Source organism: Athene cunicularia (assembly GCF_003259725.1).
Source record: "Athene cunicularia isolate RWA chromosome 5 unlocalized genomic scaffold, athCun1 chr5_part1, whole genome shotgun sequence".
NCBI lineage: Eukaryota > Metazoa > Chordata > Aves > Strigiformes > Strigidae > Athene > Athene cunicularia.
Window position 1 is genome coordinate 17,947,140 of NW_020799101.1, and position 65,833 is coordinate 18,012,972.

At 39.6% G+C, this 65,833-nt stretch overlaps 1 protein-coding gene across 3 annotated transcripts; it reads left to right on the forward strand.

Annotated features, from left to right (window-relative positions):
* Positions 1–1,881: 1,881 nt before the first annotated feature.
* On the forward strand, positions 1,882–33,142 carry TC2N (tandem C2 domains, nuclear). Of its 3 annotated transcripts, none has more exons than XM_026850021.1 (12): positions 1,882–2,029; positions 14,919–15,045; positions 15,720–15,953; positions 19,112–19,276; positions 22,885–22,976; positions 23,578–23,653; positions 24,673–24,773; positions 25,643–25,759; positions 26,634–26,825; positions 28,697–28,811; positions 29,281–29,480; positions 31,836–33,142. In XM_026850021.1, exons 2-12 carry the CDS (start codon positions 14,979–14,981, stop codon positions 31,944–31,946), a joined length of 1,470 nt encoding a protein of 489 aa, XP_026705822.1. In that variant the 5' UTR covers positions 1,882–2,029; positions 14,919–14,978; the 3' UTR covers positions 31,947–33,142. The 3 variants fall into 3 exon arrangements, with proteins under 3 accessions (XP_026705822.1, XP_026705824.1, XP_026705823.1); XM_026850023.1 differs by having other exon boundaries at positions 15,723–15,953; XM_026850022.1 differs by lacking the exon at positions 1,882–2,029 and adding an exon at positions 9,217–9,294.
* Positions 33,143–65,833: the final 32,691 nt, after the last annotated feature.

Consider the following 65,833-nt stretch of genomic DNA (forward strand, 5'->3'; position numbering starts at 1 on the left):
TTCCATGCAAAACTGTTTGGGTTTTCTTCTTTTTTTCATATATACAGGAGGAGCTATTTTTCATTAGCTGTCTGGATATTATATGAGTATCCATGTGTTTAATGCTGTCTCTTATACACATCTCCGCCGCGGGTGGCGGGTCGCTTGCCTGTAGTCGCCCATGGGAAATGTGAAGCTGGGCGTTGTGTGCCCAGCAGAACCACTCGGTTGCCCATCTCCGGCAGCCTCGGTAGCCCGTGGCTCACCCCAGCCACATGGCCGTGCGGGAGGGAGGGAGGGAAGGTGGGCTGCCTTGCTAAAGGGACTCTTCCGTTTATATCGCTGATGTGGCTGAATGTAACATAACTGCCTTGTCTGTTGATACTTAGAGTATTTAAGCGTGACTAGACAGCGATAATTTGCAAATTACTGTTTTCTCACCGTACATATAAGGCTCCTCAGAAACAAAAACTAAGGATCTTCTTTACACACCCTGATGTATTTCACCTGGTGCGTACTGATAGGTATATTGAATGGGACAGCAGGTTTTTAAAGTCAGAATTCTTTAAGGATGTTAGTATGTTGATCTCTCAGGTTTTTCAAAGTAGGCTAAACCTTGACTGATTCAACCTGCAGAACGTGAATTGCAAAAGGCAAGTGTTACTGGGCAATTTGTATTAGAGGTGATGCTGCACATCTGGAGTGCCCTTGCCACCATGCTACAGTATCAGTGGGGGTTTGGGAGTGAAGACTTTTCAGTGCCTGGGGTTTGGGGTTTTTTATGGCTGTATGAGTGTTAATTTGACAGTATGTTTCCAAGATTTGGCTCGACTGTATTTTCTATCAAGTGACAGACCTTGAGAAATGGAGGCAGGTAGAAAAAGAGTAACTATATGGAATTACTACAGAAGTTAATCTTCATTAAAATTAGGTCCAAGATTAAATTGTACTTAAAACAGTCTTAAACTGTTATTGCTTCAAGAAAATTGTAAAACCCAAATATTCTGTGACGATTTATCTAAGCATTACCATCCTCAAGAGAGCACGTTCTCTAGGAACGCTTTAGGTAATTAGAGATCTGGTTTAGCCAAAACTCAGAAGGAAGTTGTGAATATAGCTGGACAGTTTCTTTTCTGTACTAGATGAAATTAGCATCAGAAAATGTATTTACTGAATTTACAACCTGCTGTATCAAAGAGCACTGTAAAGCAGCAGTCATGATAGTAAGCAGTTTCAAACTGTCCTTTTCAAAAGGCACGATGTATTTTTTAATGCATACCATACCACTGGATTCCTGGATGGTTTAAATCACTCTGGTTATTAAACAGCAGTCTGAAATAAGTATCTTCTTAAACTGGTCTTGTAACTCTCCTTCAATGTGGAAACATGCCAAATGCCTCATGTGATGCATTTCTCTAGATAAGAATGAAAAGGTTGATATCATGGCCATTCCTACAAGGTATGCTTCCAGTCAGTGCTGTGTAATTGTGCAGGAAGAGAACTGGATCTCAAGGGACATACACTGGAACACAGCTGTCAAGTCCTTGGGCAACTACATGATTCTGTGGGCACCTGCTCCTCAGAGCTAGATCCTTGCAGTCCTAACCCTTGGTCTCGGATCTGTGCAGGCTCAGGTTTTTCCCAGCAATACTCACTTGAATGCATTGAGGTCTCCTGCTTTATGTGGCTTTAGTTTTGACAGTGTTGATTAGTCATGTGCCCAAGTTGTCCAGGGATACAGAATTTCCTTGGCAAGTTGTTCTTGGGAGAGCTGAAGGATCTTCAGATTACATATAGATGATCAGGACCACTTAAAAACCATGCAGGGGAGAATATTGCCATGCCTTTTTTTTTTTTTTTTCCCTTAATATTCTTTCTACACTTTGTCTGGAGCTGTTAACCAGATGTGAAGAGCCAAGTTCTGAATTTGCATCTTTCATTTCTCAAGAGAGCGTTAGAACCATAAACCTGTGTGTTCTAGGCTGGTGGTCTCCGACTCCTTACTTACAAAGCTGTTTCACCTTCCTTTCAATACAGAAATATTCATAAGTTGAGCTGTGATCCTACAACTCAGTGGCTAGGGCATAAACCCAGGAGTAGTGAAGTTTGATTTCTTGTCCTTTTTCCAACTGTATGTTAAATATTAAAAATATATTTGCAGAATACATGTGGCCAAGCAATATTGAATTTCAAGAAAAAAATATTTATTATTAAAGTGTCCCTTGATTCTTTCAAATGCCTATAAAAATCACACCTACTAAAACCACTGCTCCTAAAGGGTATGTTGGACCTCACAGAAGTCCCACCAATTCCACTGCCCTTCCTTCCACTTAATTAGGTGATGGATCCCCAGGTGACCAAGTCTTCTTTCTTCTTACGCTCTGAAAAGAGTGAATGTGGGCAGGATTGTTCAGTCAGTCATGTGTGTGTAAGCTATTGATTTACAGAGTTGGAGAAAACGCTCAGACTCAGGTCTCTTTTTTTTTTTTTTCTAATCATTAGGCTCAGTCATTTTACTTGTTTGTACTGTCCGTTGTGTTTTGTATCAGCTGGCTTGCTCTTTGCTCAGCCTCTGTTCATCGTACTCACAGGTGTTTTAGTTTCAGATGTACTTTACTCAAAATGCACTCCCCAGGGTTGTGGGCTGGCTGTGAAAAGGGCAGTCCTGCTCTGGCCCCCTGCTTTCCCAAACACTGCATTCTGATCCCACCTTGTGCCGTCAACCACAGGGGGAGGTGGAAAATGACTTTTTTTTAAAAAAAAGTTTGTTTATTTTGGTGGTTTGGTTTTGCATCTAATCAGTGAGCTGGGCTAGCTCATGGTGCAGCTGCATGTTTACTAGATCTAACAGGAATGGTTGTTGGCAAGGGAGAGCCAAACTGCACCTCCGGTAGCAGCCAGCCCTTTAGGCGAGTTGAGGACAGGTAGGCACAGCCTCCATATGTGATGGGCAGAGCCTTAGAAGGGCAGCCTCCACTAGGAAGCCACGCTTTGGCTAGTTTAGGCCTGCTCTCTGCCTGTGAATCCTGCATGCTTTGGTTAATACCAGAAGTATCCTTTGACTGGTGGAAACATTTATTGAACTTGTTTGCTTGATTAAAATGCTGTTTATTTCATTTAGTGAATTTTGCATGATGCATATCCTGACCTATTGCTCTCCTCTTCAGACTCTTGTTTAATTTTATCAAAGAGCAACTTTATTTACTCTGAATTGCTATCTCCCAAGATACTTTAATTCTGGTAAATATTCTCTCTCTAATCTAAGTAGGACAACACCCAATCTCTGTCATCAGAGAACCTAAGATCTCCTCTCTCTAAAGAGAAGGGCAAAGCATGCTTTAAGTAGGACAGACTGAGTTTAGGTTAAGCCGTGTTGTCATTCTGGTTAGTAATGCTATTAAGGCTCCCTCAGAAAGATTGCTTATGCAAAGAAAAATTATGTTGATAGTGTTTTGTGGCCGGGATGAATCTTCAGACCTAAACTGAAGAGCCTCATGTAGGAAGAGGTTCAAATTCGGGGTTTGGTTTGAGCTCATCTGTGTTGCATCATATCTCTTGCTCATGTTAATACTTTGAACTGTGCAGAATTGATGAGATGACTTCTCTTAAGCTTAGCATGAGTGTTTGCCTGTCATCACAGCTGAAGTTTACATGAATTCAGTGCCAAAAAGAAATTATGTCAGCAATCTGATGCTTATCTTTCCTGTAAATTGTATCCTGGTGATTTTGTTTTGAAGATTTGTTTTTCAGTGATCTAATAGCCACACTTATACTGAAGAGAACAGATAATTAGGCCCCAAACGAAGGCCCTTGGTGTTTGGGGGCTTTGCGTGGTCATTGCAATGAGCTGTGGGTCCGGCCTGAAGAACAAGTTCTGGAGATGCTGCTTTGGCAATTAAACCAGCTTTGAAGTCCAAAAAAGCAATCTAGAAAGACCATGACCCAGTGGCCTCAAAATCTATTAGGCATTTAAATTAGTTTGGCACCTGTGCTTTGGATCCTGGAACCTGGATGTGGACTTGAACAGTGTGTGGTAGCCTGAGCAGGTGGGTGCCTGGCTACCTGCCCAGCTCTCCTGGGCACCGGGAAGGCAGAGGGTGGTGTGCTGAGCCCGTGCCCCCTGTGCCCTCATTGACAGAGCATGCTGGGGATATGTTAATGCACACATGTAATGCCTCGGCTTCGTCTGGTGTGGCAAGCTAGAAGCCTGCTTGGCCTTTGTGGGACAGTCTCCTCACCAGAGCTGTGGGAGGGTCCCTTCCACCTGCAGGAATCCAACCCCTCGCTCCCACAGAGCCCTTGTGCCTGTGGGCTCAGGGGGCTGGATGTGGCCCTTCCCACCCTGCTTATTGAAGCTGGGCCAGGGTGAACAGCGTGAGGTGGTTCATGTGGCTGGAAGGTGGCCCAACCCTTGACCAGGGGCTGGAGGGGGCAGATAAAGGGGAGCTAAGGGTGGGTTCTCTTTAGAAAATGCCGGCATCTGGTCTGCTGTGTGTGTACTTCTGATGAGGAAAGCACCTGCCATATAGAGAGGAGGGTTAGTCAGAACAAGGTTGAGAAGTAGCTTGAGCTATCAGTGATTCTGTGGTTAGCAGTGAACTGGTACAAAAACAAATAGTGTTTCCTATTTCTGAGGGATTCATGAATCATTGTTTAGTACTGATCTTCTAGGTGACAACAAAACATTCTCAAGATCAGCTCCGCAGTAGAGGAACTTTCAAAACCTTTTACTTCTGGGTTGGGTTTTTGGTTTGGGTGTTGGGTTTTTTTTTCCCAGTTTATTTTTACAAAATGGGATTGTTGGTCTATAGGTTGGAAACTCTGTCAGTCTTCTGTTCAGGTTCTCTCTCTGCTCAGCAATGACTGGAGTACCTAAAAAGTTTCCTTCATGAAACCTTGATTAAACTCAGAACATCTCCCTGAATCATCCTGGCTTTCATTCAGTTCAGTTGGTATGTGTACTTCGAGATCTAGTTTCACCAGCATGTGAAATCATGGGTCAAAAATATCTTGTGAAGAGTGTTGATTTAAACTCAACAGGATTAAAAAACCCCATACATTCATGTTGTGGGTATTGCTCACTTTGTTGTTAAGCAAATCTTCCCTGAGGGGAAAAAGGGAATGGTAAGTTCATGCTCCAATTTCTGCTCTCAGGACCTCTATCTTCTCAGAAGGGAGTAGAGCCCCACCACTGTGCCCCATAGTTGTAGCAGCATTTGGCCAATAATAATTGGGATGTTAAATGCTCCCATAAAATTAAGACAGTTCTGATTTCTGCTGTTTTCTCCCAATGTCTATGCAAAATCTGCCTGGGCAGCTGCCAAGTACTCCAGCCAGTACAGCTCTCTGAGAGGCTCTGTTGGGGCTGTTAAAAGTGCTAAAAGCAAAAAATAATAGTTGTACCTTATAAAGATGAGATCCTCCTGAACTTGTATTTTAAAGTGTGTTTAGACAGCTTCCTGAGCTCAGTGCATGTGCCCAGCAGAGCCATATTCCCAATCTGGTTTGGATTTGAATTAATTAAGATCAGTTCCCATTTCCTGTTCTAGAGTAATTAATTTAATCTCTTTTCATATGAGTCGTACTGCTGTCACCTATTTCCTTTCTTAATCTCAGCTACAGTCTTTTAGCCTTCCTTTTATACAATTTATGTATTTCCTTCCTCTCACTACAGTGCTGTAACTGGTTATAGAGTGACAGTGTGGAGCAGAACTGCTGAACTGCTTCCATCATCCTGTGGAAACTCCATAATTTAGAGGAGTTTTTGTTTTCATCATGAAACAAAATAATAATTACATGTAAAATAACTATTAAATAATTATTGTAAAATAACTAATAAAACCTGCTTCAACTAAAACAAAGCAGTAGATGTGTATGTGCATGTATAGATGTATATATAAAAAAACGAGTCCATCTTGACTCTTGTTATGTCAACAGGGTTTCCATCAAGTAGTTTTAATGGTAATGAAACTTATTTTTCCATGCAAAACTGTTTGGGTTTTCTTCTTTTTTTCCTATATACAGGAGGAGCTATTTTTCATTAGCTGTCTGGATATTATATGAGTATCCATGTGTTTAATGTGTGGCTCTGTATTCACGGCAGAGGCTGAGGAGTCCTGGATGCCATTCAGTGCTCTCTTTCAGTGTTTCATTGAGTTGGTTTCCAAGGGCCATCTTTTCAAAGCTAGACACATTTAGCCATGTTAGGGATTTCCACTGCACAGGCAGATGCTTTTGCCTAAAATACCTTCTTCTTGGCTGTCCTATTGAAAAATACATCCAGATGTTTTCAGTTCTCTTTGGTATCAGGGCTATAGAGAGATGGCTGACAGTTCTATTTTTGTGGCTTCCTGGCATTACTGCAGAAGGAGAAAAAAAATGGATTAAAATCTGATACAGAATATATAAAGAAAGTCTTAAGTTTTAAGTTAGATTATAAAGTAACCATCAGTGATTTTTTTCCTAATCTGCTTAGAGCAAAGGATTTATCTTATGTTGAATTCTTTCCATGTTCTCATCAAAAGCCAAGTTCTTTTCACAGATATTTCAGTCTCTTAAGTTTTCTTTACTGGTGTCCTGACTTCAACTTTTGCTTTGCTGTTTTCCATCTGAATCCAAAGTGATCTGCAGTCCAACATAATGGATTTATTCTTTTGTGTTTACTGCCCCAATACATACCATATTTTACATCCTTGTCCAAGTCAGTGAATTTATCTACACTTCACAGGAACATTGTTGTCAGTTCAGTATCTGGATGAATTGGTTACTTGCCTAATGCAGCATTAGGAGGAAACACTATCAACTTTTACAGCCTAGAGCATAGGGGATTCAGCGTATTAAAATCCCAAGTTTTACGCTTTATCATGGAATAGATTTATGATATTTCCTTCTTAATTCAAATATAAATCTCTCATGAGAAACATTGGCTCAGATTTATGGAAGTTGTTCTTTTGGCCCTTGTAAATGATATTATTAATCTTCTGTATACTGGGGCAGGCTTGGATTAAATCTGCATTTAAGGGCTGCAGGTGCAAGGCTATAATGCTGAGCTAGAGTCAGGGTGTCCCTGGGGGCCATGTCAGAAGGACGACTTTGGATCATGTACTTGTGCCAGGGCTTGTTCCCTTTCTCCAAGGGGTGCCTGGAAAGTAGAGGCAGTTGTTCCTGTAGCACAATAGCTCAAGCACACACACCTGCTCAGCTTTATTTTTCTTCAGGGAAGTAGGCAAGAGCAATTAGTTCTTTGTGACGTACTCTGTCTGGTGGTCTGTGCCTGGGCTATGTGTGCAGATGCACTGAAGGCCATTTGGCTTCTTCCAGTCTGGAGCCCTGGGAAGGAGCAGCTGCTGAGCTGAAGGGGACCAGAGCTAGATTGCACAAAGTGCCCTTTTTGTAGGGTTCAGCTCAGGGCCTGCACGAAGGAAGACATATATTAGATCATCTTTGTATGGGCAGAGAAGCTGGAGGGAGAAGGGAAAGTTGCAGTGGGACACAGCATGGTCTCTCACAACTGCATTTTAGAAGACATGGCTGCTCCAGGTAAAGCTTCTGTCCTGGTTCAGTTAGAGCTAGACCTCCTCAGCAGGAGAACATATGAAACACATCATGGGATCAGAGAGAGCTCTTCTTTTACTGCTATGACAACAGCTCAGCTAAGAATTGACTTCTGAGGTGGTTTTCTTTGCCTCAGGAGAAGCCTGCTAAAGCTGAATAAGTAATATTTTTGCACAATTGTCATTCCCCAACTGACAGTAGTGAAGTATTGCTGCTGATTACAAGAGGTTTAAACTTTATCTATCACTGTTATCTCTAGGTGAGGCAGCAAACAATATTTTACCTGAATGCTATGACAATCACCAAGAGGGACTGTGGAGATGCTCTCTGCGGGCTCCCATTCTCCTTTTTTCCTCCACTTGCTCAGAATGTAGTCAGGAGGATGCAGAGGCAACAGTGAACCACTAACCATTTTGGATCTCAATACAACCCTGTGGAAATGAGAGCAATCTTGCCCTTACAAGTATTAATGAAATATATTATCACCTTATATTATCCTTTGACATTGTTGAGTTTGAGGTGTGTAGTTCACTTCTGGTATCAGCCTGAATAAAAGTGATCAGAGAAGTGGGATAATGTTTTGAGAAGAACTGTACAAACCAGACATGAATGCTGTAAAACTTACAGGTTTAAACTTCTCTACATGGCTTGATTTGGCCTATTTAGCTTATTGAAGAGAAGTAGAAGGTTAGATCCTAACATTTTAAGATCTAAATGAATAAAAGATATACTACTGGTAATTTACACTGTTAATATAGCAAAGACTTAAAAACTGGGAAAAAAAAATTAAACTGGAAATAGAGTTAAAATATTAGCAGTAAAGGTGGTTAGCTATTGGAATATTTTCTGAAATAAAACCCCAATGTCTTCCTGCTTAAGTTGCTCAGTGTAGTGCAGGAGTAACTGGTTGAAATCCAGTGGTGTCAGTAACTGAGGAGGGTGGGAGAAAAGCACATAATGGGCCTTCTGGTCTTCAGAAGTAAGATTCTGCTTTAGCAGACTTGAGCAAGTGAATGAGATGAATTTGCAGGACGGGTCCGTGCGGGTTTGGACCAGTGGTCCATTCAGTTCCCTGTTTCTGGGATCAGCAAGAGGAACCTGTAAAGCTTCCCCTGATGGGCTGTTGTGCCATCATTTACCAGCACGGGAAGGTGCTTCCTGTGCCTCGGCAGTTAGTGGTTTGTTTGCATCATGGAGCATGACACTTCTCTCAGCAACTCTTTACCATCTATTTCTATTAGCAGATATAATTGTGTAACTACTTAATGCCAGTAGGCTCTTTGCCCCAGGAAAGCTGTGCATCATAAAATTCCCATCATCTAAAACAGGTTAATGATGCATAGTCCTTTTTTTAAATATGTAATTACACTTTTTCTTCATTTATTTGCTGCACTGGGAGAGCTTTGTATCCCTTCATTATGTTTCTGTCAAACTGTAAAGTGTCTCTCACAAGAATGCCTCTCTGGTTGTGTCCTTGAAAAGCCTTCTCATAGTGTCTTTTTCCTGTTGCGTTACTTCAGCATTTCCTTTGTGATCCACAGCTTTCAGGCACAGAAGAAAGGAAAGCTTCACATTTTCTTCAATTCCGTGGAAGGCAGAACTGGAATAATCTCTGTGTTTTCATGCTTTTCCCTGAGTTGTGGTTACAAGTAGTGAAAGAAGGTGTATGTACAGACACACCCCTAGTCACTGCAGATAGCGCTGTTGTGGGGTTCTCCTGAAACAAGCATAGATAGGAGCCTCTTATCATGTAGCAGGTAGGTGTGTGTTGGCAGGATCATTTTTGTTTCCTTTCCCCCCCCCCCCCCCCTTCTTCCTCCAGGCAATCTCTAGTACTGCCTAGGTTTATAGTGAATAGGAACAAAAGCTTGTGTCCTGTCTTTCCACATGCTGACATACTTGAAGTGCCTCTCTCTCTTGGATGTGTGGTACAAATCAGACCTGCCTACAGTCCCCCCCAAAAAGGGCTTTTTTTAAAACTGTGAGCTTTATGTCTTTGGCAAGTGTATGCCCATGCATAGTGTTATGTGTGTAGGTGGGTGCATGTGCTGTCCTTCCTGCTACAGTAACAAAGTACCTGGAGGAGGCAAATTTCTTGAAACCATTTAAACTGTTTCACTAGTGTTGACCAATTTTGAGATGCAGTGGTCACAAGCCAAAGCTCTTCAGATGAGGAGCTGTGCTCAGACCAGTGCACAGCTCCAAGATGCTCTCCCCCAGAAAATAAAACTGCAGAACAGCTGGCCATGGAAATTAAACCTTCTGCAGCATCTGTGCCGTCAAAAGAGCATCCATCTGACTTGCAGCAGAAGCAGCATTTTCTGTGCTGTGGTAAACATCTGGAGACCTGTGGTGGTATTGTTATGTTCTTTGAAGGATTTATATGACTGGGATTGACTGCGTCTCCAGGATCTGAAAGGCACAGAGGTAGCATAAACCTCTGGTTTGGTGTTTGGCTGAGGTGTGAACTGGCAAGCTTGAGCTCGCTTTTTCCACCGGCATGTCCTCTGATGTTGCAGAGTGTCGTGTCTCCACTGGGGCTACTGAAACTGTAGACAGTTATGTCATTCGAGGATCTGTCCCAAATGCTTAATAACAACCCATCATCCCTGTTTCCGGATATTTTCTTTTACACTTCCTGCTTTGTGAGGACTTACTGCTACTAGAAATTTTGCCATGATGTGTTTCTGGAACTCAGATCTGAGAATGCATTTTACACATTTATGGCTGGCAGTAAATATCATAATGTCTGAAACCTCTGGTTTAGCCAGCTTTCCCAGTTTGAGATCAGTTATTTCACCTTTGTGTCTACTGAATAGTTTTAAATATGTTACCTGTTCAAGTTCTGTGGATCAGTGTGTGCCTAAATCCAGTAAAATACGTTGGCAGCCTATAAACTTGTTGCAAAACACACCCTTTCATCATAGGGCAGCAAAGACCTGACATTTCTTTTCAGACTGCTTTCAGCTTTTAATATTTAATATTGTGATCATCCGTTTTCGATCATGTTCTTTTTATTTAATAAGCTGTTGAAAATATTTACTTTCTTCTCCAAACATCTCTGTCTTGTAACCATTCTGGAGGCATCTGGAACTGAAGCCTTTGATACTCTGTTTATCTGATTTTAGCTCATTCAAAATTTCTATCAGAGAAATCTGGAAATCATTAAGATAATTTATGTTCTCCATCTAAACCCATTAAAATAGTAGTGATTGTAATTCTCTAGGCTCTGTGTATGTGTGTGGTTGATTTTTAAACTTTGTTGTTTCCAGGATGTTCTAATAACCTTGGCACTCCTTCTGCCTTAGTGTGGAAGAACTATTGCTGAGTTACATTGGATTATCTTACTTTGGCTTGATACTGAGAAGAGAGAAATGAAAAAAAGGTTACTGAAATCAGTGGAAAACACCAAGAAAGAGAAGGAATTTGGAACATAGTGATAGGATCAGAGTTCAGTTCCCTCTTCTGCTGCAAGTGATTTGATTTCTCTATCTCAGTTTTTTGTCTGAAAATCAAGGATAATTCTCCTTTTCATCCTGTACTTTTCTCAGTCTAATATCTCCAGAATAGAGGATGTCTTTGATGTACGCATATTGCCCAACAAAAACTGACCCCAAAACTTAGGATTCCTTGACTCTGTCTCTAACTTTTGGTTACAATGGATGGCATTGCTGTACTTTTTGGAATTTGGTGGTGCACCTAAAAAATGTCTCTATGGTTCAGGTTTATTTGGTAAATTTATTCCCAGATGAATGCATGTTAGCACAACCTTTTAACAACTGTTAAATGATATACTGAGGTTTCTTGGGTAGCTGACACCAGCAAAAGGTTATGGCATGTGGGAGAAGTTTAACCTTTGATAGAAATGTCAACTTCTGTCAAGATCACGAAATACTTGTTTAATCTTCTACAAGATTTTTGTTCATTTTCAATTAATAATAAAATTGAATAATAATTCGAGTTAAATTACATGGAAAACAACCTTCTAAATTTCTCTCTGTCCCACATGGTTAAGACAAAAGTTTTGCATGCAGTGGAAGTTGTATAACTAATCGTAGGCAACTTGGGAAATACAGATGTGAGAAAGTAAATGAACCGGGAGCCAAGCCATCTAATTTACTTCCAGTATTGCTTTTCATAACTAAAACAAAAAACCAAATATATTTATCTCTGTAGCTTAGTTAAGTGAATTAAAACTTTAAAAAATAATTGAGACCATCCGTGTCGTGATTTTGCAAATAAAGCAAAGTACTCTAAGCAAAATGAGGGAGGACTGTAATGTAGATGATGTGTCCCTCAGCAAATGCTACCATTTTTTTTGTAATTTGGCTGTGGTATAAGTCTAGGAACACAAGCGCAAATTTTGTCATTGAAACCATTATATTTTTAACCTCAAAAGTGTAAACTGTTTGAGTCTCTTACTCTTGGAACTTTCTTTTCAAAATACTGTATTTAAGCTGAAACTGAATCGGAAACTCTTAAGTTATGCGTCTATGTACTTTGGCACTGACTACTGATATTACCTTGCCTACAAAACAGTAATCTGTAAATAGTGTACTCTTCCATACAGTAGGCAGTGATGAATTGTTTTGTATTTGTCTTCAGATAGAAAAAAAAAAAAAGTATGAATGTTTGCATATTGATAAATGAGAAAAAAAAAGATAATAGTCAAAGACTGTCATAGGTTAATTGATGTTACTGTGAAAAACATGGTCTTTTTTATAGATAGAAGTACAAAATATGTAGAATTGCATTATTGCTGTTATATTCTCAATACCCTTATGTAGCCTTTTCTTTCTAGGTAAGGCACTCAACCCTGTGATAGAAACAAGTGCTTGTGACAGACAATTTACATTAGTTTATTTGCTCACATTAATGTTCCAGCAAAACAATTCTGGTGAAAGAAATTACTACTGTGAACTGAATTTTCTCTGATGCAGAAAAACTAATTTTTCCACTTTATGTAGCTGGAAAGCAGGGCAGTTACTGACATTTTGGTTTCTCCACCATCAGTAGCGAATAAATTCAATCTGGACATTTTGAGATAAAAGACTGTTTTCCCTGTGCAAACTGCCACTGAGGCTTAGATACCATTGTTGCAAAGCTTAGAGCAAACAAAGCAGCTGTTTCAGCCCACTTTAAACATGGTGAACAAGAGTAAAGCATATTAACTCCAGCTGTGTACTGATAACAGCTGGGAAGGAAAATCACTTCAAGAGAACCTTAAAGTAAACTTTGAATTCTAGCAGGCTTAGCTGTCATGAGTGCGCCTTCAAGGGAGAAGCAGCAGTGAAAATTTGATTCTTAGAAACATGGAGAATTTAATGAGAAATTCCTGTGCCTCTTTTGGTGCTTATGTAAAGATGCAGAGCATGTTCTGGAGTCAGTGGCACTGCCTCTGAAGATTCTCCATGCAGATTTCATACTGTACTTACACTCAGGGACAATTTTATGATCAGGACAAGTACTGAGTGATGGGTTCTGTGCAGAGTAATGGTGTCCCTTTTAAAGCAGGCATTTGCACCCCTGGCTGTCTGGTTAGAGACTATACTGTAATCTCTTCAGTAGTATACTGTTTTCCAGATTAATGTGTACCAGTATTCAGCCTACTTCTGAGGTTTCTATGTTCAGGTCACTTAGGTTTTGTTAATTTTGGTCTGTTGGCACAAAGAGCAGTATAAAACTAGAGGCAATAATTAATGTCACTTGGTGGTAAAACCAGCAAAAATTATTCAGAGAAATTGTATTAAACCAAATATTCCTTAGGTCATTGTTGCAGTGGAATTATGGTTTACTTAGGTTTAGGTCTAATGGGAATATATTTTAAGAATTTCCTTCTAATCAGTACTTTGTTACAGTGCATGATTAAGAATAATTCTAGAACAGTTATGTAGTTGTAATAATAAACCTTCATTGTATTTCACACTAGTATTTTAGAGATAACAAGTTAATTGAAGGCTTCCTCATGAAGCCACGTGCTCTCAGTGATTCTGCAAAACCTGTAAGTTAAAACATAAATAGCAACGCTGAGGTACTGTAGAGCGCAAAAGAGCAGGTCAGTAAATATATGCTGTGTTTGGTCAGTATTTGCAAATTGATATGTCTATTGATAACTTCCAGTTGCACCCTACCCATGGAAATAAATAACATTAAGGTAAGAAAGCACGTCTGCTAAGTTAGATGACGTGTCCGTAGCTTAATAGTTAGATGCCGATCTTAATTGGCTTTTAATGAAGGAAAAGTTTTGGGGACATTAAAGTTGTTTCCACAGTATTTGTGGTTCACATACAAAGAAAGTGACGTCACTGTTCAAGCTGCATGTGGGAATGGGTTCCGTGCTGGAGTGCAGAAGCTGTCAGCAATTTCTTCCGATTGAAATAACTGAGCAAATGTGTCCATTTTTGTGTAATTGTCATTTCTCTGTGCTTTCTCCCTTTTGCTTACTTGTTGTCTTCCCCATGTTCACATTATGTTTGGTGTCTTCTAACCCCCATGGAGTTGGACTCATGTCTTGGGTATGTTCTGCAAAGAACCTTGTGTACTTTAGGTAGATGTAAAAGGACTAGACTTAGACAGCTAAGTTTTGGATGGAAGGGAATGCAGCTGTCTGTGTCGTTCTGAAAAGAGAACATAAGGATATGAATAAAGACATTTAAATGAGGCCAGTTAGTATTGTCATAAAGTTCTTTTAATGTTAACCAGCTGTTACAGACTTGTTCTCATTCTTTAGTAGATTACATGCCTCTTATTTTGCTGGAAGTCAACGCACTCTATTTCTGTATGCATAGCAGACAATTATATAATAAAACAAGTCTTAGTTTCATGTGTATACAATTATGAGAAAGCAGTAGTTCCTCAAAGAAGGCAATTCTGGCATCATTCACAGAGTGTTTTCAAATGTAAAGTATGGAGTATGTTGAGTGAAAAATGTAAACGTGTATGGATGTATGTGAAAATATTACATGAGTGAAAAGAGGATAGGAGAAACATGAACAAGGGAAATAAAATAGAAACCATATCTTGCAAATGACTTGACAAGTGGTTTTTCAAAACAGCTGTGAAGCTGAGTAAACTCCAAAGCCTGATGGCATACAAAAATATAAGGAGAATTTTAGTATTCCTGAAAGGCAGGGATCTGTCTGGGTGGGTCACTGAAACTACTTGAATGCCGTACATTGAAATTATTTTTTCTTGTGCTTTTAAATAAAAAACAATTTGTATCAGTGAGAGAAAGCTGATGGCTGTGATCCTTTTATGACTGAAGTAACTTTCTCACTGGCCCTGGGACTGTGTCCAGTAAGCAATCACTTATTAAATAACTGATAATGTTGCATTTTGATTTTAGTTATTCCCATCACTACGGTTTGTTTTATTGTGTTTTTCAGGTTTGATAACTACACTGAATCTTTGACTGTAGACTCCTCTAAACTGCAACACTGAAAACAATGGCAACAGAATGTATAAAAAACTGCTGTAAATGGTGTCTCTGCATGGAAAAAGAAAAAAATTATTGTGAGTTCTGACATGACGTTGACTAAGGGTTTTGCTGTTCTGGCTTCATTAATGATGAGACTTCCTATTAATAAAATGATTGTGTCACCCCTGATAAATGAATTGTTTTACAAATCCAAAATTATTTCCATAACTCTACTTGGAGATTGAACACATGCTTGCTAGTGTTATGAATTGGAACTGAAAAATAACACTTGTCTCTAGTCTGCTCCTTGCATTCTAGAATGCTGTCAAAAAAGCCAGCTTTTTTATCCAAGGTTTTGTGAAGGTCTTGTGTCTTTCAAAGTCTGGGAGTGAACACTTTATTTTTAACTCCCTTCCTATTTGCTGCTAGAATTTTCTTTGGTATCTTAGTTGTTTGAAGAACTCTTCTATGATACAAGTGTATCTCTTGTAAATAATCATTTAAGAGCAAGGTAGCTATAAATATAGAAGTTTGGGTAACAAAGTTTTTGGATCAGTACAGGTGTGTACTGATGAGTACAGGTGTGTACATCACGAGAATGAATATCTTTACCAGGTTCTAGTCCTGAATGCTGGTAAAACTGAATACTAGCAGCCGTTAAGTAATGTATCAAGAACAGATCCTACTAAATAAAAGAGATCTGTTCATAGTATTGTTCAAAACTTAATGCACATGTGGGCTGTCTGTGTTTCTTGCTCTTTATTTTTAGCAGTTTCCATGGAGCAGGATTCTGAAGCAGTAGCTGCAAGCAAGCCAACTATTGTAGAGAAGCCTCCATTGTCTTCTGTGTCAGTGAAGCGTCAAGTTGGCTGCTCAGAGGATTATCTGCTTTCTAAACTGCCTCTGGATGGTCAGGAGGTACCATTTGTGGTCCCTCCATTCAAACTGGCTTATGTACAGCCGAAGAACCTTCCTAGTATCTCACATGCTGGAGGGATTCAAGGTAAAGTATAAACAGCGTTAGCTTCTGCTACTTCTTGAAAGTTGTCAATATTTCTACTGAAAACATATGTTTGCAGAACTCTAGAATACTGGTCTTGTTTCTTACCTCTCTGGACACTCAGAGAGGTTTTGAGAAGGATGTCATCCCAATATGAATCTCTGTGATATTGCATTGAATAAAACAGAGGGTTGCACACTGCAATCATACTGAAAGTAATGGAAAACACATAAAGGAAACAGATGCTTTACTAAAGAATTTATTGGAGGCAAGGAAAGACCTAACACATCTTCAGCATCCAGATCACTCAAGTAAAGAAGGAGGGTGGTCTGGCTTTCATGTTTAATGTACTGATATGTTTTAACATACTAATATTCCTATTAAAATTTCACCAGTAAATAGCATGTGCTACTACATGGTGGAACTTTTTGCCCCTATTTCCTCCTCTTTTTGCTGCTCTTCGGGAGACCAGAGGTCACAGATCTCAGTGGTGTAAGGTTGCCCATGATGCTATGATTCTTTGCTTCACAACAGTCTTGTGCTTCAACTTCTGTCAGTCTGATGCTCAAACTGCCAAAATGATGTACATATTGCACACAGGCACAGTGGCATTTTAAAGGAATAGGAGCCTGGCCCAGTAACATGAGTTACAGGACATATGCTGTCGCTAGGCTCTTGGTCCTGTCAGGAGATGCCGAGAATTAGGTAAGGGAGAAGTTTGGCACAGGGGCATACCTGAATGGTTGTTTTCTCTAGAATTGCTTTGCCTCGGTGGCATAATATGCTGGTAGTATGCATTTAGTCCCATGTGATTGTATTTCTTTTCTGAGGGTAGAAACCTAATAACTGAAAAAGGTCAACTGCATGTTACATAATAACTAATGCAGTACTATCTTAACTTTTTTGTGTTTGTGTGGTTTTACTCCCACCCTTCTCTCTTCTCCCTTGCTGTTGCTTCTTTTTTCCTCCTGCATGCCTATTATCAGACTTCCTCCTCACCCTCACCCACCCCTTCTGGTAACACTGGCACCAAAGCCAAGCTAATCAGCCTAGCAGAGCTTTTCAGTATAGATTGGCCATTCTGTGCCTGGTCTTTTTAGTGGGTTTTTTTTGTGGTGTCTGCCTCACCAGATATGGACAGGCAACCTAATAGCTGGAGGTAGAACATGTGAGGCCCTCCTCATCTCTGAGACTGATCTCCTTCAGCCTTCCCACTTGCCTGCTAGTTCTTTTAAGTCTGTATTTGGACAAGGTGTGGAAGTGCAGGGCATGTTCCTGGTAATCCCCTTTCTTACTGGTTCTTGGTTCAGACTCTGCCTTACTTTATCCTACCTCATCCTCAAGATACTGTACAGAGAAGTCCATCAGGGACTCTGAGGTATGTGAGTTCTCCAGAGAGAAGGAAGATTTGTCTAACAACCTTTAGATAAATGTTTTCTTTGTTCATGCTGTTCTACACAATCTTACCAGTCAGTGACTTATAAACCGGTGACTTGTATTCATTGGGAATTCTGCATCATCATCATCATCATAATTTCTGAAAGACCTGGTGAGCAGAGTGGTCCTTAGGCTATGAAGCTGGTAGATCTTCTAGCACAATGACCTGACTCTTCATAATTGTCTCTCTTGAGCAAATATTTTAAATTCTTGAACAAATATTTGTAAAGTGGCTCTTATGTCAAGTAGACAACTTCCATTTCTCCTCCCAAATATAAATACAACTTTTTAAGCCTCATTAAAGTTGTGTTTAAAAATGCAAAGTTTACTTTTTCAGGAGACTTACTAAATGCAGTGAAGTGTTCTGTCATTCCTTCTTCACATTAGCCAAAGCACCAGCATATTCAAAAAATGTATTTAGAGTATTTTCTTAGACTGTTGTTAAATATCTGTAGAAGTCCAGGTTCTGCTCTCAGCTCCACTCCATTTTCCTTCAGTGAGACAGGACATACTCAGCGTTAGTTCTTGGCATCCCTTCTGAAAGCAATTAAGTTCTGGCAGCCTTTCTCTTCAGTACTCACTGCAGTGTGTCTCATGCTCTCACAGAAGTAAGCTAGCAGGAAGAAGTGTGCTCCTGGTCTGGAACACTGGCTTTTCCGTCATCTGTTGTGTAGCAATTCTTTATGGCCTCCTAGTATTCATCCCAATTTACGTCATGCTGAAGCCCATTATACTTGAATTCTTGCTTTATCATCTCATGTTCTATCTCACTGTTTTAGTTATTCTTTTTTACTTACTCTACTAACACCTGCAGGAAAGGATTTTACTGCAATTATAGTTTGCCTCTTATGCTGCAACATATTTGCAGACTTGAAGGCACTTTATATTGGGGTAAAGATCTTTTTATCCAATAGGTTGAAGTCTAGGGAGGGGGGAAGTGATGGAAGCAAATGTCAGACTTCGGCAGAGTCCAAGTCACCTATCCCCATTCTCTACTGTACTGTTATATGTGGCTTATTTTTGCTTTAGACAGACAAAATGAAGCACTACAGCCATGTTCTTTACTGTTACGGTGACCAAGACATGCATGTTTTTCTGAAATTATTATAAATAAAGGAAATAAAAATAGGGCAGCAGTGCTGTAACGGGCTGAGTAAAAGGCTGGGATTCAGACATTCTCAGATCCATCTACCTGTGCCTGAGCCAACGATTCAAGTCATTTTGGACCAGTGATTTTACCACTGACAGACTTCCTATGGAAATTGGATGACACAGAGACTGCAGTCACAAGTTGTATTATCTTTCCATACAAGACCCTCTTGAAGGTCTGGAGATCCAATAGCTGAGTGGAAATTTCGTCAGTAAGTCAGAGGTTTTCTGTACACATGGCCTTACTTTCCCTGTTAGTTTCTGTCTTGCTGTCTGTCTTTAGAGCCTTCTGTATTTTAACTAGTTAGGCATTTATCATGAAACTCCAAGACAAGGTATACATAGCTTTTCATGTCCAATTTAGTTCTAGCATTTGCAAGCACACTGTGGAAATCTGACATAATGCATGTGTGTTTTCTTTATTTTTTCTTTTTTTTTTTTTTTCCTTTTCCCAAAGTAGATAATATTGAAATATTTTGTCCTTTGCCCTGAAGGCACTCTGCCTGCCTTATGAAGCCAGGCAGCATGTGTTATGTCTGGAACTTTTGCATTTGATGTTTATTTGTGCTCTGCAGAATCTGCCAGAGCCTCGTTTGGTGACCGGAAATCAGAACTGCACAGCGTGTACCAATGGCCCCGCTATGACGTGTACAACCCCTTCTATTTGGAGCACCGGGTTTCGCCAGATCTGATGAGGCGCTTCCAAGCAAAATCAGATCATAGGAAATTATATGGATCAGGTGAGAAGGACAGCACTCTTACTGTTCTGTCTTTCTCCCTTTCCCAGGGTTTATAGATTAGACTAATGGCTTTTTGCTCTTGAGAAGATTACAGCAGTTCTCAAACTGGCCTGGATGCTACAGACACTTCATGGTTGGTGAATCAGTCTGTGGAGCCAGCTCTACTTGATTTCCAGCTGTGTTGTTACTTTCTGTCTTTTGAGGTCTTGCATGCATCATACAAAGGTATGGCAAAGCAAGCTAGCATAGCTGCTTTCAATCCAAACCAGGATGTAGTACTGGAGATTCCAGCTACCAGTAATAAGAGTGTTTGAGGGAGACGAAAGAAGGAAGTCGGCAGTGTGTTGAGTGGAGACATGCCTGAGGAGTATATATATGGAGAGAGGAATAAGCATCAAAAAACATTTGGGAGCAGATGATAATAACAGGTGCAAAATGGGGAGTGATGATCTATGCCTATGTTTTTGTAGTTTGCTTTCAAAGGTGCATAAATGTCCCCACTCCTCATTATGTAAATGTGTTTAAGAACAGGGAAGGGCTGTGAGATAGTAAATTTAGATACAAAGTGTTCGGCTACCTTGGTAAAAATTTTCTTCTGTGCTGTTCATTGGTATATGTATCCTATAATGAATGTTTAGTGTAAAGTAGATAACTAGCTTGCCGTGATTGCTAATTGAAATGCATTCAGAAAACTTACACACTCGAAGAAATGTACACACATCTATTGAATCAGAAGCTGGCAACAGTATGCATTTTTAAAGATGTTTTATTTAGAATGGTATAGCATGCTTATCTTACAGCTGCAGGAAATGTCTCCGTCTGTGTCCTGTTTTAAAAATAATTCTGAATCACCATAGAGACCACATGAAGAGACTACTCCATATATTTTTTTTTTTTTTTTTAAGAGAACAAAACACATGTAGAATTTTGCTGCCTTTAAGGCATATGGTTTTGCTAGGCTTTGTAAGTACCTCTGGTGGGAGCCAAACGGGTTTTATAAAACTGTCTTGAACATCTTCCCTTCAGTTCGTCATTTCTTTTTCCATTTTTCTTCAAGCTAAGTAAACACTTCAGTAGTTTTGTCTTAGTAAGCTTAAACACAAGAAAGGTCACTTTAGTGTGTCTAGAGTACAGTTCTAAAATGCCTCTTCCTCCAGAGTTTTTTGACAGCTGTTTCAAAAGCTAGATGATTCTTCTCATGCACATTGATAGACTATTTAAGCAAAACTCTAAGCCTATTTTGTTGCAGCAGGTGCTATGATACTTTACACGTGTGTGGGCTTGAGAACTACAGAATGTGTTTATTTGGAAGGTATGAAGTGAAATTCTTGAATTTTCATGTGAATACCCCTCTCTTCATCTTAGAAACAAAAACAAAACCAGCAACGAACTGAAAAATTGATTAATATTTTTCCAAAATTCTAGTTGTTACTGGTAAACAACATATGTTTATGGTTTATGCTTTTTTTATATTTTACAGACAGCTTTCTCAGTGTAAAAATTGTCTTTTTTTCCATTAAAAATATAATTTTTTGAAAGAGGCACCATCTCTTCCTCCACCACCTCCATGTTCTTTGAAAACTTTAACCAGCTTTACTAGAAACAGCATATCATTCTGTCTTTAAAGCATTTCAGTGGTTGGTAACCTATAGGCTCAAATGGATGTTTCCTAGTAGTTTGTGAAAGTCATGAGTGCTGAATATGGAATTTCCATAAACATCATCATTTTCAAACCAAGTAATGGGCTGGTCTCTCCTATTTACTCCCATTATATCAAACAAGATTTCTAGGCCTCTGTACTGGGTCTGGCTGAACTGGAATTGGTTTTCCCCTATAGCAGCCCTCACGGTGCTGTGGTTTAAGGTGGGAGCTGGCAGGGTGTTGGTAGCACCCTGGTGCTGTGGCTACTGCTGAGCAGTGCTTACACAGCACCAAGGCTCCTTCCGACATTTCCCCCCGTGGGACGGGGTGGGCAAGATCTTGAGAGGGGACACGGCCAGGACAGCTGGCCCGAACTGAGCCAAGGGCTATCCCAGACCATACGACTCTGCTCAGTGTAAAGCTGGGAGAAAGGGGGAAGGGGGGGGTCACCCTTGGTCCTCCGAGGCAACCACTCCGCGTATGGGAGCCCCGCTTCCTGAGAAGGCCCCACATCACCTCTTCATGGGAAGGAGATAAATCTGATTACTTTTTTTTTTGCTTCCGCGTGCAGACCTTTGCTTCACTTTGCTTATTTTAAGACTGTTTTTGTTTTACCAACAAGGGTGGTTTTGGTTTGGTTTGGTTTTCCCCTATCTTATTTTCTTTCCCCTCTTTGCCCTGTTGAGAAAAAAAGGGGAAGGGAGGGAAGTGATAGAGTGACTTGGTGGGTACCTGGCATTTAGCCAAAGTCAAACCACCACAGCCTCGTATGATATTATAATGCTATTTCTACACCAGACTCAGTCAACAACTCAGCCCTTTTGTATCATGCACAAGAGAGAATTTGGAGCTTATGCCAGACATACAGATCTTCATTAAATTTTATCTAAATTATGTTGTTACTTTTCCTGCCATGGGTTGTCAAAACTTTCTTCATCTTTTGTTCTCTTTTTCTTCTTTGGGAAAAAAAAATAATCTTTATTGTCACATCTCACAATAAACATAATTGGCTCTTTCTTTTGATAACAATAAAAGGGAAATAGATTTTTAGTATTAAGCTATGATCTGTAAACTCTAATGGAAGTCTTCTGAAATACCATAACAGAGCACTGCAATAAAAAGCAATTTATTGTATCAGAGAGTCTTAGAAGTTAAACCATACTGCTTTCATTCATTTCAGTATGGTACAGTTTTGAAGTTGGAAGGCTTTGAAATCCTCTTGAACATTACTTGAGTCAGCAAAGATTCCTGAAACAGTGGCATTAATTCAGCTCTCATTTTCTACTATTGTTGCATAATACGCATAGACAATGTGCTTTAGCTCTGTATTCCTTTGAGGTCAAAAGAAAACTGATAGGATCTACTTAACCACCTGCAACTACTGAGGGAACTACCCTTCTATAAAATGAAGATCTTTTTTTTGTGCCATAACAAGTACCTGTCTCTTAGAGTTAATACTTGCTTTGTTTGAGATCTAGTAGGGGTGCAGAGTATGGTGCTTTGGACTGTGTTCAGTAAAGCAAGGGAGATGAGGCCAAGTTTAGCAGGCAGCATGTTTCTGCCACTGGGATCTTTACAGGGGAAAAAGTTCAAAAAGGAGACCAGGCTAAACCCCGATTCTGGATGACTAGATTTAAAGACAAGGCTTTTGTGTTTTGCTAAAGCATCTACTAAAAAACCCTTTCTCTTGAGGCAATAACTTTGAGTCAGGCTCCCCATTCTACTGATGCTACCAATGTGACCAGTAAGTTTGAACTATATAAGAGATGGAATTGATCAAGGTATTTTGATGTCTTGTTCTCTCCATTTTGTCATTTCAGGTAAATGTTTTGGGAAAAGGAAGTAGGGAAAGGTGCTGATGTCCTAGGTTTCAATTCTACCATAGGTCTACTTAAATTTAAAAAATTTTTTTTTTTTTTTTAGCAGTGATGCTTACATGATTTGTATTGTTCTCCTTGTCGTTTTAGTTAGTGATTTAAGACCTAGTACTTTGCCTGGATCATTTGATGTAAGTCGTTCAATGTTTGATCTCAGAAGCCCACCTCATCGATTCATGAAGGTGAGTTCCCTTGTAACTTAGATTATACTGAAAACTCTTGATGTATCTGTTCCTGTTGCATTGTATTTTCAAAGTAAACACTGAAGGGCATTGTAGTATGCACTAGAAGGACTAGAGGGAAAAGTTTAGCATCTTGACCAGCTTCAAGAGGGTATTTCCTGGTGTCTCCTCTGACTACTGCCGTTCTGGCCCAACAGAGCTGTTGAGGAACCTGAGCAGGCTGTTAGGCAGGACAAGACAGACAAGAGGTTGTGGTTCAGCATCTTGTGATTTCTCCCATCAGTTGAAAAATGGAACATTAGAAGTTTCCATTGTTTAAAAAACCACTGCATTTTTCTTCAAATAATTGTCTTTTACATAGAGAAGTAGCATGTATATATCAGTGAGCAGAAAAAAATCTGTGCTGGCCATCTGTGTCCTGTATTAGCTCCTTGTGTCAAAGTAGTAATTCCATGCTGCTGAATCATGAGGTTAGTAGAAACTGCAAGAATTATTTGAAATTGGGTGTTGTTTTGTTTTCATCATGTCTTGTCTGATGGTAGAATCTTTCCTGCTTTTTGCATCTGTTGCTCTGAATGAAGTGACTTTTTTTTCCCCCTAGAGATATGATTCAGTCTCCAGTGTACCTAGCAGTACCTCTTCCAGGAAGGATTCACAAGGCAGTAACAGGAGTCTGGGTAATGTTTTGTCTGTTCACCTTGTAATGAAGTATTTCCCTTGCACTTGGAACATTAAGCTGTCTAAGATGTCACCACTGTTGGTGACTTTTTTTTTTTTTGAGATTAATCTGATTAGCAAGTCAGTTTGGAGATTACTTTGCAGTTTGAAATTAAGAGTTTTGGACTTACCTTCCTGTTGTCAGAAGACGGAGCAGGTGAGCCTTTCAGGAGTTCTCATGCTTTTGAAAAGTTCATTCCTGTATTTACTACCCCAGTGGACTAAGAAATGACAGATGTTCTGTTAGAATAGAATGTGGCACCTTGGCCATAGCTCTAGTCCTTTTTCATGTATTGGTGTTTTTCTGTGGGAAGTACCTGGAGTGCCATACCCATATGACACTGAGAATTTGACAGGCAAGAATATTGCATGCAAACCTCGTCTCCTTATTTATGACAGAATGCTGAAGAAATGGAGATACTGCAAAATAAACACTCAAAAGCTAATCAAATCCCTACAAAAGTCACCCTGCTGGAAATCAGAATTTCATGTAGTCTCCTCAAAAAGAAGACCTAGTTTCAGTCATGACAGAGAAACGCTGAATACTAAATGGGTATTCTGACTTGGAGAAAAGAATAATAATAAAACGTTTACTAGGCTGGAATTGAAGTCTGAGAAAGATAAAAAGCAGGCCAATTTATAAACTTAACAGTGGAAGTGATTAAGGGAAATGATAGATCATAAATATGTTCATGTCTCAAGCACATGCTTTTTTTTCCTTCTGTAAGTTGTTTGAGTACAATACAAGTTGTTAAATGCAATAGAGATAATTGAGGTAAATGTGAAGGCTTTTGGCTATGCAGAAAGTCAGGCCACAGGACTTCATGGATATTTTGTCCTTAAAATGTAGGTGTTAAGATATTTGAAAGTTATTTTGAGAGTTTTCAAAGATAGGCAGTCCACCTACTAATCAGTCCCTTTATTCTTGGAATGAACTTTTAAGATGTTGTTAAAAACACTAATTGGCTTTCTTCCATAGATACTATTACATTATCAGGTGATGAACGAGACTTTGGAAGACTGAATGTGAAGCTGTGTTATGTTTCTTCTGTAGAACAGATTTGGATCACGGTTTTACATGTAAGCAAATATAAATAACTTGATTATTATTTACTCAAATAGCTATTTTACTATACTTAGTGTTAATTCTCATTAAATTTGGCTCTCTTACTTTAAGGCATACTTTTACAAGAGAAAGAAAATTACTTCCAAGTATTAATAAATTTCAGTCAAATATAGTACTGGGCTTCATTCAAAGTATCTTCCTCTCTTTTTTTTTTTTTTTTTTTCCCCGTTGCAATCTCTGTTCCGCTGCAGTAAAATAGTAAAAAGTGGTATATAACTCTTTGTTACTCTACATATGTTCTAATTGTGGAATGAGGAACTGTTCAGCATAAATAAGAAAGCTGAGCTGGTCATAGGCTGGTCCTGCTGTAGAAATTTTCCTGTGGAAATTTGGAGGCAGCAAATTGGAGCAACTTTGAAGGAAGCACTTAACTGACTTTAAATATAACAATTCCTTCAGGGCAGAACCATAATAGCACTTTGAGGACATGTAGCTTCTTGTGACTTTTTCGTTAGCTAATGTGATACTGTTATGCTGGCTGTTTTGTGTACTTCCAGGAGCTGTGAGTAATTTGTAGGCAATAGAACTCTGAGTAGTCAGAAACCTCATAATTGCATCAGGCGATAAATACTACATAAGGGATTTCATGATTTATCTGTTGTCAAATTGCCGTATAGTGAAATCATTAAGGTCTACTGAATAACTTTTTACCCTCTGATTGTGAAAATTAATTATTAAATGATCTGAAGTGACACCGTCGTTACACTGGCTTTGATTTATATTCAGTATTACGGGAGTTATGCATAATTCTAGAACAGTGTAAAAGTAGAGGGAAGATCAGAGTTTTACATTGTATAAACTGACTGTGTTTTCAATGTTGCAGTGCAAAGACCTGAGCTGGCCTTCTAGCTGTGGAGCAAATCCTCGTATCTGTGTCAAGGGAATTCTCACACTGCCCAAACCAGTGCATTTCAGATCTTCTGCCAAGGAGGGGTGCAATGTAAGTAGAGGCAGGGAAAACACCAATAAATCTGCCCCCCCACCCCCCAAAGAAAGAAAAATTAAATGTAAATGGATTTTTAAAATGAACAAACATCTACTCCTATACCACATTTGCTGTGATAGTTGCCTAGGTTCAGGTTACTTCGCCCCCACCCCCAACTTCTTAAAATTGTATCAGAATTCTTGTTCCACTTCCTCCCCATTCCTCCTTGCTTGCGTTGTGCTGCCACCCTCCTCCTCTCCCAGGTCTGCAGGACAGATAGGCTCATAGGGGACTGAACCATGAGCTGCTGGCCTTGGCAACTCAGTGGTGGGGGACTGAAGGAAGACTGGGCATACCTGTAGGTGCACATTCACTCCAGGGAAGGTGGATGACGTACTGCCTCTCACTAGCACAGGAGACAAGGTTCACACTTCCTCTCTACAGAAAACACTAAGAATTGGTTGCATGGGACAAGACTCCTGATAGTAGCAGTAAAGGAATATTAAGGGGGTGAAAGGTAAAGCGACGTAAACCTCCCATGCTGTGAGTCAAAGGTGAAATAAAATAAAATTAGCGGGAGAGACTGAAGCGAAAAGCCACAGAAGAATTTGCTATGACAGTGTGCATGTGCTGTTGTAAAGCTCCAGAAGAGACGGCCTCAACTTGTTATGGTAGTGAAAAATAATCCAGAACTTTGTCCCTGTCAGGGTGTGACAGTGAGATGGTGAGTCTGTGGGGGCTTATCACTGTAAAAGCACAGTTTTCCATAGCAAGCTAAAATGGTAGCGGTGAGCAGTGTCTATAGGACCAGGAAGCCTTGGTTTCTAGGTATCAGGCTCGGTGCAACTCTCTTACAATGGCGATGTTACTCGTCTGTTTTTCTTTCTAGGACATTGAATTTATGGAAACTTTTGTATTTGCTATTAAACTGCAAAGCCTGCAGGCTGTCAGATTGGTATTTAAAATCCAGACACAGACACCCAGGAAAAAAACAATTGGAGAGTGCTTCTTGGCGCTGCGGGAGCTCAGCTCAGAGGAGTCAAGTCATTGGCTGGATATATCTCCTCCTTCCAAAGCACCTGTAAGTGCCAATACTGCAAAAGTATGCTGTTATATCACTTAGAAAGAGTTGTTGGAAATGAAAGTAAAATAATTCAGTACTAATTCAATGTTAAAAACAAACAGGGGTTTTCTTTTTTTCCTTTTTTTTTTTTTTTCTTCCACTTGGGGAAATGCATTTTGATGGTGAAAAAAATGCAGACTTTTGAACTCTGCACATAGCTGTTCTGGTCATAAACTGCAGCTGTTTCTGGGAAAAGAGCTAGGAGCAAGCTCCTCCACACCATGGCCCACAGCTTGAGGGAGGACATTCTGGGGAGATGTTCAGCAAAGGACACTGGTTAATTGCCTTTTCCAACCAAAAAAAGCATCAGAAGATCCTTAGGACTCACAGCAAGAGCTCAGAGCAAATGGAATCTGCTTTTGTTATGGAAGAAAAGTGCTAAGATCTTCAGTGGCTTGAAACTGCAGAGACAGCTATATATTTAATATTCAGATTGCATGCTGTGAAGTAATAATTCAGACAGTTCATTTCCATTAGTGTAATAAGAAGCAGGTGGTTTTCACAGTGGGATTTCCTTTCCCCCTACCCTGACTTTGTTTGTTTCCTTTACAGATTGTGTCTAGACGTTTGTATTTTCAACAAATTAAACTTGTATTAGCAATTCAAAAGCAAATTTTATCTGTGTGTCTGAGTAGTATGATACTCCTGATTTCTAATATAAGTTACACTTGACATTTTTTAGTTCTAATAAGAATAACCATATTGCTTCAAAAGCAGTAAGATTAAGTGAAAGAGGAAGCTGTTTTAGAAACTGCTTCACCCCTGAATCATCTCATAGTTTCTCTCTCTGTGTTGGCTTTCCTCACCATTATATCCAAGAGCTCTCCAGACACTGCTGGAATTCATCCCTGTATTCCCCTGTGAGGCAGCAAACTACCCTACTTGCCAATAGAGAGCCAAAGCTCAGAGTGTAGCTTCATCTCAGGGTTACACAGAAATTTTGTTACTGAGCTGCAAAGGGAATTTGGGTCACTTCGATGAACTGGTCTGACTTCTCTTTATCTGACCTGTTGCTATCTTGCTTGGTTCATTTTGCTTCACTGAATTGCATTAAAACTTGAAGAGGAACCAGGACTAGTAAAGTCTTTTTAAATGGAGGCTGTCAGGAAGGCTGGATCTCTGCTGGCCTTCTTCAGCTGTTCTTACAGTGTTCAGAGTACGTTAGCATCTGACAGAAAACTAATAAGGATGCCTCAATGCAACTTTGCCACTAGCAAAAATTCTAAAAAAATTCCAGACTGGAGATCTCAGTACATTCAGAGTGTGTGTGGTTGTGTGTGTTTAGGCATGTAACACCCAAGTACTTCCATAACATAGGAAACTCCACAGCCTGCAGTCACCCTGAACATTCATGACATTAAGCAACAGGGCCTTGTATCTATGCAAAGCATTGCAAAATTCACAAGTGTGAGGAGAACTCCAAAGGTTTTTGTGTTAGTGGAGCATACCTGGTCTGTCACTTCCACACACAGGTTTAGTAGAGCTACAGCTGCATGCCCAGTTTTTCTTGTGTCTGCTTTTACCATTGAGGAATCTAGGTGAAAACTGAGGAGTCGTTTATTTGTCCATCATCTCTGGCTGCAGCCCACAAGGGCCCTGTGTGCGCTGTACATAAGCAGGCAGTCAGTGGAGCACATGTACTGCAGTATGACAAGTGCAAGATGCACTTACTGTGAATCTGCAGGCTGTGTATGCAACACATGCTTATATTTCTGTCCAGGAAATCCCAGATAGAAATGTGGGAGCCCAACATATGACAGAATTCCTGTGTTTCCTGAGTTTATAAGCAACTTAATCCAGATGTTATAGCAACATTCTTCTGCTTGTAGGTGTGCCGTGCAGAACTTCAAATAGGAACTTGTTTTCAAGCAATAAACAGGAGGATTCAGTTACAGATTCTTGAAGCACAAAACCTTCCAGTTTCATCTACACCACTGTCTTCAAGTAAGTTAATCAGCTGTCTTATGCCTCCTGTCTAAAAGCATTTATAACAGGTAAATTATTGCTCAAATGGGTTGGCAATTCATAACATTCCTTACAAACCTCAGAATATTGTGCAGTAGATTTCCATTGGCAAGGCTTGTTTCCACAGATGTCTTACTTGATTACTTTTTGTTTGGTTTGAAGCTATGTGTTTATGTATTTTGGAAGATTTTTATCCCAGTATTAATCCTGACATATAAGAGCATTAGCTTGCACTTGCTGTTTGGATACTGTGTTAATCAGTTCAATATTATTGAACATGGTCTGTTTGTGTGACTAGTCAGGAAAGCTATTGTACAGTTCTTTTGGCCAGACTTTTGGGAAATTACTGCAATCTGAACCATACATGTGGATCTTGTCTGTTCCTTTTTGGGTGTGTTTGTGAGTAACCCTTGGTGTGCTATGCCTTTTTCCCTCCGTTTTGTGCTAGATTTCTTTGTGAAAGTTGGAATGTTCAGTACAGAAGGGATCATCTATAAGAAGAAGACTCGTCTTCTGAAGTCGATTAATGGCCAAGTAAAATGGGGAGAAATGATGATTTTTCCAGTTAGCCAAGCTGAACAAGGAATTAGCTTTCTCATCAAGCTCTACAGCAGAAGCTCAGTGAGAAGAAAACACTTCCTAGGACAGGTTGGTTTCTGCTAATTGGCATGTTATTCTTTACTTAAAATCCAGTTCCACAGGTTTCTTGGTATGAGTTTTAAAATACTTTAAGGTGGCATATAGCAAAATAGTAAATTCTAATAAACTCTTCTGGACGTAACCCAAGAAAGAACAGTAGTGCACTCTTAAATATTCATAAACATCAGAATGGGAGTTGACATTTGATTTTTCTTTTCAAAACAAATCCTTAAGTCTTTTTTGTGTGGATTATTACTATGTGAAAGATTCCTTCCTACAGAGAGACATACGATCTCCTCCTTGCCTCTGGGCTTTCCAAAGAAAACAAACATAGCACTCACAGAGCTCCACAACCTACAATGTACTGTACAGAAGAGGAGTGTGCTGGCTTACCATACCAATACACTTACAAACAGGTGTATGTAAAAGGAAGTATCAACAGCTACAATATCAGACTGCCTTCCTGGGTAAAACAATGGCAAAATCGCACATGATTCTAAATATGTATGTTCAAGTGTTAACATAGATGATAAAATACAAAATTATTGTTTAGTTGAATGCTCTTCTTTCCTCTCTCTCCTTTTTTTTTTTAAACAGCTGGAACTTCAGTAGTATCTCTTTAAAGGCATTTGTATGATCATATTTATTTAAACACAGTAAAGCTTGGTAGTCTGGTCTCCTTTTATTCTCTCTGTCCTCCTGTCCTCTTCCCCTGTTTGTTCTAATTTCCCATCATTCTGTCTCTTCTTTCTCTCCTTTTCTTCTTGGTGTAGTGAGCCACAGCTGTTCTTAATGCTTTGTGCTTTTGCTGACCCAGCTAGATTTAGTAGCAGAATTTTAATATATGCATAAATGAGTAACGCAGGATTGATATTGAGACACCAACTGTAATGTCTCTTGTCAGGTGAAGAACTGTGCTATCCTTAAGTACAGAAAATATTACTGTCCCATTCTGGTGATGTTTCTTGTGTCTGCTGAAGACGTGCAGTTATAGGAGATGCCGATGTGCTATAGAAATGATGTGCCAGCAAGAGCTATGTGAAGTTCCTCCATTTTATGGAGCCTCATGTCACACATGTTCCATCTTTCAGTGATTCCTGTTGGTTGGATTTGGAATACAAAAAGAAAAAAAAGTTCCTTTTAGCTGTGCTACCTTGGGGTGAAAATAACTGGGTATGATTTTGCAGTCACTTAACAATATATGAGGTCATCTCAATCTGACGAGTTACATTTAATCATGGATCTTATTTTTAGGGGGAGGAAATGAGCTACTTATCCTCAGAGGTTATGTGGAAAAGGTTGTTTCAGCTCATGCAGGCAGACATTGCCACATAACACATGAAGACATAAAATATGGCTCAGGGAAAAATGTACTTTGAGCAATTGGCTGGGTAGCTGGAAAAAGATGAATATAGCTGGATCTATTAACTTTATTCTTCAGAGAATGATGTTTAATTGGATGCTGTTCTAAGCAGACAATACTTAGATTAGGCTGCTTTTACAGGCATGTCTTTAATCATGAGCAATATGCATATTGAATCTCTGTGGATGAAACATCAGCTGTCTGTGGCATTCTGGAAGACATTATTCTCACTTATTGAGGACTCACGCCTCAGCAGTGTAGGCTAAATGTACTTTATGGTGAAGGTTTCTCAGAAGTCTTAAAAGGACTCATTCTTGGAAGACTTGAGGAAATAGAGTCTTGTAAATAAAGATACCTACTTACATAAGCAGAATTCTTTTGGCAATGGGGGCTGGTGATAATGTTCCAGGGGAAAACTTCCTACTTGTACCTCATTTCCTCATTTAATGGCCACTATACCTTACTTGAACACCAAGAAGAATCGGACTCTTACTGCATGACTATGTGTGGTATAGGCATGTTAGTAACCTCTGTGGAATGCAGGTTTGGCCTTGTCTCTTGGCGTGAGCAATTTTAAATGCTTATGAAAATGCTGGACAGCTAGCTCAGGATGCCAAATGGCTTGCAGCCAACTGGAGTTCAAGTGCATAGAGCCATCACTGGCCCTGATGAGCTCTTGACCCCAGTATGTGCATTTGAATGGAGCAGGAAATGCTTGACTTAAAAACATCTTATTAAGTAGAGAAACATTAGTATGTAGTGCATTCTCTAAACTATTTTAGAGGTTAAATTTAAACCCAGACTCCCTGTGTTCCCGGCTGAAAGCCAAAATACGTTAGTCCTAATAGAACTGTATTTGTTGGTGTTATGTTTTGGTCACAGTCTACACGTTGTATCTTATTCTACACTTCCATGGCATTTATTTGGAACTAATAAAGGCTGGCCCTCTGTGTTGTATCAGGTAAACTCAATTTTATTTTTCTTTTTCTTTCTTACTGCAGATCTGGTTAAGTTCTGATAGCAGTAACAGTGAAGCAGTAGAGCAGTGGAAAGATACTATTGCCAACCCTGAAAAAGTTGTTGTTAAATGGTACAGCATTGGTCCATCTTGAAGACTGGAGATGAAACTCGGGACTGATTTTTCTACAAAGATAGTCGTATGCCGTTTAAAATAGTATAAATAAAAAGAAAAATATGGTCTACACAAGTTCATCAGAAGTTCTACACTGCATCACACCTCCATGGTAATGGAAAATTCAGTTTCAGCAAGAGAAATACTGGCTAAAAATTATTAAGAAAAAGACGTAAGAACTGGGCAAAGTGCTCATTTGCTTTTAAAAAATCCACCTTGAAAAATGTATTTTTACCCCTTTCAGGATCCATAATAGCAGAGAAATCCAATCTAGGAGAGAAGCAGCTCGAATCAGGATTTTCTTCACTAGTCACTGACATCATCCTCATCTGCAATCTCGTCTTTGGCAGACTCCAAAGTCCATGAGAATAAGTTGGTCTGTGGCCTGATCCTAGGCACCTCTGAGCCTCTGGGGTTACACCGGGGTTACACCATTTATCAGAGGAACGTGTGCCTGAGCAAGTGGGAAAGCAGTGGCAGTAGGAGAAGGCATAAGGGGAATGATGCAATAGGCAGTAGCCAAAGGCTTTTCTAATCTCCATCTTTGAAGATAGAGATGTTCAGTACCCTGATGTGCCTGTAGCTTGGGTTTTCCCCCATCCTTCTCTCTAAATGAAAGGGCTGAAATAGAATGGTTTCTCTGACTAACTGTGATCTTCACAAGTGGGGTCCTCCAGACTTGCTCTGTTTGGGTGAATTCTTCTTGGAATCAGTAGAATAACACGAAGAGGCAACAGCCCTGCCTAGGATCAGAGCTGATATTTTTAGATAAACTACTTTCTTAAAAAGAATTCTTATATGTAAACCACATACTATCTAATCAACAATGTTCTAGCATTTGCTTACATTGCTAAAAACCAGACTAACATGTATGAAGGAGTAAGCAAATATTTACTGATATAAGTGCTTTTTGATGTTAATTAAAATGCAGCACAGTAAGGGACTCAGACTTTGTTTAAAAGATGGGCTACTACTGCAGAAGTATTTGTTACGTGTCTAGGATACTGAAAAATTATGTGTGGGAGTATATTTTTCTTGTTTATAGCAAGAAAAAATTACCATATTTTTATGGCAAATTACATTTTTCCTACAAAATCCTACGATTATTTTTCTATTAGTCCCCATATTTTCAGGGGTTTATTCACAGTTATTTTTAAGGTGAGAAAATGCCATGTATATAATTGATAATATATACATCTAAAAGCACAGACCTCTTTGCACTACTTTACTGGATTTTAAAAATATACATACTCCATTAAATCCACTGCTTTTGTTTTTTGTTTTCAGTCTGGACTGTACAAATATGTATGTTCATATAGGTGCTGAATAGTTGTATCTTTTTTATAACTTGTATCCCATTCAAACATCTGACAAAAATTATAGTGGCAGTGAGAGCACTTGCTGCTGGAAGGCAAAGGAACAGTGGAGAGCAGAGAAAACACTGTTACAGGAAAGCATGTTGGATTTAAGCAGAGAGCTCAGAGCATCTTTATTTTAACTTTTTTGACTTTGAGAGTCAAGAAAAAATGGAATATCTTTTTTTTTTTTAAACAGCTGATAATTGAAGCTTTTAGAACTTCAGTGATCCAGATTGTTGTTGAAATTTAGTATTTTGAAAATGGGCAAACAAAAGGATTTTCTTAGGCTCTTACACGTTCTGCTTGTTGACCAGTTTTTATAAACGAACTGAAAACGTTTTTGCATCTCAGAGAACAAACATCAGTTCTAGCTCTTACTGACACTCTGTGCAAAGCTTCCAGTAGGCCCAGAGGATCTTGACTGACAGTGTTAATTCCCAGCCAGTTCCTACACTTGGGATGAGCCTGGCCTGTTGGGTAAAATGAGAAAAGGAACTGGATCAAGCTGATATTCTTGGAGTACCTTTACTTGAATGCATGGATCTTTTTTATACATTGTGGCTGAACCACAGTAACAAAAGTGCAAGCTAACATTTCTTTATACAGAATCCTGCTCAATTTGAAAAAGAGGACAGGGAATATCCCGGTGTTTTGGAGGCTTCGATTACCATGGCAGTGGTTCTACAGATACTGTGTAAAATGGACTTTTAGGGCTGTCTTAGGACACATAGCCTTTTAAAGGCCTAACTAGTAATGTCTTCTTTTTCCTATGTTAATATTTAATCTATGTGTTTATAATAAAAGTTATGAACAGAAAATACTTTTTTTTTTCCCCCCATTGTTTATACCAGTGTTGACCAGCATCTCAAAATGAATATCAAGTCCTACCTTTTTCTCTGAGAAAATTCCAACTAAGGAACTATATTTCATGTAGTGTTACATGTAGGGGAGTTGGCTGCTAACACACTGAAGAGATATATGCAGCCTCTCTTTGCAAGGTGCACACAGGCACTAGAGTGCTCTGGAGAACATACTCTGGGGCACTGCTTCATCCTGTGCTCATTCTGGGGCTTTGGGGTTTTCTGCGTTTGTCTGTGCATTCAGGTAAGAATTCAATGAATTCTTAATCACTGGCTCAAGACACTGTGCGCTTTTTTTTTTTTTTTTTTCTTCTACTAAATTGGATCATTTAAGTTGCTTGTTGCCCAGATTTGTTCCTCAATTTGTCCAGAACGCTACAGTGCTATTGAGGAAACCGTATTTCAGGTTTAGAAAGCAGAAAGACCTTTATTGGTCTCGCCACAAAAAATTTGTCTCTGCTGACTCAATGCACACAACATTACTGAGAGCATGGCAGTAGAGCATTGGGATGTCCATCTCTACACATGCTCCGGCTTTGTTGTATGTAGCGAGGTAGGGAGGGAAACAGGCAATACTTGGCTGCAAGATGGTGAGGAAAACAAACCTATGTTGTGTTATTTTGGCTTTTTTTTTTTTTTTTTTAATACTACTTTGTCCTACTTGTGTCCTAATTCCTGGGAGGAAGCCAGGAATTCTCTTTGCTTTCATTACTGAGGAACATCATCTAAGGACAGAGAGGGACCTGCCCAGCTCAAGAACCAAAAAGTGCCTATTCATTGCATCAGCATTTACCTTGCAAGTAAACCAAAGCTGTGTTTCAAACAACCCATCACCTGAAATAATAGTCCAGTCTTCATAATAATGCCTGGTTTGGTGCTTCTGAGGATGCCTGACAGGTCAAAGGGGTTGTCCAGAGGATTGGTTACAGTGGGTTGGAAAGTGAAACTGTTTGGAGGATGGGAGCTGACAGTGAGTTAATTCTGTGAGGTTATCTGTGTAAGAAGTGCAGAGGTTGTACAGGAATGGAAAAATGGCTGGAAGGAAAAGTCACAAGTGCATGTTGAGAAGACAACTAGGATGCATGCACACTGACACTCTTGAACAGAATTGTGAAAAATGGAAGATAATTTGTGGTGTAGTACAATCAACCAGTCAGATAAACTTACTAGCTGTCACGTGAAGCATTTTTCATTGATGATTCAGTGGGTCTAGAGCTTATCAGTATGGTTGTTATGTTAGAGAGCAGTCTTGAAGAAAAAAAGAACGAAGAAAGGGGATACATGCATGTTCCTAGCAGCAGTCCCAGGGTACAACTGGCTTTAAATTGGGGTGTTCCAGCAGATGTTATTTCAATTTGAATGTCTTAAAAGGCCAGGTAAAATCACCTGGGATGTCTTGCTTTGGAAGTACAGAATATTTTGCTTTATTGCTTAGTGACTGCCTCACTATAAATGCATATGAGACTGGCTCCTTCAAATTCAGCTCCTAGCTTATTTGAGACTAAGGCAGTTTTCCAGAAAAGGAAAATAATACATCGTTTGAAGTCCAATCTACAATATAAATTAGCAAGGAACTTTATGTACTCCAGGATACATGCAAGAAGGAAAAAAGGTGTCTCGGAGCACTCTTCTTATAGTGACAGCTGTATGTTGTCCCTCTAATGCATGCTCAGCCACTATTTTGATAGCTACATCCAAGTTTACTGTCACTGGAAATACTGTTATGAAAGCTGTTTTGTCAGTTCACTTAATTTGTAGATAAAAGGCACACATGGTATATAGTCAGATTTGCTGTTGCTTCTAGTTAGTGACTGACTCAGCTTCCTAACTTATAACAATTTTGATGGAAGCAGCAGAGGTTCAGAAGCTGCACCAGTTTTATTTCAATCAGCTCCAAAATGGATGTAAGTGAACTGGCAGAACAGTTATGATCTTACATTAAACGTTATTCATACAGAGATTTGTGCATGCTTAGAAACCAACCATAGACTAAACTTAATCAGATTTTCCAGAATGTGTGTATATAGTTTCACTGGTTAATCAAACAATTCTGGTTTAAGTTTATTTATTTATGATTAATAGCATTCTGTATGTAAACGAGGCCAACAAATTTATTTTTCAAGTCTTTACATCTCAATGGCACAGCATGGCATTCCTTTTAAGGAAAAAAAAAGTAAGATTCTACCTCAAAAGCTGAGTGGGCGTAACAGTTTGTGAACCACATTATCATAAAATGTTACATGGAAAATAATTCTATTTGAGTATGCAATCTTTTGTGATCAGAATATAAATAGGGCCATGTTGCTAAATCCATTAGGCATCCCTGATCTTTTTTTGGCAAGAGATTTGTATAAAACAAAAGGTAATTTTGTAAGCATTCAGTTAAGCACATATGCTGTTTGACTTGAAAACTGTCTGCCCGATGGAGGTTGCTTTTTGAGTTATGAATTGATTTTGCAGCCAAAGCATAAAGTTGTCTAGAATGTGGGAGCAGGGTTGTCCCACTTCTTGCTTTTATCTTGCCAACATATGTATGACATGGGAGGCAGGCTGAGTAGTTGTGGACAGCTTGGTGTAAATCATGCTGGACATGATACGCCCCCCCTTGTTTTTTCCAGTTTCTGCTGTAAAATTACATCACCATGTAAATACAGCCCTGTACATGATCTCATGCTTGGTGCATGGAAAAAGCCATCACAAAATCAGCACCATGTTCCACAAACACTGCTCCAGCAGATTTACATTCTTTTCCCCAGCACGGAGGGACAGGCTATCATCTCTCACAATCTGAGGCAAAACTCCCATTGTGTTCAGCAGAAGCAACCAGTCTTCAAAGCTGTTTTAGTTATTTCAGCATTGATGGTCTTTATCTAACAAAAGGTTGCACACAGCTTAATTTTTAAAATAATTTTAAAATAGATAAAAATCTGTTCATAGTGATGTTTCCTTAGAAACTGAATTTCATTGAACGTGGATCTGCATCTCTTAAATATAATGCAATTTTCATTATTTCAGTGGCTTTGAAACAGATCTTCAATGCTGATTTTTTTCCCCATATTTCTGACTGTGCAACTTTTTCCTTCCTTTTATTTGCTTGTAGACTGCTCTTCTCCCTCAGCATAAACAAGTCTTTAAATGATGACTGCTTTTTGCAATTAACTTTCTGCTTTTCCAGTAATGTTTCCCCACTTCTTGATCTAGTATTGGGACCAGCGTTATACATGTCCTACTTTAGCTGTTCAAAAAACTAGCTATAAGCAGGCATGTTTCAATCCTAGGCCTTGGATCATGTCTGATGCTCTGCGTTTCTGAGCTACCTTTGCTCTCCTCTTTGATGGTATGGTTCTACTACCATTAAACACAACAACGGGACAAATCAGTTGTAACTTCTTATTGTGCACCTGGGTATCTTCACATGCCTTTCTCATCCTCCAAAAATTACCTTAGGAAATTATTTTGGGTGATGAGAAGAAGCAAGCTGTTTGTGCTTCTGGCCTTTGAGGACACCGTGGTTGTTAGACTGCCATTACCTGTGCTGTGAGGCAAAGAGGAAGGCTCAAGGAAGAGTCATAAAAAGCTGCACCTCCAGGTGGAGGGAGGCTTGCACCTCCTGTATATATGATCTGGGAAATGTTGCTTAGCCTGGGGACTGGAATCCCTTGCCAGATGCCCCAAGGGAGGGGTCATCATATTGTCCTTTTTGTCTTTATCTAAATAAATAGGGAATTTTTTCATAGGAGGAATAGTATGGCTCACAGATTTCTATGAAGCAGAGCACTGACTGAAAGATCTTGGCAGTCTTTGGAAAAAAAAAAAAAAAAAGTCATAGGAATGTACTTGTTAGTTTTAAATATAACCAAGCTTTGTCACCTCTCATAGGAGAGGAGTGAATTCTTAGTCTGTGATACATAGCAGAAGGAGAAAATGCATGTACACCCAAACCAGGGCTGGGTCTCCTCTGCAATGGTATTCGTTAGTCCTTCAAACACTGAGGTGGAACCATACACACTTAATCGGCCCCTTTTCCTGCAGTAAGGGTGGGTTAGGTGAGGGATTGTTAAGGGCAGGGAGTGAAGGAGGTAGAATAAAAGCAGTGCTTTTGTTTTGAAAAACATTGTTTTTCAAAGCAATGTAACATGCCTGTAACTATTGACAAAGCTTTTATTTGACGTGACTTAAGATAGGCGATTACGCATTTAGATATTTGCGTAGGTTCTTTCAGTACCTTCCTGGCATAAGACTAAATTAAGTGCTTAATTCTGCTGTGTTCATTGTCCTCTGAGCTCTAGACCTAATTATGCCTGATTTTCTATGGATTCTTCCCTTGTGGTTGATTGGTGTGCAAATTGGGGTAGACTTCCTTGAATCTTTTTGCTGCACATCAGGTAGTTACAGAGGTTCTCTCCCAGATAGATTCTCTGATTTCTAGTAAGAGCTCATTACAGCTATTCCTTCACCTGGGAGCTGGCTCTTCCTTGTCTGCCTGAATGTTGCTGGGTTTTCTTGAAACCTTTGAAAACAGAATTACCTGTGACATCTCTACTATCAGTCGAATTCAGCTGCAGTGACTAATGTGCTAAAAAATTATTGTGGGTCTTGGAGAGAATGAGAGAAAAGACGCTATGTTGCTTCAGGAGCTGTGGCTCAGCTGTGTTTTCCTCTGTTCTGCCACAGGCCAGGGAAGCTTTTCAGATTGTTGCTGATCATAGTTCCAGCTTAGTTTCTCAAGGCAGCTCAAGCAGTTTCTCTGAAGATGCATTTGTTAAAGCATGGATATTTTGGAGCAGTATGCTATGGAGCTGGCCGCTTGCTGGGGTGTCATAGTAATGCAGTTTTAAAGATCTGGGTGAAGAGAATTTTGATGTACCTTGAAATTACCAGTGACTAAAAGCAGAAGCAGAGGTTTAATTATGAAGAAATGCTTTAAAGGCTTCATTTTTAGATAATAATGTGATGAGTAGTAGCAAACATCAAGTCCCCTTTAATCTCCAGCATGTACATCTAATTAGGACTCCATTAAAGGACTTTTTTAAGCCACTAGCCTTGCTACATTGAACTCGATGCTGAGGTTGAAAAGCTCCATGTTCTATGGGCAGAGAACTGACTGGCAGCTACAAACTGTCCTGAACCTTAGGAGCAGCATCTGAGATTTCTAATCATTGTTTTCAGATCTACCCTGTGACTTGTGCAGTGGAATCAGCCTAGTTTCAGGTAGTCTGACTTGCTTTTGGAGCACATACCTTACTGAGAGTTGTATGTGGATCTAGACCTACTGCACAAACATGTCCAAAAAACTGGATGATTGAATGATGACTCAAATCAAAAGTTTGAAGGGTTTTTGTAAGAGCAGGACAGATAAGCCCAAGGAATTCTGGATGAAACTGTGACAATGAAATCTGCATTTGTGATTAACATGACTGGCTCAAGCTGATAAACCTGTGCAGGGGAAAAAGGTGAGTCAGAATGCCCATGAAAGAAAAGTAGGGAAAATTGGATAAATATAGAGAACAGACTGCAAAAATCAGGATTAATACACTCCCCTAATTTCAAAGACAAGAAGTAGAGTCTCAACGATTTTAGGGGCACTTCAACCAAGCTCTTGTGCTAAGGTGAATTAGATCCTGGGAGTAGAACAGGATCGCTGAGGCTCTAGTTCTTCGCTGTGACTTGTTAGAATTTGCTGTCTCTCCACATTATGCATTTTCTTGACCAAATGCAACCCTGCTGATTACCATTCTTTAGTGTAGACAAATTGCATTGTGTGTATAAATTAAAGCCTTAAGTGTGATTAATTCAGAAGTGTACCACAATGGGATTTCTGGTATTAACTCTGCATGTAATGCCAAAATTCATAGAGAAGGAAATGTAACCTCGGTGTGGATTCAGTACTCTCTGTCGCGCAACACTGTTCCTTGCTGTGGGAGTAAAAATCCTACAAGTACGGTTTTACAAAAATACAGCAGGTGCTGATATTCTCGTTGAACTGAGTGGTATTTATGGCATCAACTTGTTCTTGGCTACTTTATTTCATCAGCACTTTGTTCCCTTTTCCTGCTTGCACGTCTCTTAGTTGCCTAAGAGACAAAGCACAGTCAAACACATCCAGCTGTTTTACTTCCTTTAATCAGCCCCTGGAAGGTCATCAGAATGACAAGTTTCTCCTGTGTTTTAGAAACGTATGTCAAATCTGTTTGCAAATGTCCCTCTGTATGAACAGATCAAAGCACTAGCATAGTCAACAAAAACAAGAAGCATATCCGCATGCCAACTGCATCAACCCTTCAGCAGGAATTTTGGCAGAACAAGCAATGAATCCAACATTCAGGTGCAGATCCTCAGCTGATGTAATATAAACTGGACTGTGCAGTGGTAGATCTGAGCCAGCTCATCTTAACTGGGGGTCTGGACATGCAAGCACAGAAGCTACAGTCTTCTGCTAAAAAGTGAGTAGATTGTGACTGCTGCTGTTCATTCCTTGGAAAACTTCAGTGAACTGCACTGGGGTCCCAGAAGCAAGTGTTCAGGGCTGGAAATAGACTTTCAGCAGCTCACGTGAAAATTGGAAAGAAGAACCCTCACCTATGATTGGGATTGATACAGAGTTATTCTGCATGGCCTTTCATATCCATGGAGATACATGATTTGCTTTCTCAGTTTTAGTGTTTTCTGATTAAGATACAGCTTCATGATCAACTAATAAGCCTTATCCATTTCTATCTGTCTTACTAAATAGGATTGATTGATTAATAACTAACAGCAATTTATCAATACAAAATAATTCAGAAAGAAAAGTGACTTCTTCACAGATTCTAAAATGACAAGATTCACTTACTTAACAGTACCTTAATTTATACATATATACATGTGTATACACAAAACGGACATATACACAGAAACAAAGGTGTTTGGATTCAGTAGAATGAACACAAAACAGAACAAACACACACAGGAACAAGGGTAAGGGTACGTACACCCCCCCCACACACCAATAAAGAGATAAAGAACGGGTGAAAGAGAAGCTAGCTCAAAGAAAATTTCCTTCCTCTTGAGTTTAGAGCAAATACTCACAATGCCTTGGCATTCCTCAACGGGCAATAATTGAGACTTGAGTGGGTGGGCTTCGCCCTGGCCTTCCATCTGGACAGACGACACCTTAAAGGTTTTGGTACCTGAGAGGAGTCTCAGCTCAGGGCGATGCTGGTAACAGGCCCGCTGCGATCCAGAAGCGCTCAAAGGGTCTCTCTGGTGGTCACAACTTATAGGGTCCAGGATAACTTGCTTTTGTCAAATACCTTCTGGTGCCTTCCAGCAGTTGCAATGTGCAACTCTGTTACTGTTCCATTTGACCACACCCCAGGCACGGGTGTGCCAGGCCATCAGAAGATGATGGGCCATTATAACCATTTCTGAGCAATCTGGAGAGGCAGGAGCCAGGCTTGTTAAGGGGGCGCCTTAATGTTAGCAGTTCTTATCTCCACAGATTGGTGTATAGCTCGGGGGAGATGTGAATGGAATCACACCTGGCACCAAGCCGCCCAACAAGGAGGGGTGGGGAGGGGTAAGAATTGCACCACCACAAGTACCTCAGTCTTCTCCATATCCCGGGCGATCAAGTCTCCCTTTTCCTTTCAGAGAGGGCCCATTTTCCCTCATCTTCCTTTTATCACCAATGTCCCTGTAAAAGTTTTTTTTTGTTGCCCTTGATGTCCTTGGCCAGATTTAACTCTATCAGGACTTTGGCCTTCCTAACCCGATCCTTGGCTACCTGGACAGTTTCTCTGTATTCCTCTCAGGCCACCTGTCCTTGCTTCCACCCTCTGTAGGCTTCCTTTTTGTATTTGAGCTTGTCCAGGAGCTACTTGTTCATCCATGCAGATCTCCTGGCAGTCTTACCTGACGTACTCTTTGTTGGGATGCATCACTCCTGAGCTGGGAGGAGGTGATCCTTGAATATCAACCAGCTTTCTTGGGCACCTCTTCCCTCCAGGGCTTTATTCCATGCTACTCCATTGTTTTCCAGCCATTCCACACTACTCTACCAAGCACATCCCTGAAAAGGCCAAAGTCTGCTCTCCTGAAGTCCAGGATAGCGAGGTTGCTGTGCATGCTCTTCACTGCCCTAAGGATCTTGAACACCATTTCATGGTCATTGCAGCCAAGGCTGCCCTTGAGCTTCAATGTATTATGTATCATAATACATAATATCTAATAAGAAGCTTGCAAAAGTTCTGATGAACTGTTTTTGTGCATTAGAGTGATTTCTAGTTTCTGTGATCCTCAGTCTTTTACAGGGGAGCCAACACCACATGCTTGGAGATTCATCTGCTAAAAAAAATTAGCCCTGCAACCCCCTCCCTGGGATTCAAGGAGTTCCACAGTGCCCAGACTTAAAGGTACTACAAGCCCATCGTCAGGTAGAGCTATGCTAGTTCCAAGGATAAAATTCTGAGAATTTAGAACATAAAAAAATATTTCACTAACAAGAATCTGAAAGGTTCTGAATCTGCAACACATAAAGGTTGCAGTCATTTCAAAGCATGCCCAGGGAAGGAGTCTGGAAATGGGGTATGCCTGGCACTTGGGTGTCACAGTCTCCTGAGAGCACACCTGACAATGTGGTGCTTGAGGCTTTTACTACTTCTTAATGGAGATCTATTTTCTAATTAATGAAAATTAATTTAGGCTGTCTATTAAACTGTCTTACATAAATATAAGGACTGCACTACATGTAAAAGTGAAAATTACTAAATTCACATTTTTAGAAAGAGAAGGTGAAGTATACTGAAATCTTTCAATTTGGAGGAGTTCTCTGAGGCCCCAAGAAGACATCACATCATACCTGGAAACTAAGATAAGAAACTGTGACACTACAAATAATTTGTGATAAAACCACTGGACTTTGCAAAGCAGTAGCAGTCATCCAGCTCATAAAAGCTTGTGCAGAATTACTATGACAATGTATGGAATAGGTGATCCAAAATAAAAGAAGAAAAGAAGGTTAAAGAATAAAGGTGTGCAACACTAATGAAGAGGTCATAGGGAAAAAAAAAACACATGCTGAGTTCCCATGCTGCAGCAAATGGCAGAAGCTAAGACAATGCTAAGCATTTTGATGACGATGAAAAACCTGCAGTAGATTGGACAGCCACACAGGACTTTACTCATGCCAGTATCCTGTGCACAGATGAAGACAGCGGCATTGCTATCACAAAGAAATCTTTTATGGGGAAAGGATCAGGGACCCATGTTGTGACAGGGTAAGCACATGGTCTTCATGAAAACAATACAGCTGAGAAACTAACAGGACTGTGTTTATGCTGGAACCTGGCATCCAACTGTCTGGATGTCAGTTAGAGCCACAGATGGTAAAGAGGGAAAACCCCAATATTCTGGAGTTCTGGGACCTGTCACTTACCTGTAATCACACATGCATTTACATACACACTCACACACACACATATATATACATACACACAAACTGTCTGGGAGACAACGAGTCTTGGTAGCAGCATCATAAGAGGTGGTCCTATTGTTGAATGCGCTTGTTACTACAAGTAGAAATAAACCAGCCAACAAAGAAGGTGACACTTTCTTCAAATACCACCCAGCTAAACAGCACATTTTGCCCAGGGACCCAGAATTCTTATCATCTCTCTCAGCGAAACTGGCATCTTTCTCTACAAATATCAAGCTGGCAGTTACTCAGTTCCAGGCCACAAGCCTATACCAAGTGCTTCCACAGAAAAGGCTGTCCAGCACTTTGGCAGCAGATTTCTTTGTTATATTGGCTGTAAATTTAGAAAGAAGGTGTAAAATAACATGAACTGTGAAGGAGGCATAGCTCAATATCACATTTGTAAGGCCAGGTATAGGGACACTATAGACTCAGCCAACTACCAGACAGAAAGAAAGGCACGTCTTGGTATCACTATCCCAGCCACTGGTGTATGATACGATGGCATTGATTCCATTCAATTTTCAGTGTGCAATCATGTCAGGGATAATATTCCAGGGTGCTGAAGCTAATTGCTTAACTGCTGTTTATCCAAGCTGATTGCAGGCCTCCCAAATTTCATTTACTTTAAAAACACTGAAACATTTCCCGATGCCTGTAATAAATTAGCCGCTGTTGGAATTTACAGGAAGGAGGTAGTAAAGGCAAAACTATAGCACAGTAATTTCTGGAGGTTCATACTGAAAGCAGAAGTGGGCACAGTGCACATTTTCAGAGTGAAAGTGCTATTTTGTGCTTCAGAATAAAGATAATTGAACTGGCAATATAGTAGTGTTGCAAAAATAGGAAATATAATGCTGAGACCATAGTTAAGTTTTGCACAGATGACACAGAGCTTCACCTGGTGCTGGGAAAGACCCAGTTGGAGGATAGTGTCAAGCTGTAGTCATCATCTTTCTAGACAGATACAGGCAAAATTGATTTTAGAGGAAATTATGACATTAAAACCAAGAAAATTTGACCTGTGAGTAAGGATTAAAGGTACTGGGTTCTTTAAGCTGAAAAAGAGAAAGCATGGAGATATAATACTAATATAGTAGTATGCAAAAGTCTGTTGAAAAGGATGACAGAGAATGACTGTTCTCTATGTCTGCTAGTGATGAGCTGAACATTCACATCATCACAGATGACAAGGAAGTTTCAGCTAGAAAATATCTGTTTCAAGCTTTCAGACTGCCCAGCAATGTGTTAATGTCTATAAAATACTGAAGCAAGAAGAATGTGATAGCTGTGTATCTTAAAAGTTTGATTATTGTTGAAGATGAATGAAAAGGTGGTTTTCTTTATTTTTCTAGTTTGCTGGCCTGCAGGAGAGTCTTTAAAAAATAGTTCTTACCAGCAGTCCAAAAATTATATATTAAAAGTTTTTAGTGAAATTAAAATAGTATCTCTTTTCATCTGGCTTTTTAATCCTTTCATGAAAGTTTGGCAGTTCTCAGAATTAAAACTGACAAAAAGTTACTTTTGTAAAGGGTATGTGAAGCACTCATCTTGCTGATGACAAGGAAATAACCTTATATAATTCACCCATTGGGTAGATATATATATTTCTGCTACAGTTATGGTCCATATGGTAAATATAATGTTAGCATTAGCACAAAGCACAACTTTCAGCAAACACAGCATCTCTACCTTTTGTTTAATCCATTAATTCCTTATTGTCTGTTCTGTCCCATAAACACTGTTTTGTAAAAGCTTTCCATTACATCAGATAGAAGCAAAAAGGTAAAACAAAGGTTCATTGACTTCCTCAGCCAGGGGCCTCACCATGCATTCCTTGGGCGCCTTTCATTGCAAGGGGTGTGTCAAGTACGCACAGGGTTCCTTGTCAGGCCACCAGCCAGAAAAAGGAGTTTATAAAGTATTACTGAAAAGGTTTAGTAAGTGCTGGATTTTGATCTCATTTTGGAAGTTTCCTTTGTGATTTTTACTGTCCAAGCCCACTTTCATCAGTTTAGTTGTTAATGGTGGCATTTAATGAAACAGGATGAAGATGCCTGCAATAAAATCATGGTGATATACAACTGGGGTGGAATTTGTTCCAGTTCTCTCTCCTGGAAACAAGCAGGACCATGCTGAAATCAATGGAAATGCTTTTAATTAATTTCTTTTATTTTTAAGACTCATCCCATGGTACCAGCAGTCTCTTTTTGACTTAGCAGCTGGAATCTGATATTTCTGTCTATGGGGACAGCAAGAATTTAGTCAGAGAGAAGAGCTATGCTAGTAACGTGGAACAAAACACTGGCAGCAAGAAAATATATTCTGTTCTTGGTTTAAAGCTGAATTTACTTGGTGAACTGGTGGCTGCTTTGAACTTGAATGTCTGTTGACTTATTAACATGTAAAAGGTAATAAAAACCCCCCATATTCTAATGAGACATATGCATAAGGTAAAGTTTAAGAAGGTGCTTTTTCTTCATCTTCTCTAATGTTACTGTAATGCATAGTTGGAAACTCAAGCAGCACCACTGGAGACTTTAAAAATTAATTTTTTTACATTTCAGTCCCAACCTATTCACATTTATAGTATAGTCTGTGTTTCCAGATGAAATTAACTAAGCACATTTTGAATTTCAAAGTCCTTGTGTGTTCCCTCATATTTGTTAAGAGTTTGACGCACACAAGCAGCTCTTTGCTGATTCCCGAACGAGTCCAGATATAACAGAACTGGGCCTACCATGTCTTATGTTGATTTTCTGATTACGGTATTTTATTACACTTACACACTGAAACAATTTTTTTTCTTTTACAGAGCTTCCTGTTGGCAACGTGACATTGTGTGAATGGCATATAATCTTGACTCTTTTTGCAATACCGTGTGGTCTAATGCCAACTTTTTGTTTAAAAAGGGTGTGAAAGGATTTGACCTATGAGAAAATGATGCTAAACATTAACTGTGACATCATTTGAGCACCTGCCTCATGAATAACCCTGGATAATCTCACAGATGCAGAGCAGAATAGAATAGAAACTTTTAAAAATCAATTTCAGCAAGAATTCTGCCATAAAATCTCTTGTGTCCTTTCTGTCTTTAGTTTCTAACTTAAGTAAAAGATTTGTTCTTGTTTGATGAACAAGGAATTTTTAGCTGATACCAAATACTTAATTACTATTAACTCTATGCTCTGGACAAAGGCCAACTATGATAACCATACTTTCACTTAGTAAGGTTTTAAATAATTTTGTAAGCTGTGTAATGTGGTTATCAATTTCCCATCTGTACTTGTTGCACCGCATTGGTAGATACTCTTACAACACCTGTGACTCATCTCTGCTTAGCTGATTTTGTGAGTTTTCCTCTGGGCACAGAAAGCTTTGAAAATGTATAGGTTATGTTACAGTAATAAAACCATCACAACAGAAATATTGGATGGAGATTTTTACAGATGAAAATGAATATGCAGAAGACCTTGTTTAAGTTTATTTTCTAATTACTTAGACCTTCTGGCTTGGAATGAATATTTATTTAAATAAAAAAGGCAATGGCCATGAGCAGTTCCAAGGTTTGCATGTAAACCACTGCATGAAAAACAGAACAGAATTAAGTGACTTAACACAATACTTACGGTCATCTTCTCTTCAGAAGCTGTTTCTTGTGGAATGGACAAAACAAAATACTATTATTCATCTCCAATGCTAATTGTTTGTGAAAGGTTTAGGTCTTAAGGTAAGGTCTCAATGTGAAAAGCTCTGGCTTTCCATCCAGTCATTATTGCACAGATTTCTGCTCAGTGCTTCTCTGTGTATAGCTGAGGGAAAGAAAGAGAACTGCACCTAAACCTTCAATTCTTTGGTTTTAAAATATTATATCCCATTCAAACAAATCAATAAAAAGAATTTTAATGATGGAACTGACAGAACCAAAAATATGGGGGAGGGGGGTAGAAAGGACTAACTACATCTCACCAAATTCAGTCATGGGAGACAGGGCTGGAGAGATCAAAATATGGACCAAACCCACACTGTAATTGAGTTTTTGGTTTCTGCATTTCACAGTAAATTAAAAATCCTGTAGTAGAACAGCCCTTTTTGAAAAGAGCTTCTACCTCCAGTGACTCTGGACAGAGTTGTAGTCAAAACTAACTTCAGCTGAGGAACTGCTGTAGGGAGGAGTTTGTCCTACTCCGTCAATAAGACAGAGGATGGTGGTCCTTACACTCCTGCCATGGTTTAACTCCCACACAGCGACTCACTCACCCTCCCCTGGTAAGATGGGAAAGAGAATTGGAAGAGTAAAAGTGAGAAAACTCGAGGGTTGAGGTAAAGACAGTTTAACAGGTAAAGCAAAAGCTGTGCATGCAAGCAAAGCAAAACAAGGAATTCATTCACCACTTCCATGGGCAGGCAGGTGCTCAGCCATCTCCAGGAAAGCAGTGATCATCACACATAATGGTTACTTGGGAAGACAAACACCATCACTCCAAACGTTCCCCCCCGTCCTTTTTCACCCAGCTTTATATGCAATATCCCTTTGGTTGGCTGGGGTCAGCTGTCCTGGCTGTGTTCCTGCCCCACTTCTTGTGCACCCCCAGCCTCCTCGCTGGTGTGGGGTGCGGAGCAAAAAAGGCCTTGATTCTGTGTCAGCACTGCTCAGAAGTAACAAAAACATCCCTGTGGTATCCACACTGGTTTCAGCACAAATCCAAAACACAGCCCCATACTAGCTACTATGAAGAAATTTAACTCTATCCCAGACAAAACTAGCACAACTCCCTTGAAATGCTAAATAGGAGCAATTTTCAAAGAGCATCTTTTCTATGGAGATAATTGCCCTTTGAAGCCAATGGCGTTACTTTGAAAAGTAACGTCTTATGCTATGCTATTCCTAAGGAAAATATATTTTGTATTATGAAATTACAGAATCACTATTAATTTTATGTATTTTCTTGATAAACTATTCATTGCACCTACATTCCACAAGAATGGAATATGAAAGAAGAATACTTAAGTCATGCCCAAGTGAATATGGATAATAGAAAGCTGATGTGTGCTTCTCTATCTGTGTGAGTTTATATGGTTATTTGCTTTATGTGTATCTACAGCTATATACAAGTACCTGTAGAAGGAACTGTAGAAGAAACTGGCTGTGTGCAGTGTAAGGCCTAGGGAAGAACAGAGAAGCCCAAAAGGTACCAGGCAGCTGACACATGAGCAGTAGAGCTGAGCTTGGCTAGATGCTTGTGCTTCTCTGGCAATACCAAGGATTTCTGAAAACTGATTATTCAGTGCACGCTGGCTATTTTAAGATGCTCTGGAGTAAATTAAACCAAATATAGCTTTATTTCACAACTACCAAGTTAATGCATGAGATAGCAGTGACTAAAGTAATTTTCATGCTCAAATAATATATTTTCTGTATCTTTAATGTGATAGATTTTCATTAACCGAGTTTCCTAGGTTTATCATATTTAGTTTAGGAGTAATAACAACATCACTCCAAAGTCATCTGGAGAAAATTGTCTGGATTTTACTCTACATTATGAAATCTATTTTCAAGTAGTGTTGTCAGGGAATATAATTCCCAGCATTTGTTGAAACAGTTTTGGAGGAAAATTAGATCTTTATTAAATGCATATTGTTAAACTAAAAGCCTGCTTTCTGGGGAAAACGTTGTTTTCTTTTAAATTAACTAATTAAATACTCAGAACAAGTCTTTCAGCCAAAAGCTGAAAAGCCTCACTTTGGAAACACTCTCATCAATTCCCATGGGAGTTGTAGCTCAAATGCCTCATTGTCCTTTATTAGGAGTTGCTCTCTCTAAGGAGACTGCAACTCCAAGGCAGCATTGCAGGCAGTCAACAAGACAGGAGACTGACAGACATAGTCACAAACCAAACCTGTACCCTCAGTCACAGCTCCAAGGACTCAGCAGGATGACATCTTCTAGACTCGACCTTTTGGGACTCTTATGGAGCTGGCAATGTGACTTCCTCTTGTGTTCCAAGATTCAATACCTTTTCTGCAACACGGAATTTCCAAGAGCAGTGGAAAAAAATTACTATTAGCTTGTCTTCCTCCTTGCTCCTTAGAAACTATCATTATTCATATATCTGAACATGGGAACTATACAAGATTTTGGTGTTGTGCGTGTTTGGCACCTGGTCATATTGGTCCCACTATCTTCCAGAACTGTCATCTGACACTTAACTTAAATCATGTAATAGCGTCTGTAAATTTGTTTGCATATACCAATTAGAATTTATATAACCCTTAACAACATTGTAAAAGAAAGTTCACCCACAAAATATCCATCAGCATAGCTTAATAAACAGCCTTATCTACATTTACGTTAGGCTTCCACTCTTTCCCATTCAACATATGGTTTCACTTTGAAAGAGCAGACTTACAGTAAACTGTATCATCAGTAGGCTGATAAATGCCATAATTCGTAACAGTACGTCTGTTGGAGGAATATTTCCCATGCCTAGTGAATGCTTAATGGCTTTCTAAAATACTAACTTTCTCCGTATATTTCAACGCTGAGTACTGTATATAGGAAAAGAAATTATGATTCTTTCCCATCTCTCCAAGAATTTTAGCTTTTCATTTATTTTACAAGTACATACTGGTGTTTGGATACTTAAGAGAGATGCTAACCTCAAGAGGCAAATGGGATCTTTATTCTACCTCAATGCCCCTGGGTTTGCTACTCTTGTAATGTGGCATGGTAGAAGCTCTGATTAGGATAATTTACATTTCACAATACAAGTGTGGTGGTATCACCAGGTCCCATGCTGGGTCGTGGAAGGTTTCTGAAAACCTACTGGACCAGATGAAGACTTGGGCCTGCCTGTATCAAACATTTTGCATGGAGGTCAGCTGAGGTGCAGAGGTACAGACGTCCTTGAAGTTTTTGCAGTTTCTTGTGATTTTTATTTTTCTTTCTTCATTTTGTGAAGCAGCAAAGCTGCACATCGCTGGAACACATACCTGGTTTACAGGTGAGGAAGCCAGTTCCCACTTGAACCATCAGTGTTTTTTGCCCCAGGCAGTGAAACAGATCACTGCAGTGAGACTATTTGTATGTGGCAATTGTGGATATGTCTACACAGCCCCAAATGGAGGCAACCACACACCCCCTTAAAATAACAAGGCTAGTGCAGGTCAGTGCCCAGGGCTTTGTTCTCGTAGACTCCAGTCTGCAAAGAAATGCTCCCAGAAGAGTCTGCTCAGGTAAGACATATATAAAGTGGTATAAAGACTAATCACATTGTAGGGCTTTGAGTTTTTACCTGGTAAAGTACTGCCATGACCTGTAAATGTGGGAAAGGATTAAGGTCATATCGACATGCTGACGCAGGAAGTTTATGACTAAGTTAATCATCCTGTTTGAAATATAAATTTACACCTGTCAGAAAAGCATGCAAAGGGGCCACTAGTAGTGCCTAGAGACAGAAATTTCCAGGTTCTACTCTCACAGACAGGGCAGCTGTCAAAGACAGATTCTGTAAATGGAACAGATGTAAGGCAGGAGAAAATGGGACTAGAAAATCCAGCACCACACCTTCCCTGAGTGGTACAGAATACTAAATCTAGCAGAAATAATCAGCCTACCCTTGGTGTTGGATGCAATGACCTATGCATCAGGATAGCAAGTCATGGATAATTTGGCAAAGGAAAGAGCTGAACTCTGACCAAGCTTTTCATCGACCTTACTGCATTATTATAAATAGATACATTTTGCAACACTCTCAGGCAGATGAGGTCACAATGCAAATGATCCTGAAGGTACATGCCAAAGAAATGCTGCATTTGAGGCTGTTCCAGCCTCTTGGAAAACAAACAATTCCTTGTGAATTGCCATTGTTGCTGGGTTTGGCCATGGGTCCATAAGGGCACTGAAAGGTTTTTTCTTTCATGTCCCCAAATTGAACTTTTAACAACTAATAGTTGAGACATTTGCATATCCAGATGGATGGAATGAACAGTTTCTCCAGCTCCCAACAAGTAAATACTGCATCCCAATTTGGTGTCATGCTTTAGGCTGATGAAGTGCTAGAACTTCTAGGGAAGGCAAGGTACCTGGGAACGCCTTCACTTCCCAAGTGATATCGGCATGTTCCTTTTGTGACTGACTGATATGAAAGGTGTTTTAATAACACACTTTACTTACACTCAGCCTAGATAGAACTGTAGCTCATTTATTATCTGCATGAGCCCTTATATTGCTTCCTGATTAGTGTGTCATCCATGATCAAGACTGAGAATTTAATCTGCAGCTACTGCCAAATGTTCTACAATTCACAACCAAGTACAGATTTTACAACCCAGCCAGTATAGCCCTAATCAGCCATAAGCTTGGTGTCTCAGATATGTGACGGGAAACAGATAGATGTTGCTCCTGAACAAGGCAGCAACATATACAACCTGTATTATACTTAAGCTCAAAGATATTTCTATGAGAAAACAGTGGGAAGGCCTAGCATGCCAATGGACTGAAACATACCTACTGGGTAATATGTTTATATATAGAGTCTGCAGGAAAAAACTCCTCAGTATGTAGACCTGATCCTGTAGCCCCAGCTCAAAGTGTTAACTTGAAGAAACATTTTAACTCGTGCTACTGAAAGATATGATCCAGGAAACAACCTAACCATCAACAACATAAATAAAATCAAGCTCTGATAATTCTGCCTTTTGAAGAGCAACTCAAGTAGCTCATCAAAGGAAGCAGGGTGTGCTGTGATATAAACTCCTGAAAGACACATCTCTTCAAACATACCAACAGTGGACATCAGCAATTAATACTGACTTTGAGACCTATGGGGAAAAATATAAACAACCTACTGAGACGCAGAGGTCAAGTCCACCCTCCTAGTGTTACTGGTTTTGGCTGGCTATGGACTTAGGAAGCTGACATACTTGGTTCATATTTCCATGATTCTTTTTCACAATCATAAGAATAGTATTTCTTTTTCCTTTTTTTTTTTTTTTTCCTAGTAGATTTTACTGTAGTTCGTAGATTCTGTGTCAAATTCTACAGCATCAAAATTGGGATACAGCTGAATAAATGAGAAGTTTGGTATAGACTGATTACTGTTTATTAAGTGCTTTTCTCTTTTTCACTTTGTAGTGCACAATGAACACCAGACTCAGAAGACTAGCAATTTAATAGGACCATGTAAAAAGATCACATGAATGAATATGTCTTTGTAAACTGAGTAAATCTGAATAACAATGGGGTTTTTTTCTCACTCTAAGATCTTTTGTTTGTTCCATTTGGCCACTGACAGATGGATTCTGGTTCCTCATTCCATGTACATGCAAAATTCTTTCTTGAAGTTCAGCCAGAGGATCAAATGTCCAAGAAGTAGGATCAGTCTTATAGTAATTTCCTGCAGCAATAGTGTCTTCAGCTGACCAACATTTAAGATTTATCACAGTTCTTCTTTCCTCCTTTCCTTCTTTTAGTTGCAAACCTGTTTAACCTGTAACCAGTACAAAGTTGTTTGCTTGTAGAAGTGATGAAATTAAGGCTTACACAGGTAGTCATCCTATCAGGACAGCTTAATCAATTTTCTTAGCAAGTTAAGTAGCCCCATTGAGACCAATGACCACATTCATATTCTGGAAATAAGTTCCATGTTTTATAAAAACCAGGATATATGCATGTTGTCTTTCAGGACTAATGTCACAGTTCTGTAAGACTGTACCATGATAAATGGAAGACAAACATTTTGGCCATTGAAATGTAGCATAGTTTCAAGCCAGAAGTCTTCTCCAAACAAGGTGTCAGGCACAGATCCATTACAGAATTCCTAAACATTCCCATGATGACCAAATAAGAAGTGAATAGTTATATCTACATTCCTTAAATTTTAAATTTTCATATAAGTTTCTATGAAAAACATTTGCTTAAAATATGGATCATGTTTTCTTAAACTTCTGCAAATCCATATGGCTGGGTTTGTGCTTTTGCTTTTTTTTGTAGTCTTGGATTTCCACATCAATTATTCCCATGGTTATGTTCAACACTGTTCTTTAAGTACAGTCTGGTATCACCTACAGTGTGTTTTGACACCATGGCCTTAAGCAATGTAAGCCTGGATTGTTTTGGGTTTTGTCTTTTAGTTTGTCAATACTTAAGTAAATGTGCTGAAACTGTAGCTTATTACACACACTACATCACAGACAAGCATATTTGCCTTTTATTTTGTACTGCCCAACTCTGTTTATTTCTGTTGTCTACAAACACAGAGCTGGCACTATCTTTTCTGTCTATGTATGTGACGATTACTTCAAAGAGGCCCTGACTCACTTCTGAAGCTTTTAATATCTAATCCAAAATTAACATTAAACACATTTTTTTATTTAAACTCCCGATCAGACATATATATTCCATCAGTAGTTCCATTCAGCATTGCTCTAAAATACTAAAGTGGAACTAATTAAAACCCTGCTTGTCCTTAAGATGTCTTTTTTGCTGTTATGTGTGGATAATGACATACTAGCTTTTCAGTTCAGTGGCCAAACTAAACAAATGGGAAATAATTTTGGTTTGGGTAGAACTGAACACATTTTAGTCAATCCAAAACAAAAGGGTTTATTTTGGTTTCTTGTTATGCATCGCTTGGAAAATCAAATTTTAAATGAAAATGTAATTTTAAAACTATTAATTTTGTCCCAAGTTTGCAGCAACAACACGCATTGACCGTTCTATATTATTTTCAGATCATGAGAAACCTTATGAAGTGGCATCAGACTTTGTTAATAATGGTGATGTTCTGAAAGCATGTTTTCCAGAGAATCTAGCAGTGGCTAAAAATAGGGCTCACGACTCTGCTGTGAATATGGGTTAACATGTTTTCTGATTCTTTTAAGGAACGCTGCATTTTAAGAGGGGAAAAGCCATTCCATTTTTCTCGTCGCGCCGACAGGAACTCCCTGGAGTTCTATTTATTGTCTGCTGTTGAGGGGATTATTTTTAAATTCAGTTTTTAATTCTTCTGCCTGGCTGTCCCGCACATCCACGTCCAGGCAGCTCCTTCTGCTCAGAACCAGCTTCCCCAGTCCCCACAGCCGCGTTCCAAACCCCGCACCCAGCGGCTCCTCCGGCAACAACCCCTCCTCCGAGCCGGCCTGCGACGGGCAGGTGAGGCCGGGCCGCACGCTCCTCGGCACTGAAACTCCTGCCCGTTAACTGAACGCACTGCCTCCACCTGGCTCCTGTCGCACCTCCAGAGGCAGTTCGCTGCCAGCTAACGCACACCCGCTCAGCTAGGAGCCGTTGTTTCTCCAGCGGTGCCCGGCCCCGGCCCCGGCCCCGTGGGTGACCACAAGCCGCCGCCCACCGCGGGCAGACAAGATGGCGGCTGTCCCTCGCCGGCGGCCGCGGGCTGCACTCTTCGCCCGATGCCCTCCGAAATCATCGGCTTGATCTCTTCTGCCACTCAGTGGCTACTGTGGAGAACTGCCCGAAAACCATATGACAGACCTCTGATAAATCGGGAGATGTGAGGGGAGATTTAATGCCTCCCCCCCCCGTTTTGGTCTAAGCGCAACTAACCGCTCCCTTCCCCAGCCCCAGCTCCATCCCTGTACTCGCACAACAACACATCCCGAGCCTTCTCCCAGTGTCCTCCCAGGCTCCTCAGCTGTTCCACCCTTTGCAGTGGGAAAAAACAAACACAAACAGTAATGAGTCTGATTTATCCTTACACCGTTATTATCTCGTAAACTGATCCTCCAGGGGCTAAGAGCCGTACTGGAATCTGTGGTGCTCTGCGTGGCCTGTATGGCTGTGCAGATAGCCCCGTGCTGATGCTGTTCTGAGGACCAGGTACCGCCACCAAACCAGGACTATTTACACCCCTCCACACTCAAAGGGCTTATGTGTCTCCCTGGGATTTGAGCTGATGCAGCACAGGGCTGTGTGCTCATACCAAATTGCTCATTAGCCCCAGTCTCCTAAATGGGGAACTCTGCCGAACAGTACAGGTGCTGCGGCAGGTGCTGCCAAAGTTGAAACCAGAGACAACTATTAGGCAGTTGTACACCAAGGAAAGCAATTCCAGTAGGTAGGGAAGTAGCCTTATATCCTCATAGTTGATTCGAAGGGAAATAGATCTTCTCAAACTGGTTTGGCAGTTTCAGTCAGGTGAGGGAACCTGCTGCTCTCTTCATTTTAGAGCGTATGAATAAGCTGCCAGCAGGGAGCCTTTTTTGATTCACAGTTCACAGAACTGGACCTGTGGTGTCCACAGAGTCTTTGGTAAGGAGCATACTGCAGAGAGGAGCCATTTGATACATTTGACTGGTGAGCTGGAAACACACAGATTTCACCACAACCTCAGAACAGAAAGAGACGGGGAAGTGTTTCTATGCACCAGCCCAGTTTATCTTACTAGAAGAGACACACATTAGGCTAGATCAGATTCACCCCATTGGCAGATTCACCCCATTGGCCAAGAAGGTTGTGAAACCAGTGTCTTACCTTCCACCCCACTGCTGATACTACTTGGCAATTAGTTCCTGATCTTCCTTGAAAAGAACTCTCTCCATTTAAGGTTACAAAGTGTACAGTCAGGGTGGTATTAGTTTTCATTTATACTGTCTAAAAAGCTCAGTTTAAAAATATGGCTTGGTTATGCCATTCCATTTGCTGCAAAATTGAGGTTCCATGTTACTTGAAAAAATATTTGCCCTGCACTTCCAACAGTTCACACACACATGTGCAAAACAGCTGTTTTCTGGGTTGACTGATTGACCTCTCCATCCTTCTAGGACCCAGATTAATGAGAGACACTTTCAATCATTTTTATTTTTGCAATAAACATGTATAACCTACAAGACACTCTTTTCAGGTATTACTCCCTGAGCATTATTATTCTTATTCTATATTATTGAGGGGTTTGATTCATTGTCTGTTGAAGTCAATGTCAAATTCTCCCTTGAGTGAACCAGTGGTCACAGATGAAGGCCAGACAGGGAGCAGGCCTCTGTTCTGCCAAGTTTCAGCCAAAGACACATACACACAAAAAGGTAATACCTCTCCCAGAGAACTTACAATCTAAAATAAAAGATAGTAGTAGTCTGCCATTTCCTGCCGTTTCTAATGAACAGTTTGAGGGTTCATAAATATCAAAGACTTCACTGCAAAAAAATTCTTCATTTTTAACATAACTGTGCCAATGCAGTTCGTCTGGGACATCCTGAAATTTTCCTCTCCCCATCTAACGAATGACATTCCAGCATTAGTTGAGAGACACGTAATAGCACTAGAATGAACTTCAGAAAGAAAATATTTTTAAAAGGATGCACTTGGCCAAGCACTTTCTGTGTTGCTTCTGCTAATTCTGGAGCTAAGTATATTTGAATAGAAATGTATCTTCTTAACCTTTATTTTCTCATTTGGCTGAGTCTACAGTGATCCTGTGTTCTGTGTTTGCAAAATGAGACTTGCTGCTACAGATTTACTGCAGGGTCAAGTATGATGAAAAAGTATGTTGAGAGAAAGCCAAAGCCTTCTTAAAACACAGATGTCTTAAATATTACAGATGTCATCCATGTTTAACAAATAGGGTAGGGGGCTGGATAGCTGATGAGATTGATGGTGAGTGATCAACCTTTCACTGTTAGACCACCAGTCCTAATCAAGCACAGAATGATGAGAATTACCAATTACATGCTTGTATCTGATCATATGAAATACGTTTGCTGGCCATTATCCATTTCACAGTGAACAAATCTGCACTTCTTAAAAACCTAGAACAGCATAAGAACTCGTTGCTTTATCACAGATACCAACTAGTATAAACCCTTTTTTATTTCAGCAGCAGATCCTTTAGATTAGGATTGGGGGGAGAAGCATATATTGTTCTTAGGCTGCACTTCTTCTACTGCTAAAGAGTACAGGCCTTGAGAATGTTAAGAGAACACCCAGTAGTAGGAAGAGATTTAGAAAACAAGAAGTCAGCCAAGACTAGTTTATGGAAACTTATGGAGATTAGACTCAGGGACACCAGTGACCTTTAGATATTCTGTGATAGGAAGGGAATATGCCATTTACAGTAAGTATTTGGAAAGCTTTCACAGCTTCCTTGAGACTAAAAGAAAGTTGGCAGTATGGACTGCACTATGACCTTCTTTATCCTTCTCAGTGATTGCTGCATTTTCTTCATGATTGACTTTCTGGTGAGAATTGAATTTAGCAGAATATTATCATATGTAGTGATTTATTTTCTTTGAATTAAAATTCTCTTTCATATAAAAGTTTCCTTTATTTGATTGTTTTCTCCTCAAATATTCTTTTCTGTGGTTTTAAATGGTAATTTTCTTTATTAAGTACAACTTCCCACTGCTTATTTTGTCATGTTTCACTGGCTTATAATTGCTTTTGCAACACAATATTTGGCAACTATTTCTCTCCTACATTGGTAATATACTGATATCATAACGACAACATGGTCTTATTTTTAAGAGACTGACCCAACAATTTCTGTAATACATAGAAATCTTTGTAGGGATTACAGTGTGCTTTGGATCAGTGTTGGATATCAGAAATTGAAATTCGGAGATCAAAAGTCTTTTCCTGGCTACATCAGGGACATTTTTAGGTGAGTTAGGGACAACAGTTTTCACTACTGTATCTTATTTTCACCATCTTCTGTGTGAGTGTATCTGTCTGCATTTCAAGCACATTGGTACTCAGCTTGCTGGCATTTTTAAAATACTTGAACATCTTGCAATTACTATTAATTCTGTGAGCTGAGCTTTGTAATATAGAGATGTTAAGTGGCTCTAATGTGTATACTGTGACAAGTTAGACTGTAAAAGACTTACTGCTGTTGTCATTTTCATAGTCCTGTTGATTTAAGAGGTTGTTCTGATGTTTTATAAAAATCTATATTTGTATGTATGTATGCATACACATTAATATACACAGGGCATATATAGGCTATGTAGGGCAGTAGTCTCAGTACTGGTTTTATTCCTTCAGTCAGTTTCTGCTTCCATCTGTTAACTTCCTCATTTTGCAGTTTGCTCCAGTGAACATTTGCCATGGTTGACCAATCATTTCCTGGTTTTATTATGCTGTATTTGAAGCCCTCTTCTCTTTGTAGCGTGCGAGGTCACAGGAGAATTTTAGATATGCTGATACCATCACCTGTGAATAAGGTTCTACTATGGTTTTGTGTTTTGCCAACTACTAGCACTGCCTACAGTCATGTCGGCAGTATATTGCTGCACAGCGGTTCATGGCACAATAACTTGCATCCACACTTGGCTCTGTTCTGTAAGGGAGGGGAGAAAATGCTAAGCATCCAGAGCTGACTGCTGTTGCAATCTTTACTCACTATCTATAGAAGGATAAATATGCATACTTATAAAAGAAATAGCATCTTTAAAAAGTAGGAGCATTAGCTATTCTCTTTAAATTTTCTTTGCCACGTCTGGTGTGGAGTATAAGAAATCTGTCATAAACCCATCAGAGGAAATAATGTAGGTCATACCAATTAACAGTATGTTCAGATGATTGCATGCAGATGTGTGAGGGCTGCTTCAGATGTTGCTAACTCCTCCATTCAGCTGGCTGTGAGCACCCATCTAATTGTTTGCAGGGTGAAGTGGGATGTGTTTAATCCCCCTGGAGGAGAGGGAGCTCTGGTTGTCAACCTTACTAAGCTGCTGAGGGGAAAACACAAACTGCTACTTCTGATCTTCACGGGATCAGGTGAAACGCAGGTGAACTTCAGTTCTATAGCGACTGAAACAATTGAGGCAAGACTGCTGTCCAAGGGGTGAAAGGAGACAGAGCAAACAGCCCTTGGGCTCGCTCTCAGGGACATCCATGGCTCTGCTTCCCCAAAGGGGCAGGGTTGGCTACAGGGGACAGTTGGAACCACCAGTGGTCACCTCAGGCAGGCCAGTGTGCCTCAGCCAAGGGGCCATGGTGACTTGTTGCCAGCACAGCAGAGCATGGACAAGGTGGAAGAGAGGTCTAACCAGGTATAGTGGGGATAAAGAAAAAGTCTCTCCTGCTGCCTGCATTGCAGCTGTGCTAGAAGAAAGGGATGGTAGCTTAAATGCAGGGAATAACAGGAATAAAGCTGAAGTGAGGGATGAGAAATGTAGTCAGAAACGAAGTACAGATGTGTATAGGAGGGCTTGCTAAAGGAGACAGAGTAACAGACTTTACATTTGTACTATACCTTCTTACCTAGACCTCGAAGTGCTTTCTAAATAAAAGTTCTCCTTACGCTTCCTGAGATGGATGTGAAATATGTGATGCATGGAGAATTAGTAACTTGTCCAGTCACACAAATTCAGGCAAACATGCACTAAATCCCTATTCCCACCTGCTGTTTGTTACTCCTTCCTACTCTCTCTCCCTGTCTCACTGTACATGGCAACAGTGTCAGATAGGCCACACAGGTGATGTGAGAGCTGACTTGCTCACAGTCAACAAGGTGTCTAAGGCAAGCAGAATCCCAATGTCCTCAATTCCAACAGAAGGGTGTTGTGAAATATCCTCATTTCTCGTAGAGCTGATGGAAAGAGAAAGTCTCTTCTCATAGGTTGTTAGACTTTTAACTCTGGAATATTTTGTTCATTTTAACAAGATGGAATTGCTGATTTTCTGTATCACAGTTGCAACAATTTTGAAGATGTTTCCACTGCCCCACATATTGTAAGATGAAAGCTGACCTTATTATTGAGTTGTAAGTTCTGTTTATTTGTTGATTAAGCAGTACAAGTGATAGTTACAAAATCACTTATGAGACTTAAACTTTAGTGCTGGAGTAGGAAGATTAACTTTACAAAACATTTTGGAACATCCTAGGTTTGAAGTGATGTACAACTTCACAATAGAATGGTGGGTAACATGATTTTTATATAAAAAAGGACAATTCATTCTTTTGCTCACTCCAGTTTAATTTCTTTCTTGTGCTAGTCCCTAATTCCTTGTTGTTTCCTGAGGCTCGTACCTGTTCCTCGTTACATGGGAGGCACCAGAGGTGCTTCATCATCTAACCCAAATATAACTACCTGCCGTTCCGCTATAAAAGTAATTTCCAGTCTTGTAATAATGTAATGATAGCTCTCCAGCAATGCGCTGAGTCATGCCTCAGTGCACAACGGGGCTGTGCTGCCATCCAGAGGGACCTCAACAGGCTGGAGAAATGGTCTGACAGTAACCTCCTGCATTTCAACAAGGGGAAGTGCAGTCCTGTGCCTGGGGAGGAACAACCCCACACACCAGTCAGCACATGCTGGGGCCTCACCTGCTGGAAAGCAGCTTTGTGGAAAAGGACCTGGGGGGTCCTGGTGGACACCAAGTTGAACCTAGCAATGTGCCCTTGCTGATACCCTGGCCGGTATCCTGGGCTGTGTTAAGGCAAAGCATTGTCAGCAGGTGGGGGAAGGTGATCCTTCCCTCTGTTCAGTGCTGGTGAGGCCACACCTGGATCACTGTGTCCAGATCTGGGCTCTGCAGTACAGGAGAGACGTGGACATAGTGGAGGGAGTCCAAGAAAGGGCCATTAAGATGATTAATGAGCTAGAGCATCTCTCCAGTGAGGGAAGGTGGAGAGACCTGGGACCATTCAGCTAGGAGAAGAGAAGGTTCTGTGGGATCACTGCACACAGTGATGGGATTCCCCACGAACCTTCTCCTTTCAGTGGTGCCCAGTGACAGTGTTACTGATTGTTACTGATTTGTTATTAATTTGAGTTGATGATTTTTGGTGATTTTGATAAGGAATGAGTAGGACTAATCAATTAAATGGAATTTCATAGGAATATTGATTTTTATAAAAGATAGTGGTGTGATGTTTTAAGTAGTCCTAGCAATATTGTATTTAGTTTAAAGTAACCATACAACCAGTTATGCTGTTAGATGAGGTACCATTGTTAGACTGTTCGGTAGGGGCGATTTGTTGCCCTGTAGACCAGGTGTTCTAAAAGTTGCATTTTAGAAATGTTGCCACCCCCCATGAAAGGGCCTCGGAGCATGTTAAAATCACAGTGTGAGCCAAAGTCCTTGAGTCAAGGGCATTGGAGGGTCTTTCTTTTAGGTCAGTAGTCCGTGGTGGTCACAGAAGCAGCCCCCAACTCATTTCAGGACTCAAGTGCACATGACTGGAAAGAGGTGGGAATAAGAAAATGAGTTACTGGAATTGTCATGTTTATGTATGAGAACTTGATTAATATGTATTACTGTATCCTATATAATCAGCATTCTACACGAGTAAGGTGTGCATTGTTGGTGAGACAACTTCCCTACACACCTGTCGGTGAATAAAGGAGTGTCTGCTTTTCTACATCACGTTGGTGTCAATAAGTTCTTTTACCTGGGTTTGGTGACAACAGGACCAGAGGCAATGAGTACAAACTAAACTACAGGAGGTTTCTTCTGTCAGGAGACACTTTTACTGGGAGGGTAACTGAGTACTGGCACAGGTTACCCAGAGAGGTTGTGAAGTCTCCATCCTTGGAGACATTCAAAAGCTGTCTGGACATGATCCTGAGTACTTGGCTATCTGTGACTGCACTTGGCCAGTGGGGTTGGACAAGATAACCCTCACAGGTTCCTTCTAACCTTAACCTTTCTGTGATACTGTAATATGTATGTTTTGGAGTTTTCTTGTGGGTTTTTCTTGTATTCTTTATTAACCCTGAACTCCCAGGTGAATTTTGGTAACATGCTTTTTTCTTTTTTGATGTTTCTAGCTTGCCTAAAATACACTTTGTCCTGGCAAGGAGCTGGCCACAGCAGAACATGGATTTGTGACATCCAAGCTAAATTTTAATCCCTTTCTCACTGTAGATATATAGATAGATGTTCCTGCCTGTTCCTTCCAAGAAAAGCAAATCATGCAGATTAGAGAACAGTTTTCTGTATGTTCTATGCTCTTGGTGAGGTTTTCCAGGCTTTGTCCAATTCTACCAACCATGTTAACCCGACCTCATTAGAACATCTGGAAACATCCACCTTCTTGTGAGAAGGCAGATCAACAGAAACTAGATAGATTACATTACAGCTTGCTAATGTCTGTGGTACAGCTCTAGTTGGAAGGTATTTCCAAAATTATATACTGAGCCTTTCTGGTGTGTGTTTTGTTAGGTTGTGGGGTTTTGATTTTTTTTTTTTGTTTTGTTTTTGTTTTTTTGTTTTTTTTTTAAATTTTGAGGCTTTTTTTTTATTCTTTGGCATGTTTTTTTTAAAAGCTTTTGAGTTCTGAGGTTTAAATTTTGGCTTGTTCACTACTGTTTGGGGACTTGTTCAGAATTCTGTACTGTTAGGGTATATATGTATGCCTTCTCAAAACAGGTAGACTTTATAGGGAGATAAAGAATAGAACATAATCTGAATGTCTGCTAGAAGCATAACTACATCTAATTTAACATATATCATTTAGCACTTTGGATGGATGAATTATAAAAGGAGCCATAAAATGCATTTTAGCATGAACTAAAAAGTCAGCTGGATGTCTGCATTCATGTTAAGTAATTACATCTTTAGAAGCTTTTTTAACAATCACAGGAAAATCTCCTGATTCACAGGAGATGTGACTTTTCTTTTATAACGTGTAGTTTCACCTGGGTTAATGTATTACAAGTTTCTTTTGCAAAATTGGTATTTGTCTTACAGCTATTTTTGAAAATTATTTAAGTAACTAAAATATATGTGTTGTTTCTCTCAGAAGGGGCTAATACAAAATACTCATGTTTTAGTAGCAAAATCCCTGATGCAAAAGCAAGGTCTAAAGCAATCAAATTGTTCATAGATTCACATAAACTGCTAAATTCCAAGTCATGTGTTCATATGTAATACTTGTGATTTTTTCACTTGATGTAGATAAAAATATATATTGTGGTTTACTACCTTATATTTGTATTAGGAAGATTGTAAGGAAGGACCTATTAAAATTAAAATTGTATTAAATTGGGGAAGGATTATCAGTAGCAAATTTAACTTTTATTACATTTTTTTACTGTCCTAATAACCTTAATATAAATTTAAGAGGCAGACTACTGTTTTGATTTTGATCATGACCACATGTAATTTTAAAATGTAGATTTTCTTAAATATGGAATGTTTTTTCTTTTATATGACCATTCTTTTTTTTGGGGGGGTAGTAGTATTATTAAAGATTTGTTTAGTCTACTGAGAGAAGTTACTTCAAAAAACAGTTTGTGTTTTATGCTTTACACAATCTTTGAACTGAAGTATGCAATTCATTGCACTGAACAGAATCACTTAATTAAATGTTACTGTTAGTAAGTGACCTCAAAATGTTCAGTAATGTACTTCACACAGTTTTCCTTTGAAAAATATACCTGGAAATGTGCACTTGGTGTTGCACTTGGCATCCAGACGTGGTCCTGGGCAACAAACTCAAGGTGGTCCTGCTTGAACAGGGGTGTTGGACCAGATAACATCCAGAGCTCATCCAGAGCTCCCTTCCAACTCCAACTATTTTATGATTCTATAGTAAGAAGTCTTTGGGCATATTTTAAACATACACTCAGCCTGTTGTGACACAGACTGTGTTCCAGTTTCTTTTCTGTACCAGTAGGAAGCTCAGCAGTTATCAGTCTTGCATCCAGATTTTGGTTTTGACCTTGCAAATGCATATTTGTCACTTTCAAGTAATTGCAACCTATGACTTCAGATTTGATCCTAAATGTTCTCCACTCATAAATTAATGCATAAAACATATAACTTGCATATGTTAACTTTAGACTGAAAGTAATGATGTATGTGAAGTTTTCATGAAGATTATGGCCTCTATGACCCCAGACTTTTGGCAGCATATATCTACTTTCAAGGACAATTAGTGTGTACAAAGAAATTAAATCAATTATTCATCTATGAAGTCTTTTAAGTGTTTGATTTATTTAATTGCAATGGAGGGATAGAAGATTTCTCAAGTTAAAGCATGTATTGTTCCTTCTTTTTCAAAGAAAACCAGCTGTTTTTTATGTAGCATAAATGAGGAGAATAATTTGGAAATGAGAAAGAATTTTCTACTGATGTGTAACCCTGCAGGGCTTGCTTCTACCATCAAGATCACGAACAATACCCATTCTTGAATATTCCACACAATCACAGAATTTCACAAAACAGGTGACACATACTTTTGCCCAATAAATGTCTGATTAGCATAAGTTATAAATTAGTTTCAATGACAATACTAAGACAATTGTTTTACTAATTCTCTGTTGCCACAGAACTTGTGAAACCTGTAGTCGTGATTGGGACTATGTAGATACCCTACCTGCTGTTTATTCTTTTTTTCATGTCTGTTAGGCAGCCAGGTTAGCTTTGCAATTGTCTCAAAATTAGAGACCAGTACAAGAGAAACATACTTAAATAAGGCTTCATCCACTCTCATTTCTTCGTTCCTGATACAGTATTTTGAAGTTCAGTGCTAGAGCAAGAAACTTGGTGATTGCTAATGGAAGGTAAGTGAATACTGGCAGGTACTGGCCGTTTATATTAGAGAGGTGAGTTGCAGAATATGAATATGGTGTGGGAAGTTAGAAGCTAGAACTTCCAGGTAGAAGTACTGAATCTCTGTTGCCCAGAAAAGAATGAGTGCTATAAGCATTAAAGTTTTCATGATCTTCTGCATAAACCATTTTAGCTGCTTGTGGAAATTAAATACAGAATAAACAAGAAATTCGGGTTTGGGTTGTCCAAACAGCCCTCTGTAATTACTGTAAACTTTGAACAGCTCTCAAAACTGAGAAATTGTTTCCAGTGTAATATCTAAATATCATGGAATTCCTCCCACTTTGACACAGTAATACATGAAAATCAGTGAAATTTAGTCCTAGCTCAGATACATCTTGAAGATATTTCTGATGCTCTAACTGAGGCCTAGACACTTTATGGCTTATGCTCGTATCATCACAGCAATGTCTCATACTCTCAAGTGATGAAGTTTATTCTCCAAAGGCTCATGATACTGATGCAGTATAGCTGTTCTCATACAGAGAGAAATTATACTGGTATGGATTGTCTTGACTGGCACAATTGAATCCACATCAATTGGTCTAATTATTTTATATATATTATATATAATGTTATATATATTATATATAATGTTATATATATTATATATAATGTTATATATATTATATATAATTTTTATTTATATATATATATATATATATATATATA

What these genes read in the sequence shown, in the direction of transcription:
- TC2N (XM_026850021.1), top strand. Translation starts at nt 14,979, where the DNA reads ATGGCAACAGAATGTATAAAAAACTGCTGTAAATGGTGTCTCTGCATG. An exon ending in CACCTCATCGATTCATGAAG is followed by an intron (nt 22,977 to 23,577) that starts GTGAGTTCCCTT and finishes TTTTCCCCCTAG; the next exon opens with AGATATGATTCAGTCTCCAG. An exon ending in CTCCTCCTTCCAAAGCACCT is followed by an intron (nt 26,826 to 28,696) that starts GTAAGTGCCAAT and finishes TTCTGCTTGTAG; the next exon opens with GTGTGCCGTGCAGAACTTCA.